The sequence below is a fragment of the Pristiophorus japonicus genome, unplaced genomic scaffold (genome assembly GCF_044704955.1).
Source record: "Pristiophorus japonicus isolate sPriJap1 unplaced genomic scaffold, sPriJap1.hap1 HAP1_SCAFFOLD_1109, whole genome shotgun sequence".
Taxonomy (NCBI): Eukaryota; Metazoa; Chordata; class Chondrichthyes; family Pristiophoridae; genus Pristiophorus; species Pristiophorus japonicus.
Genome location: NW_027250766.1, coordinates 41,101 through 105,000, shown reverse-complemented (window position 1 = coordinate 105,000; position 63,900 = coordinate 41,101). Strand labels below are relative to the sequence as shown.

Genomic DNA, 63,900 nt, shown 5'->3' with positions numbered 1-63,900 from the left:
TCTTAAAGGAGGAGAGGTAGACAGTTAAAGCAGTCTGGGGAGTTAATTCCAGAGCTTAGCGCCTAGACAGCTGACTACACTACTGATTGGGAAATCGGTATTTCCAACCTATGCATTGTTCCCAAGACTGGACTTGTCACACCAGCTCTCAAGCCTCTTTGAAGTCCCCAATCCCTCCACTGAAACCATTGTGGAACGCTGCAAACAATTGGTATCAGAGCAGCCTAAAATGAGGAAAACCTTATTCAAATGTCTTGAAATTACTGCCTGATTTAGTCCTTTAAAAAGGTTGAATACTTTACAAAAAAATTGCACTCTCCTTCTCCATTTGTATCTCATCTAACATTTACTTCAAATAATTCCTTTGTTCTCTCCTCATTCCACTGGCTTCCACTGCTCCAGCAAGTCAACTTCAAGATTGTCACCCTTAAACCCTGGGATTACTGCTGTCCAAAATTATACCCAATAGTTCCATTTATGTCACATTCCTCAATTAATAAAAAACTCAGTGCTTAATAAGTCAGTGAGGCATGCATTAAGCAGGAAAAAAAGGAAGGAACATTTGGTTGTCGTGGGGTGAAAGAGGGATGGTGGGCTTTTGCAGGCAGGGTGGAGAGCATTAACCAAAGTGGCTTTGGGACAGAATTTCTCCACCTTATCTGACCAATCTTCTCCAACGGATGGGTTTGCGTACAGGAACCTTTCAATTTTTAGACAATGGATATTTTGTTGCCCAATTGCTCTGCAGCCTGTTGATTTAGTCACTACACCGCCGCCCTCTGGAATCCTGTTCCAAAATATTTTTGGTTGCCTTCAAAAGCCTCTTAAAATCTCAACTCGATGACCGTGCCTTTGGTCTCTCATTAACGTTTCAAGTCGATGACAGAAATTCGTCAGAAGAAAAAGTTAGCGACAAGTTTTCAAGCAAGTGTCGGGGCAGGGAAAGGTGAGAGAGGGGAGGAAAGAACAAAAGGGAAGGTTTGTGAAAGGGTGGGAGGCAGGAGAGATTAAGATACAAAAGGGATGATGGTGCAAAGCAAAAGGAGATGGTAATGGGGCAAGTTAAGAAACAAAAGATCAGTCTAGATAGGGGGTAAATGGAAATGGCAGAATCAACAGCTGCCATGGGAAAGAGAAAAAAAAACAGGAGAGAAAACAAACAGGAAAAAAAAAGAAGAAAATAGGGTCAAGGGTTATGGTCTGAAATTGTGGAACTCGATGTTGAGTCCAGAAGGATGTAAAGTGCCTAAACGGAAGATGAGGTGCTGTTCCTCGAGCTTGCGTTGAGCTTCAGTGGAACAGTGCAAGAGACGGAGGCGCCGAAATTCAGGCCCTCTGGAAAGCTGGCACACCTACGATTATTTACCTGGTTTTACCGCCGGGTGCGATAAGGCGGCCTTCCGATCGATTTTCTGCATTTAGAACTTTTCTTCGCATCGGACCGGAAGTCGGTCATAATGGGGGTGGAAGTGCAGCGGTAAGTCCTGGTGAGGGGCGGAGATTGGGGCGGGACCGGTGGTGATGTCACTGCACGTGTGCGTCACCACGTGTCTCACCTCATTTAAAGGGGAGAGAATCGGCGATTCTGTAGGTTCGGCAACTGGGCCGGCAGGGAGGGTTTCGGCCGGGCCAGCGGCCTGGCACCCAAGGGGAGGTGCCAGGCTACCTATTGGCCGGGGCAATAATTGGCTGGCTGATCGGGAAGATGGCCGGCAAAAATAAAAACATGGCGGCAGTGGGCCCTCCTCTTGAAGGGCCGTGCCGCACACACACAGAACAAGTTGCACCGACAGAAAAAGTTGTCGGGGACACTGCCGTCGGCTCATGGATTTTTTTTTTAGGTAAATTTGGAACCGATTGCAATGTAGGTGCGGGATAGCGGCGGTGCACGCTTTGATGACGCGCTTACGGCGTTGGCAGCAGCGGGGCAGAAGTGGGGACAGGCTGAAAAATCCCCGAGGTGAATCTGGGTCATGGCAGCCAATGGACTCCAACGTGGCAGCCACTCGATTCTGCCACAAAACGCCGGTAACGGGCCTTATCCAAACCCTGAATTTCAGCCCTGAAGAATGGAGAGATCAGAGTGGGAGTGGAGCAGAGAATGGAGGATGGAGTTTGTGTGTTTTACAAACAAGCCAATATGAAATAAAAGGAACAGCATCCAGTTTGACAACTCCAGATCCTCAAAATTTGGCCATAATGCATGATATCCGATATGTATATTAACTCTCAAGTGCTTGCTTACGAGTCAAATCGTAAAAAGAATGGAAAACAAATAAAGTAACTACAGGGGCTAGTGTGAATAATGCGGAGACTCTTATTATAAAATGATGAGACGACATGAGCATTCTGCAAGTTTCTCCTCTTGTCTTGTAATATTATCGAACCAGACTATTCGTAACCATTGTGCCATATTTGACCCTGAAGTGAGCTTCCAATCTCAAATCCACGGCATAACTAAGACTATCTATTTCCACCGCAGAAACATTGCCCGTCTCCGCCCCTGCCTCAGCTCATCGCTGCTGAAACCCTCATCCATGCCTTTGTTACCTCTAGACTTGACTATTTCAATGCACTCCTGACTGGCCTCTCACCTTCTACCCTATGTAAATTTGGTTATCCCAAAACTCAGCTGCCCATGTCCTAACTCATACCAAATCCCGCTCACCTGTCACCCCTGTGCTCACTGACCTCCATTGGCTCCCAGTTAAGCAACACCTTGTCCTTCCCTATCTCTGTAATCTCCTTCAGACCCACAACCACCCGAGATACCTGCGCTCCTGAAATGCTGCCCTCGAACATCCCTGACTATTATCGGTCAACCATCGGTGACCGTGCCTTCAGCTGCCTAGGCCGTAAGCTCTGGAACTCCCTCCCTAAACCTCACCATCCTCTACCTCTCTTTTCACCTTTAAGATGCTCCTTAAAACCTACCTCTTTGACAAAGCTTTTGATCATCTACCCTAATTTCTTCTTGTGGCTCAGTGCCAATTTTTTCTTATAACACTCCTGTGTGAAGCACCTTGGGATGTTTTACTATATTAAAGGCACTATATAAATACATGTTGCTGTTGTTGCTGTAATAGTTACATAGGTAAAACAGCGACATGCAATGACTGATCAGTCAATGGCACACCAGTGACCTTGCTCGAACTTGCCTTCTGGTAGCATGTTATACAGCAGGGCTGATTTAGGCCTAGGAGCAGATCTCCTGTCTGATCTCTAGGACATGGAATATTTAAAACAACATTGGACTCAGAAGAGGAGAGGAAACTTTGAAGAAAATGAATTACAAATGATTACAATAGGTTTTAACGGGGTTTAATCAAAGGTTAATCTGGCTTATGTGATAGTACTAAAAGTGATCAAGTTCATCTGTTAAAACTATTAATCAAACTTTAAATCATCAAAATGGAAAGTTTATGGATAACAAGAACCAATCTTGCATTTCAACATTAATCAATGAAAATAAAAGCCTTGTCATTGTTCTGGAGCACGACAAATAGACCATCTCCTTAATTATATGCTGCCATCTAGTGTGAAAGGACAGGAAAACCACATTGCACGCACACTGTATATATGTGTATGACACACGCACACTGTATATTATGTATATGACACACACAAACCACACACAAAAAAATGTCAGTACATTGAGAAAATGTCAAAGGTGCAAGAGGATAAAATAGTTTGTCCAATTTGATGCTTCATTCATCAACAAATTGTGTTTTATTCTTGTGAATAAGGATACTTCTGTACAAATCAGATTTGTGCATTGAAGAAAACCTCAATAAGGCACAATGGCTAATTGAAAAATATATATATAGGAAGATCAACGCACCTCCTTGTATACCAGTATTACAAAGGAACATTAAACACACTATCCCACACTGTCACTGTTGCTCGGATTTCCTCTGAAGCTCAGCACCATGGTGCACACGCATGAGGTTATTTTGCCATATCCTAAAATGTGCAGTGAGTTTTAAGAGAACTGGAGCTCCCAATGCCTGGCCATGCACACTTCAGATTTTACAGTTGCACGTTGAACTGCCTAGGATTGAATTTGAACTTGAACTCAGATAGAATGGTTTCACAATGGACATCATGATGTTACAACATGGTTGCTGGGGTGGGGGGGATTGGGTCACCCGAGCTGACATTGCTCTTTCCTCAAGCCACTTACTTAATGGCCAAGTCTTGTCGAGCCCAATTAGTTGACAGTGCAATTCAGCTGCTTCATACCAGGATTTTCACACCAAATACACACCATTTAAGATAAATTTAGTGCTAAACTTTAAATATGACATGGACACAAGTTCTATGTGACTTCAAGATTAACTCTTATTTTTCAGGGCCAATTTCAAATCTTTCAATAACACCTTCACTAGTTTTGTTTTTCTGTTGTTGAACTAATTATCTGTAGTAATTAGCTCTCATCCATGAATTTGTTACCTCTAGACTTGACTATTCCAATGCTCTCCAGACCAGCCTCCCATTTTCCATCCTCCATAAATTTGAGTTCCTCTAAAACTCTACTGCCCGTATCCTAAATCGCACCAAGTCTCATTCACCCATCAGCCATGGTCGCTGACCTACATTAGCTCCTGGTCAGACAACACCTCGATTTTAAAATTCTCATTCTCGTTTTCAAATCACTCCATAGCCTCACCCCTCCCTATCTCGGTCACCTCATCCAGTCCTACAACCCTCAGACATCTCTATACTGGCCTCTTGCGCATCTCCAATTTTAAGTCGCTCCACTGGGCAATAAATGCTGGCCTGGACAACGATGCCCACATCCCAGAACAAATTATTATTATTTTTTTTTTTTTAAAAAACACGAGATCGGATTGATTGCAACTATTTTTATGGTTGTATGTTTTTACCATATAACTAATGAGTTATGTTCTGTCTTTAAACTCTGATTAAACACAATGGGCCTGAAATTAGTGGATATACCGCCCGCGGACCGATGACATAACGCCCAAAATCGCCAAATTGATTGAAAAATACCAACATACCGCCCGGCGGGAAATTCATCAGCAACATACCGCCGGGCGGAATGCACACCGGCCGCCCATGCATATCACCGACATACCGCCCAAAATCGCCAAATTGATGACTTACCACCGACATACCGCTGACCCTGCAGACTGCCCTGGAAAAGGTAGTTTTAAGTCGATCTTCAGTCGGCAGTATACATCTTCACCGGTGAACATTTTTTTTATCCGTCAACCACTCCCCCTCTGCCCAGTCCCTCCCACCCCCCCAGAGCGATCCGTTTCCCGCCCCCCCCCACCCCCAACTCAACAATCTTCCCCACAAATAGCAATCATCCACCCCACCCATCACCAAGCAGCGGCCGCCCCCCCCCCTCCCCCACCCACATACCTGCCCATTGCTCTTAGGTCGGCAGTCTGTCGATTCTAGTCTGTGCCTCTCGGGAGGTGGAGCTTCGCAGCAACATGCACAACTCGGGACCTGAAGATTCCCCAGTGCAAAGGACTCATCGCTCGCACACCACCTGCTGCACTCCGCTCGACATACCGCCGAGAAAAAAATGATGAAAATCACGCACACTCCACCCCAGCGGTACCCGGAGGTATGAAATGATATACCACCGGCATACCGCCAAGAAATGGGCGGACAACCAATTTCTGCCCCCATACATCCACCATATTGGTTTGCACTTGAATTTGGTTATTTAAAGTGACCAGAGAGCGCCGTAAAAAGGTTATTTCTAACATTCCTTCAGTTACTAGTAAAAAGTAAGTGGATACCTGTACTTTGTTAGTCACATTTGCCAGCAAAATATGTCACCTGTGGAATTTATTGTTGAGCTACTGCTACTTAACTTCTTTCAAATTGATGAGACAGAGACACTTATTTACTACATTGATATGTATCTAGCTACCAAGTGCCACTTTATGTACTTTGCTCTTCAGAAAACCCAAGCAATGGAGCCAAGGAAATTGGATCATTAAAAAATGTAACCATTTATTCATAGTTCCTCTATTAAAATGACTGGAGTTAGTGAATATTGGGAAGGGTGACCTGTGACCTGCACTTTCATCTGATTTATACATTATTTCACAAAGTAAAAATCAACTGAATGATCCCCATATTCCAGTCAAGTGCCTTGCTGCAAGGTTGGTGTGTGACGCAATTAATTCCACGTGTTAGTTTTTCAAAATAGGGTTTGCGTGTTTTGAATGAACAAATGATGACTTGGACTTCTGCAGTCCGACATCTGGGGTTCCCTGCAGGTACTTCACATTTCAGCTCGATAAACCAGTCGAGCTTTTAGAAATCTGAAATATTTGATTGGTTCCAGTGAAGGTTGATGCTGCATTTATCTTTCGGAACTCAAAATTGTTCATGCTTGTGTTCTGTAAATGTGTAAAGAACGACAATGCCAAACAGATCTAGTAGTTTGCATTTTAACCATCCACAAGGCCAATTTTTTTTTTTTTAAAAAAGATATCAGTAACTGTATTTGATCTTGGTAAGAATATTGATAGTTTGTAATTTGTATCTTTAGCTTAAGAAGCAAGTATGAATACATCGCAAGTTTTACTCTTCATAAATGCGGTTAAAATCTGCTGCGACTTTAATACAATTCTATTCCTTTACTGTGTCTGCACCAAAAGAAATTGCAATATGCCAGTATCTTGCTGCACTGCTCGTGTCCCATGGTGTGTAATATAGTAATAGATTAGACATGCAGGAGTGATTTTGTTGAGTACAACAACGTGCATTTATATAGTGCCATTAACAAAGTAAAACGTCCCAAGGCGCTTCACAGGAGCATTATCGAACAAAATTTGACATTATCACTTGAGATATTAGATCCAAAAGGTTGATCAAAGAGTTTTAAGGAGTGTCCTGAAAAAAAAAGGAGAGAGAGACGTTTAGGGAGGGAATTTGGGAGCTTGGGGCCTAGGCAGCTGGATGGTTGGCACGTGTGCAATTCAGTTCTTCCTTTTGTCTAGGATCTCGATCTCTCTCCTCCGTCTGTAAGTACAAGCTTCCGGGAGGTCCTATTTTAACCTATTTTTAGGGGTGGAACTGAAGCAGGACATTGACAAGACCTTTTGATCTATAGAGAGGATCTCCTAAAAACTTGCTATCCAATGCCGTATTGTGTTCTTCGTCTCGATTCTTGTTTCAAGAACCCGCCTTAAAGATGTCTTATGATTTTGGCCAAACGTCATCATTTATACCTTCTTGAAGACGCTTTTCTGTGGAATTCCTTTAATCTCTCTCTGTCCCGGGTACAATTAATACAAAGCCTTAGCCCTCCATTCTTTGAACTCAAGGGCCCAAACCAGAAAACGGCCCGTTCAGAGTCATTATTTCCTTTACGACGTAGCAACATGTTTACATCAACTTCCTTCCATTCTAAATCTTTCTACAAACGGTCGTAAAGATAGATAAACAAACTGAAGCTTTAACTTGAAAACCACAGATAATGGTTGTCATAGTGCAGAATGCAAAAAGATCCCAGCAGGGTACCAGGACAGTAGCATTTCTAAGTATCCTAAGTAGACACTTCTACTCCAGTTCAAGACAATGATTTAAAACACAGCATCCGTATCAGTTTTATACATTTTAAGGCATCCATTGGGCTAGAAATTCATCTTTTGGTGATGGCAATATTTTTTCGGCATTTTTCGCCAAAAATACCGCTAATCACACCGCCATTTTTAAAGGCCTAAGTTTCGTTAAAAATTGCGCCCAGCGGTAAAGATCGGCATTGCACGAGGATTCGTGGCAGAAACGGCGATCCTCGCCAACTTTAGTCCAAAGCCGATTACAGGATGGGGGGGAAAACAAAAAAAAAAAATTGCAAAAAAAATTACAAAACATTCACCAGACACTTAACTATTGAATCGCTGAAAAAGAACTAAAAAAATAAAAACTTTAACTTACCTTTTTTGCAGGTCTTTATTCGCTGTTCTTGGGGCTGCAGTGCAGGTTTTTCCTCAGGCGTTTGTTTTTCGCCCAGAATATGGGTCCGCCAAAAGACAAAACGCCGATGGTGGTATTTCCAGTCTTGCACACCAGCGGTCCGCTTTTCAGCGGTATTTAAAAAACCATCGGCACAAGACTTTGGGGAAATTACCGGATCACCGTTTTTCACCCAAAACAGCAAAATATCGGCGAAAAAAAAAATGAGCACAGGGTTGGGGAATTTCCAGCCTTTAGTCTCTAACAGGAAGATACTAGAGTTTATCAGACCGTAAGCAGCAAGTTTAAGAAATAAACAAACGGTGGATACGGAAGCTTCACTATCATGGAAATGATCTGGGGGACATTGTTCTTGAAGCAACGTCAACAACCCTCGTCATAAATATATCTTTTCAGAATGCTGGCAGCATCATAATGGAGTTTGTTGGTCACTTTGATATCAGCAGAGGAGCAGCAGGCTCCAACTACTCCTTTCCTCCAGCCGGTTTTCATGAATTTATAATGAATATTTACTGCAAATGAACATTCCTTGCACTGTGTGGCAGAAATGTGTTCCTAACGCAACAAGAACCTACCTCAAAAGAAGAGCTCTTTTACCAAAGAAAAAAAACATTTGAAGAAAATCGCTGATAATCCAGCAGAGGTTGGCACCTTGCGAATTATTGCGGTCACTGGTATTAGAGCCTCAAGTCGCTTTGTCGGGCCACTAATTAGCAAATGCACTAATTGGCTGGTCATTTTTACTGTGAATTTTATGCTCATCTCAATTATGATATTGTTGAGACCTCTCTTTCCTTTGCCACCCCTGCTCTGAACGCCTCAGCGAGTAGGTCCACCATGTGGAGTAGGTGTGACAAAGACACGCAGATCAGAAACATTCAGGTTCCATCCTGGTCTACGCAGAGTTCTGCTCCAGCATCATTAAGGGTTGGTATTATTATTCTTCGTGTACCTTTTTAGTCCAGGATCATGAAGGTCAAGGTTCGTGCTTTGACCCACGAACTAGTTACCCACCTCCCCACAGCTAAGGATGCACTCATGTGGATATTAAACAAGGACAAAAGTGGACTCAGCTGAGGGCCCGCACTATTAATTATCCCAGTAATACTTGCTCCTCAAGTTCAGGCACAAAATGCCAATTGGGCAGTGCATCATATCCCAAAATAAGTCATCACCTGCAGGAGCCCGGAGGGTCGGGGAGGAGAAAAGTTATCAATACCTTCCTCTTTTGCAACCTGACAACATATTAGCAAAGTTCAGGATGTATTAGAGGGGGCAGTGTAAAAAGAAAATGTCTGCACAAGAATGACTCCCTCCCTCCACTCCTATAGGTGCATAGCTGTGGTTCAGCAAAACCAGTGCCATAACAACACGGCAACGCATGACACTGTGACAAAATAAAAACAAATATATTGAAGTCAATGGATCAAATATTTGTAGCTAACTATCCAGTCTTTACATGAGTTGAGATTTTCAAACTCCTTAAGATACAGCAACTTGCATTTCTATAGCACCTTTAATGTAGAAAATTGTCCCAAGGCAGCTCAGAGGAAAACTGCAAGGTGACATGCATAATACAACATTGTCAATGCAATCGAACAAGTACAAACAAGAAACCAAAAAGAAGTAAGCAAAGGATATCTGAAGGATACTGGTCAATCATTCGGAATAAAAACGAGCTAGTTGTGAGGACACCAATTATTCAGTTGAACGAAGGTTTTAAGATTCTCTGGTTTTAGTTAGGCAACTCTGCTTAAGCATCAGTATTTACAAACTATGCCAAAGCACAGCTGAGCTTAGTTTTAAATTTCACAGAAGTTGGATAAATTCTCACCAGCAGGTGGCAGATGGAACTTCAAGCAAGGTAACAATCGCTGGCGGATCTGAGTGCAACAAGACCCGATTGGGTCATCCAAAAATTGACTATTTTTTTCCCAAAACTTTTACTACAGGATTATTTAGCCTACACAGATCGTGTTGAAATGAAGTATGAAAAGCATTAACTCAAGTAAAATGGTCCAACATCCATTTCTTTAGATGTTATTGGCAGTTAAGATTCAGTGCTAGTTAGTAGTTGGTCTGCCACTTCTGAAATAGGAGCATGCATCATTATGGAAATGTTTAACAAAGGCATTTCAACTGAAGGCGAGTTATCAATTTTTGTATTAGGTTGAAACTATGGAATAAAGCTCTCTGAGTAGCTCTCTAGGAGCCATTATTCCTAGAAAGGGCCACGATTTGATTTTCTGGCCTGTGTTCAGTTAGCTTATCGCAGACAGGTTGGCAATAGGGACACTACAATTGGCTTGTTTGGGGGAAAAAAGGATAAAACAACCAGGTCCTCCCTCCTGATCACTATCCAGCGACTTCTGCTGGGATGGGACTGCATGGGCAAGATCAGGTTACATGGGGCGCGCTCCCTGCAGTTCAAAAGCCTGTGATATTCTCTGACTCATACATAACAAATACACACTTGGCTGATGTACATGAGGGAAACCAGTGTCTGCGGATCTGTATCCCAGAAGAAGTCAAAACGCCCAGAAGAGTAGGGAAGGGTAGGAAAAAAACAATTGGAATCCAAAAGCAGGAGATGTTACCATGTGTTTACGGACAGATCACGTGCAATGCTTTTAGAGCAGCTAACATACAGATTCCAAGTAAATGTGGAGTCTAGGAGACCTTTACACAATGCACTTCATGAAATCGAGCACTATTATCAGGCCCATTTGGAACTAAAGGATATGAGCCAATCACACGTGTGCATTACTTACATTTACACCAAAATCCGGAGCGGTTGCACTCCAAATGGCACCGATGCTGGCTGTTGCTAACATGGCTTCAACTGCATGAATACTGTTTGGCAGATAACCTGTAATGAAATGAACAAACATTTAGACAAAAATAGTATTTAAAACCCTTACCCTACTAAAAAAAACTTTAAAGACCTGCATTTATATAGCGCCTTTCACGACCTCAGGACGTCCCAAAGCACTTCACAGCCAATGAAGTACTTTTGAAGTGCAGTCACTGTTGTAATGTAGGAAACGCGGCAGCCAACTTGCACACAGGAAGCTTGCACAAAAAGCAATTTCATAATGAGCAAATTCTTTTTTTTTGTTATGTTGACTGAGAGATAAATATTGGCCAGGACACAGCTCCCCTGCTCTTCTTTTAAATAGTGCCATGGGATCTTTTACATCCACCTGAGAAAACAGACAGAGCCGCAGTTTAACGTCTCGTCTGAAAGACAGCACCACCGACAGTACAGCACTGGAGTGCCAGCCTAGATTTTTGTGCTCGAGTCTCTGGAGTGGGACTTGAACCCACAACCTTCTGACTCAGAGGCAAGGGTCCTACCGACTGAGCCATGCTGACACCAACTTCCTTTTATATAGTACCTTTCACAAACTCAGGAGATTCTAAAAGAGTCTTACAGCTAATGCATTTCTTTTGAAGTGTAGTCAGTGTTATGTCAGATAACATGGTAGCCAATTTGTGCAAAGCAAGGTACCACATCTCAAACAACCAGATAATTTGTTTTGGCAGTGTTGGTGGAGGTACAAATGTTGGCGAGCACACTAGGAGAGTGCCCTTGCTCTTGTTCAAATCGAGCCACCTTCAACTGAACAGCCAGACAGTTGGTTTAACATCTTATCCAAAAGACAGCATTACCTCAGTACCGCACTAAAAGTGTCAGCTGAGACCAGATGCTCAAATCCTGGAGCAGGTCTTCAATCCACAACTACCTAAATCAGAAGCGTGCATGCTACCACTAAGCCAAGCTGACAATTATAAACCACAACTACATTTAGTTAAGACAACAGTTACCGGTCAACAAGCATTGTTACAATTAAATGGTACAAGTGACGAACACTGAACAGCATTACTAACTCATGTCAGCTAGGGTATTGTGGTCATTCCACATCCACACCGCATTCATTGGCCGGAACCTAATCAGCCCTGCAAGTCTGGAGGCGGGCCCGCTGCCAAAATGGCTGTGGTTGACAGCAGGGTGGAGGTCCACTCTGAACCCTCCTCCTTGTGAATTTCTCAAGTGCCGGTTCTGCCTGCGGATTGCAGACCCAACACTAAGCGGCGTATCAGGCAATTGAAATAGTTGGTTAGCTGCTTATAGCTATTTAACCAGTATTTTTCCGGGTCTTAACCATTTTACCAAGTTTTTTCTTTTTAAATGAGGTTCCCATCCCTCAGGGAACACGTCAGGCAAGTGTGTCAGGTTCTCAACAACTCTGGATTGGTTTGACTAGTTGACAGCTGCAGAAGTGGCATAAAAGCTACCATTTCACAGCTGTTCAATTTCCTATCTTAGAAGCTGGAGCCTTCATGATTTGGATTACACTTTTCAGCTTTATCAAGCTTTGAAGAGTTTGCAATGAACTCTCTACCCAGTGTCACCTCCTTGGAGCAACCTCTCTTACCATTGACAGATCGCTTCTGACATCTCAACCTCACCTGTCATCGACGCCATCAGCATCGGTGCCCTTGAAAAAAAATCTCACCTTGGCCCTCAGAATCCCACCACAATCAGCCCCAACACCAACATCAGCAGGCACATCATCATCACCAACAATATCAACCTTCTCCTCAATCAGCTGATGCTGCACAGGACACAGGGCATCAGCACCCGACCACATTGCTGCCCGGGATGGTCTCACCATGGCCACATTTACTTCACTTAACGCTGTCTGTATACCCTGGCTGTCACATGATGTGCCAAGTTGGCACCACACCACACCAAAATGATCTCATAGTAAAAGGATCCTCTTGGGAAGTGATATCATAACATGGTAGAATTTCAAATTCAGTTTGAGGGCGAGAAAGTTAGGTCTCAAACTAGTGTCCTGAACTTAAATAAAGGCAATTACAAAGGTATGAAGGCAGAGTTGGCTAAGGTGGTCTGGGAAAATAAATTAAAGAGCAAGATGGTAGATAACCAGTGGCAAACATTTAAGGATATATTTCATAACTCTCAGCAGAGATATATTCCAGTGAGAAAGAAAGACCAAGAGAAGGATGAACCATCCGTGGCTAACTAAGGAAGTAAAGGATGGTATCAAATTGAAAACAAAGGCATATAATGTTGCGAAGAATAGTGGAAGGCCAGAGGATTGGGAAATTTTTAGAAACCAGCAAAGGATGACTAAAAAAAAAATGATAGAGAGAGAGAGAGGGGGAGAGGGGGAGAGAGAGAGAGAGAGAGAGAGAGAGAGAGAGAGAGAGAGAGAGAGAGAGAGAGAGAGAGAGAGAGAGAGAGAGAAGATAGTTTATGAGAGTAAACTAGCAAGAAATATAAAAACAGATAGTAAGAGCTTCTACAGGTCCCTTAGATGATGAGACTGGGGAATTAATAATGGGAAACAGAGAAATGGCAGAGACTTTGAACAAATATTTTGTATCGGTCTTCATGGTAGAAGACAAAGCATCCCAAAAAATGATAATCAAGGGGCATGTGTGTGTGTGTGCGCGCGCGCGTGCGCGGGAGGGAGCTTAAAACAATCACTATCACTAGAGAAAAAGTACTAGGCAAACTAATGGGACTAAAGGTGGACAAGTCCCCTGGACCTGATGGCCTACATCCCAGGTTCTTAAAAGAAGTGGCTGCAGGGATTGTGGATACATTGGTTGTAATCTACCAAAATTCCCTGGATTCTGGAGAGGTCCCAGCAGATTGGAAAATTGCAAATGTAACGCCTCTATTTAAGAAAGGAGGGAGACAGAAAGCAGAAAATTATTGACCAGTTAGCCTAACATCGGCCGTTGGGAAAATGCTGGAGTCCATTATTAAGGAAGCAGTAGCAGGACATTTAGAAAAGCATAATTCAATCAAGCAGAGTCAGCAGGGTTTTATGAAAGGGAAATCATGTTTGACAAATTTGCTGGAGTTCTTTGAGGATGTAACGAGCAGTTTGGATAAAGGGGAACCAGCAGATGTCATGTATTTGGATTTCCAGAAGGCATTTGATAAGGTGCCACATAAAAGGTTATTGCACAAGATAAGAACTCAGGGTTTGGGGTAATATATTAGCATGGATAGAGAATTGGCTAACTAACAAAACAGAAAGTTGGGATAACTAATAAAACAGAAAGTTGGGATAAATGGGTCATTTTCAAGTTGGGATGCCACAGGGATCAGTGCTGGGGCCTCAACTATTTACAACCTATATTAATGACTTGGATGAAAGGACTGAGTGTAATGTAGCCAAATTTGCTGATGATACAAAGATAGGTCGGAAAGCACATTGTAAGGAGGACGCAAAAAATCTGCAAAGGGATACAGATAGGCTAAGTGAGTGGGCAAAAATTTGGCAGATGAAGACATCCCTGCTTGTGCCCTCCTGTACAATGTGCAACCAGGCTGCGATGGTGCCCTGGGGAGGTCTTCTCCGCCCATGGGAAGGGAAGAGAACCTCCTTGCGTGCTCTGACTCCCTCCATAAGCATATGGAGGGTGTCATGGGAGAGTCTGGGTGCAGCCGTGCACCTTTGTGCAGTGCTGGTCAGTTTGCAGAACCTCAATGCTGCAGAACACTGACAGCACAACTGTCAAAATGTATGTGGTCATGGTCCCTTTATAAGGAAACCGGCTGATGGTGCATCAGATGATGTCATCAGACCCGCTTCCTTTTAATTGGGCGTGAACCTCGCAGGGCGGGCATAACAAGCCCATTCTAGGAAAGTCGTAGGGAAAGCCAACATGGAGCCAGGAGCGGTGTCGCAGCTCGCCTCGGTAGGAAAAATCGAGCCCATTGTGTGGCACATGCACAGTAGTGACTAGTTTCTGAATAAGGCCAGCACATGTCCCAGTTCTATCACACAGTACTCTGTAATTCAATTGAATACGAATGTTCAAGCTAATTTAGATTTTGTGGCTTTAATTGAGATTTTTATACTGAACTTACATGAGCACATTTACAATGCAGTATATAAGTCCCAACACCACAGAGTGTACACAAGTACAGCAGGAGCATTGAGGTAGAGAATTCTGTGACCAGACACCGAAAGCTTAGCTCCAAACATTGCAGTGAAAATCCTGATTAATAAGCCAATTAAGAAACACAATTGTCCACAAGAGGTAATGCACTTATTCAGTAAAAGCCATTACCAACTTTACTCGAGTGATTGTTAGCTCATTTAGCTACTAATCTACACACAGTAATTTTAATTTCATAATTATCTTCTTCAGGCACAAGCATTTAATATGTTTCTAATCATTGAATAAGCTACTAAACTCATTACTTTCATTTTGATCTTTCAAAATAGTTAAGGTGTGAGGTGTTCAAATGTATTTCTTACAAGCTTAGAAATTAGTCTTCTCCTTTTACTCCAACCAGCATAAACACATCACTTTCTCCTTTAAAAGGGGCTATATCCCCTGAAAGTAATAGCATCACTTTAAGACTACGTATTGGTACACAGCAGGTAGATATAAAAAGTATTTTTCTACTAAGAGAACTTGAACACTTTAATACACTACCATCTTAAGTATCAAATTTCACAAGCTTTGCAATCCATGCTTTTCTGTGGCACTATGAAGATTCATTTCGTCCATTCAAACTTAATTTGGAGAGACTATATCATAGGACACCTATATACTCTCTTTAAAGTTTCATTCTTTGTGTAAAAAGGACCCAGGGTAAATCCCAACTAACAATTATGCCCAGTGTAATGTTCCCCTGTTATACATTATTTAAAGAAAGACTTGCAATTATATAGCGCCTTTCACGACCACCAAATGTCTCAAGTGTTTTACAGCCAATGAAGTATTTGAAGTATTTTTTTTTGGAATGTAGTCACTGTTGTAATGTGGGAAATACGGCTGATTTACACATGGCAAGCTCCCACAAACAGCAATGCGATAATGACCAGATCATTTGTTTTTGTTATGTTGATTGAGGGATAAATATTGGCCAGAACACTGGGGATAACTCCCATGCTCTTCTTCGAATTAGTGCCACAGGATCTTTTCCTTTCACCTGAGGAGTGCAGATGGGGCCTCAGTTTAACGTCCCATCCAAGAAACCTCAGACAATGCAGCACTCCCTCAGCACTGCACTGGAGTGTAAGCCTAGATTTGTGCTCAAGCCCCTGGAGTGAGACTTGAACCCACAACCTTCTGACTCAGGTGAGTGAGCTACCCATTGAACCACAGCTGACATTTAGAAGACTCAGTTATCTGTTGCTCTCCATATACAGAAGGTAAATGGATAATGAACAATTTTGGTTTACCCTGGAGACACTCCCAATTAGAATACCATTCTGCCTAGATTACTATATTGGTGAAGATAGTCAACATGTTGCACTTAATGAAATATATGACTCCCTTTAACAAACAGCTTGCATCAACATCAAGAGTGCATGCGAGGTGGGCAGAGGAAACGTTACAAGGACGCCCTCAAAGCCTCCCTGATAAAGTGCAACATCCCCACCGACACCTGGGAGTCCCTGGCCAAAGACTGCCCTAAGTAGAGGAAGAGCATCCGGGAGGGTGCTGAGCACCTCGAGTTTCATCGCTGAGAACATACAGAAATCAAGCGCAGGCGGCAGAAAGAGCATGCGGCAAACCTGTCCCACCCTCATCGGCTATCTGTCCCACCTATCTGTGACAGGGACTGTGGCTCTCGTATTGGACTGTTCAGCCACCCAAGGACTTATTTTAAGAGTGGAGCAAGTCTTCCTCGATTCTGAGGGACTGCCGATGATGATGATGATGATGCTTTACAAGTCAGCTTGCTGAAAAAGCACAAAAGCATTGGCTAAAGTATGCTCTAGGAATTTAAAAAGCCTGCTACTCACATTTATAATGGCAAATGTATTTCCTGGTCTTTTACTTCAAGGTGTATGCTGTATATAGAACTTCAAAGCATTTACAGATGATGCAATGAGCTTTAATCATGATGCTCATTTGAGCATTTATAATGTCACTACTCTCAGAGCTGACATCTCAATATCAGGGAAAAACAACATGTTTCAGACTACTCAAACCTCTCCTCAGCATGCAAGTAATTATTGAAGGCTTTTGTAAGGTATAGTATTAAAGAAATTTCAAATATTATTATTTCAGGAACTTTTAATAAGTATAAAATTATTAGTCTATTGGAAGTCAAACAACATGCTACTCTTTGTCTCAGCTCCTCCAAAAGAAACTCTGAACTTAGCGCATGGAAGTTCATTCACCCTCTCCAAGTTATTGCAGGGACTTGCAAATGACTGCTTCTTGGAAACAGGCCAATTCTACCAGACATCTCATTTAGTAGATAGACCAGTTTTAGCATTAATCTGGAGGTAGAGCCTCCCTATCGAAGGTAATTATATTTTCTTCTCACACTAATCATGTGGTCAAAAAGACAAGTACTGTGACCATAGGCCTCTGAAAACACCACTCCAAAACAAAAAAAATGGATCATTTACATTATTGAGAGCACTCATTTATGGTTTCGAGGACAACATTCACTGCTTTTTGCCAGTCCAAACTGGGACTCAGCCATCTGCAGTGTTAAATGAATTATTGACCTCTCCACTTATTGCATAGTCTAAGATTTTAATGTACTGGAACAGATTGAGAAATTGAGTGGATTGGGCCTATACGCTCTGGAATTTAGAAGAATGAGGGGTGATCTCATTGAAACATACAAGATTCTGCAGGGGGTTGACAGGGTAGATGCTGAGAGGTTGTCTCCCCTGGCTGGAAAATCTAGAACTAAGGGGTATAGTCTCAGGATAAGGGGTCGGCCATTTAAGACTGAGATGAGGAGGAATTTCTTCACTCAGAGGGTTGCGAATCTTTGGAATTCTCTACCCTAAAGGGCAGCAGATGCTGAGTCATTGAGTATATTCAAGGCTGTGATAGATAGATTTTTGGACTCGAGAGGAATCGAGGGATATGCAGATTGGGCGGGAAAATCGAGTCGAGGTCGAAGATCAGCCACGATCTTAGTGAATGGCGGAGCAGGCTCGAGGGGCTGTATGGCCTACTCCTGTTCCTATTTCTTATATTCTACTGTAGGACAGCACTGTGACTGAATAAATGTATTGATGTAAAATGTCAATAAAATATTTGTTCATTTGAAGAATTATATTATTTCCCTTCTATATTTTCACTTTCATACAACAATTTGCCAGTCCCCAGAAGAAACTGTTCAACTTATCATCTGTATAGTAATGATCCTGATGGAGTGCAATAGGTCCTGCAGCGGAGTTGTTAAAACGTACTAATTTATTGGCGATAGGAAATTAAAAAGAACACTCAAATTATCAAGACAAACCAGTTCTAAGGAGGAGTCACTCCCAAAACCATGAACTAACTTGAGGTGCTGACTGACCTGCTGTGCAATTCCACTATTTCCAAGTTTTATTTTAGAATTCTAGTATTCCCGTTTATTTTGAAAAAGGACAAACCAATGATACTTTTCTACCAAAGTTATTACCAGCTATTTTTAATAACTATTTTATTAAAATTAGTATTTTGATACTCTTGGTTTTAGTGCATATAAATTGTAAGACAGACCAAAATATTTCAGGGAAGTCATCAACTACTATTTGATGGTCAATGTGTCTAATTCACATAGAAACATAGAAAATAGGTGCAGGAGTAGGCCATTCGGCCCTTCGAGCCTGCACCACCATTCAAATAAGATCATGGCTGATCATTTCACCTCAGTACCCCTTTCCTGCTTTCTCTCCATACCTCTTGATCCCTTTAGCCGTAAGGACCATATCCAACTCCCTCTTGAATATATCCAATGAACTGGCATCAACAACTCTCTACGGTAGAGAATTCCACAGGTTAACAACTCAGAAAAAGTTTCTCCTCATCTCAGTCCTAAATGGTTTACCCCTTATCCTTAGACTATGTCGTTTGGTTCTGGACTTCCAACATCGGGAACATTCTTCCTGCATCTAACCTGTCCAGTCCCGTCAGAATTTTATATGTTTCTATGAGATCCCCTCTCATCCTTCTAAACTCCAGTGAATACAGGCCCAGTCGATCCAGTCTCTCCTCATATGCCCGTCCTGCCATCCCGGGAATCAGTCTGGTGAACCTTCGCTGCACTCCCTCAATATAGCAAGAATGTCCTTCCTCAGATTAGGAGACCAAAACTACACAATATTCCAGGTGAGGCCTCACCAAGGCTCTGTACAACTGCAGTAAGACCTCCCTGCTCCTATACTCAAATCCCCTAGCTATGAAGGCCAACATACCATTTGCCTTCTTCACCGCCTGCTGTACCTGCATGCCAACTTTCAGTGACTGATGTACCATGACACCCAGGTCTTGTTGCACCTCCCCTTTTTATAATCTGCCGCCATTCAGATAATATTCTGCCTTTGTGTTTTTGCCACCAAAGTGGATAAGCTCACATTTATCCACATTGTACTGCACCTGCCATGCATTTGGCCACTCATCTAACCTGTCCAAGTCACCCTGCAGCCTCTTAGCATCCTCCTCACAGCTCACGTACAAAAATACAGTTCAACTGAACTATATGAAGGAAAGTGCATATTTTAAAAAGCTGACGAGACTTGCAGATACCCAGAGGGTTAAATGTCAGCACTAATTAGCCTAAAATCACATGCCACCACATGAACAATGTGACCTCTCCCGCAGAAGTCAACTGAAAGATGGTGCAACTTATGCTGTACCAAATGTAATGGTGTTAAGAATGTAAAATGACTGTTATAACCTACACTCATGGAGTTTCATAATCTGAATCCCATGTAAAAAAAAAAATTACCAAAAATGATCAATTCACCTGACTATCAATAGATTCAATATTTGTCTTTAAATGCTGACTCTTGATGACTAGGATACCTGCAGTCAGAACAGTTGTTGAGTTTAAGACTGTGGGAGAAATTAATCAGCAACACTACTGAAATGTATTGCTAAAGCTCCCTGAATTATTGATCAATGTCACGGATACATTCAAGCCCTCTCACACAGTTATCATTAACAATTCTACCCATCTGGCTCTTCCAAAGAAATTGCACGCAACGTTTAATTTGAGAACCAGGTTGTATTTTAGGAAAAAAATTGCAACTTACTTTTATAACCACCAGGAAAATACCTTAAAAACATTCATTTCCATGAGGCTGAACCATCGCACTTCCAGCCAATACTCAAATCCATTACAGTACTGATGTTTGTGTCAAGAACTTCAAATTTCAGAAGCACAGATCTTAAAACACATTTAAAAGATGTAATTACAAGTGACCACTTGAACAAGATAATGCAGATAGCTCCTGAAAATTGGATTCAAGATCAAACACAGTTCCTTGGCAAGGATTGGCTGTGACACTGTCAGAATGTATCTTGTTTCAAATGACTATTTCATGCTGACAACCCGAGGAGAGTGTTTCTTCTTCACTCTTACAGATTCTTGGCATTTTTGAATAGCAGCCAACAAGAATTCAGAATCACTGTCGTGAAGGTTTAGTTCCTGCATCTTGGCCATTCCTAAGTTAGTAAAATCTTAATCATGTTTTCAGGAGATTCCTGTCAAAGAAAATTGAATTTGAGGGAGAAATTGTGCTCCTTTGCGCCTTGGGGCGCAAATGGGTTTGTGACCAGGCACAGTGAGATCAGCGATTCCCGCTAAATTCGGCAGGAGTTTTACGGCGGCAGTACGGCATTGCGCCCCGATCTCCTACACCCGGAGATCGTGATGTCATTGACGTACGCATCACCCCGGTAGCGCCCCGGACCTGCATTCCATCCCTCCGCAGCATCGCCGGGCGAAAACACACTCAGCTGCAGGAGGTGACAATTGGGAGGCCAGGCGCTTCGGGGACAATGCTTAAAGGCAAGGTGGCCAAGGTAAGTAAATTAAAAAATTTATTATTTTTTTTTTTTTAAATTCAAATCTCTTTCCAATTTTTTTTACCTTGTTTGCTGCCCGTGATCGATCAGCCCGGCACTCTGCCGCAGTGCATCGGGCTGATTATGCCGGATCGCGGCTGCCGTTAAGAAAAAAAGTCTTATTTTGCAGAGCTTGCAGCGATGGCCCTTCCGTTTATGGGAGGGAAGGAGCCCTTCAACGCGGCGGCACTGCATGGCCCATTGTACAGCGCTGCACACCTGCCGCCCCGTCTCTTGCCTCTTCCTTCCTGGAGCGCAAGTGGAGCGTTTAATTTAGCACTCCATTTCTTTCCTGAAGCGCAAACGCCAAATTTTTTCAGAAGTTTGCATCCCAAACGGTGCGCTCTCCAATTTCTCCCTCTTTGTCTATCACTACGTTTTTAATGTACAACTGTCGATTTTAAACATTAGCGATTATTAACGGACTTCACTTCAAAATGCAAGTCTTTTTCAATGTCAGTTTTATTGGTAGTTTAAGACAGTTAGTGACACATGAATGTACTTACTTGCCAATTGCAAAAGATGGCAAACTTGAACTAACAACAATTCAAACAGATGCAACTTTGCCCAATTTAGATTCAGAAATGAATCTGAAGCTCATCTCCAGGGAAAAGCAGCTCCAAGTTTTCAGCTGAACTACTCAGTAGCACATCCTATCATTCTGTAATTGTGCTCATGGGGTGCACACGTATGGATGTGTTAGTACAGCAGGTCACAATGGAGTTTGAAAATAGTATAATCGGCCCACCCACCAGAATGTGGAGTGAAAGAATGAGCACCTTCCTAAATCTCTCCCCTCACTCTAAAGAATGGATCAATTTAGGGTTTTACTTCGTCTTGCATTATCTTGCAACGGAACTCGGAGAGATAGATTTAGTAGCGATAAAATTTATTTATGTAGAATTGATAGATGTGTTCAGGATCATGAACGGTTTTGATAGAGTAAGTAAGGAGAAACGGTTTCCAGTGGCAGAAGGCTCGGTAACCACACGACACAAATTTAAGGTAACTGACAAAAGAACCAGAGGTGACTTGAGAAGATATTTTTTCTTCACACAGTGAGTTGTTGTGTTCTGGAATGCACTGCTTGAAAGGGTATTGGAAGCAGATTCAATAGTAACATTCAAAAGAGCAGTGGATAAATACTTGGAGGGTAAATAATTACAGGGCTTTGGGGAAAGATCAGGGGAGAGAGATTAATTGAATAGCTCTACCAAAGGCACAATGGGCCCAAAGGTCTCCTTTTGTGCTGTCATTCTATGGCCTACTTAAAGTGGAGGTAAACAGTTTGCTTGAGTAGGGCAGAGCCTTTTGCAAACAAATATTAACTGATAGCAACACAAGTACACAATCAAGCTCAATATTTGAAGAATAAACAAACTGTGTGAACGGTCATGGAAGCATTTAATAGCAATTCAATGGGTTATCAGTAACAATGTAGAAGGAATGTAAATTTTTAATTTTAGAACAATCTAAAAATGCTATCTGATGGAAGCACAAGGCAGTAGACTTTGATCAGGTAGTAGCCTACTGGTTATGGTGCTGGACCAGCAACCTAGAGGTCATGAATCAATTTCCGCCGTGGAATATTGTGATATTAAATTCAATAAATCTGGTTATTTGTGAGCAAGCACCAGAAAAATGCCCTCAAAAGCTGCCAATCGTCAGTAACAGAAAAAAAATTGGTTCACTGATGATCTTCAGGGAAAGGAACCTTGCAATATGTGGTCAACTCTTCACGTCCTCTGAAGCTGTAAAACAACCACTATAAAATAGAGCAATATTGGATGAATCTTGTTATAGACCCAAGTACTTGGACAAGACTCGGGCAATCCCAACCTAGTAGACCCTGAAAAGACCTCCTCAGCAATGTCTGAAGACCAGTGCCCAAGTTGGGAGAGATGTCCCATAGACTACTCAAGAAACAGCCTGTGTGGACAAACCCGGAATCCTATCTTTCAGCTAGCATCCCAGACTGCTCAATCACAATCCCTGGTTATGTCCTGTCTCATAAGAAATAGGAGCAGGAGTAGGCCATGCGGCCCCTCAAGCCCACAGGATACAGGTGGGGGCTTAAACCAAAGGCTTAGCTTCAAAGTGAGGGCCAAAACTGAGCAATCAGACACTGTGGGCAACACTGCATACCACCACAATCTCTGTGCCCAACACACCCATTACTACTGCATCAAGCTGGAAGATCAACTCTGGTTAAGGGGAGGGGGCGGGGCAAAGGTAGAGAAGGGAAGCATGGCCGCAGGTAGGAGAGGGGGGGGGTGGGCCCAATCTATTTTTATTGAAAATTTGTTGAATGTCGGGGGTCCTCCTTTTCTGCCTCCCTTCTGTCCTGAGGTGGACCGGTAGTCCTATCTGGCAATTGTTGTCCTCTCCTGATAGTGAGATTATGCAACATGCAGCACACCACAATGAACTTCGTGACCTGCTTAGGGTGGTATTGTAGGTTGCTTCCCGAGTGGTCCAGGCATCTGAAGCGCTGACTGTTAAACAGGTCAGAGACAGTGCTCTCACGCAAGATGTACGCATCATGGAAAATTTGCATTTACTACCATGATTATTTGCTTGTGGTCCGACAACAAGCTGCACATTCAGGGACTGGAATCCCTTTCAGTTCCAAAACATCTCTGCATCCTGTAAAGGTGCTCGCAGGGCGATGTGCGCACAGTCTATTGCTCCCTGCACCTTGGGGAAGTTTGCTATTCGCGAGAAACCCAAAACCGTCTCACTCTATAAACTTCTCTGACCAGGAAGGCACAAAGTCCATCCTGCGTGCTTAAAGGGCTTCAGTCACCTGTCGAATGCAGCAACGTGTGGTGTGCTGATAGATGCAGCAAATGTCGCCAGCTGAGGCCTGAAAGGAGTCCGATGCATAGAAGGAAAGTGTCGCAATAACCTTAACCTCAACGGGCAGTGCGATCCCGATGGTGCTGGTAGGCTGCAGATCTCCCTTAATTAGCTGGCATCTCTCACTGATGACCTCCTTTCGGAATGGCAACCATCTAACGCACGGGTTATCGGACAAGTCCAGGTATGATCACTTATTCCTGTAAATGTGTTGGGTGTAACATCGCCTCCTCCTCAGCAGTCTGCCACCTCTTTGATTGGGCACATAATGCTCTTCAATGAACCTTCTCTATTCTGCAGCATGTGAGTAGTCATCAATACTGGTTGAGGAATTACTGGCACCATCACTATAAATGCCCTAATCTGTCGTCTTAAATTGTCCTCAACATATACAGTATCAACTGGAAATTACCCACAATGTGATTAGATGATTGGCAAGATTCAAAATCGTCCTTAAAATCACTCACAAATTACTTCAATGCTCCCAACCACTTCAAGCAGCCTTTTATTAAACTGCCATACTGCCAGGTAATTGCAGCTTTTCTTGAGTGTCTTTTTGGGCCAGCGATCATTTGGGCGAATTATGGGCAAAATGCCAAAAGTAGCGCTCAGCAATAATCGGGCGCTAGTTTCCATAATAAACAGTATTCTGGGCTTTGCACGAGTGATTACGTCATTCTTTTTTAAAAATAGGCTGGGCGATTCAGCTCATTCCTGTAATCCAAAAGTTGCACCGGCAATAAATGGGCAATAATCGGGCGCTAGTTTCCATTTATCATCATAAACTGAATCTCAGAGCTTATATATCGAAAGTCTAGCCCATAACACGTTGACCAAAAATCAGCAAAACTGTACATGAGATACCATTTCATCAAAAGAAAGGGCTGAAAGTTCCAAATTAGGCCAGAATTCAGACCTCGAAATACTGAAACATTAACCTATTTATATTAGATCCATCATTCACCCAAAATTGTCCGTTTAAAAATTATATATCTTGCAATTACCAGCCTCTCTCCCTTCCCAAAAGCGTATTCTTAGTGATAGAATTTTACTGCCACACAAGCATGTTTGCAGTGCAGTCGAACAGAGCGTTCAGATCCTGTTCATGTTCCTGCTTGGTAATGTGCCAACTCCCTCAGACAGACTGCCTGCCCATCTGTAGCAGCCCTTGAATCAACACAACTGCACCTCTCGACAAACTGCATGCATGGAGTGGTCTCGTACCTGATCAAACAATGTGGAAATGCTAACCATTTTTATTTTTAAATGCACTGTCATCTTAAGCTCAAAATGATTATTTTGTGGAGACAGAGCAACTCCATAACCTATGAATTTAAAATTGACCACTAAGCAGCATTAATAGAGATTACCCTTGTGTAATACTAGCAAGCAAGTCTGCTAAACACATACATCTGTCATTTCTGATAATGACGCAACAATGCCCAGTCAGGGAACATCAATGCATTCATGGCCACTCTAATTAAACCTATTTTAACTCCAACTAAATGATGTACTGCAGTAACTCAGTATGTGCTGTCTCCCACAACATTAGCAGAACAGCTTTCCGGTGGCACAGCACTCAATCAACATAAAATCAATTTTATTACTTCACTAAGGCTGGCCAAAGTAGTCAGCATTTTTCTGGTAGATTTGTAGAAGGCTTAATCATAATACACAACTAATGTAGTGAAATTAGTTCAGTATTTTAGACTTGATTTTCATTATGCTGGAGTTGGCAGGGGGGGGGGGGGAGCGAGGACAAGAGTAAGGGGGCATTAAACAGAAATACACTAAATTGAAGTCACTAACAGGCAACTTGTTCCCTTGCCTCTGCCCCCACGCCCCATCCCCAACACGCAAAAAAATGCATCCCACCCCCAATTAGCATCAGAACGTAAGTAAATCTGCATTATGCTGCTGCAGCCTTCATTAGGAGCTTAAGCACAAGATGCCAGTGTGCTTAAGCTTTACCTCACACACAATGACTGCTGCTTTTTCCAAGAATGCTCGTCACAGATTAACAGATACCTGCATGCAGTGTCTAGTGGTTGAATCATTTCAGCTTAAATTTCAACCCTGCACTGTAGATGAGATTTAATTGTGGACAAATAAAAGATCAAAAGGAGTCGATATGTAAAATACATTCCTGTTAAAAAGTAGGTATTGTTCCTGAATTTGCTGGTGGGAGGGGAAAATCACAGTACAGTAATGGTGTATCTATGATGCAAAAATTCCAGGAAATGGTGGTGCAAGTGACTTATGCCATCATGCGCAACACACCATAAATTGCTGGGACTTTTGCACTGCTCCACAGAGGCCCTTGCTGAAAAAGTTGAACAACTAATTATCATAGCTCAGTCTCCATTAAAATCAACAGTGAGATCAAGTTTGCTTAATTCACACCACTGAGGGCCTCAGAATCAGTAAAGCATAAATCGCACAGCAGGTAGCCGGAGGGCAACATATTTATGGATGTGCTCACAAAACATCACTGAAATCTTAAACCTCAATTAAGCAATAAAATTACTGTTTTGACAGCCAGGTATGTGCTGATTTTCCCCCAACTGATATTTTTATATTCAAATTTATTGAGCTTGTGTGCCAAGCATGGATTGCAAGCGGTAATAAAATATGGCTAGGGATGACAGGCTGATCGGAAAACCAGCCCAAGGATGCGATGTCCTTAATGGCGTTGAAATATTTGTGCCGTTTCAGTAAAGCAGGTGTGCCCCTCCGGGACCAATAGACATAATCTGGACGCTGCCACCCCAGGACACCTACCCTCCGCGAACACGACCCACCCCGCAGCTTACATTGCTGGCAGCTGCTCCAGCTTGATATTCAGGCTCTAATCTGGCGCGCTGACCCGTGTGTAGCTCTGCAGCTCACCTGCCGAACTTATAGGAGGCTGGAGCCTGAAAGTCAAGAGGGCCACTTTGCCGCCGGAATGGTCTGGCCGACCAGCACTCCTCCGATCAGCCACTCACAATCTAGCCCAGTGTGAGCTAATGAATTGTGTTTAAAAGAAAAAAGTAGTGATTATACTCCGAATGGATTTCGGAACGGTGCTGTGGAAGAACAAGGGGATTCAAAAGCACAGGGCATTAAAGGCAGCGCATTGGATTGTTAAGGTGATCAATAAAGTCAACGGAATTTTAAGTCTTATCACAGGAGAAACAAATGTAAAAGCCAAGAGGTTATGATGAGTCGACATAAAACTTTAATAAGATCTCAGAGTACTGTATGTAGTATTGGGCTCCACACTTTAGGAAGGATGTTGAGGCTTGAGATAATTTTTTTTTAATTAATTCTTCGGCTATGTGTGTCGCTGACGAGGCCAGCATTTATTACCCATCCCTAGTTGCTCGAGCAGGTGGTGGTGGGCCGCCTTCTTGAACCGCTGCAGTCCTTGTGGTGAAGGTACGAAGGTACTCCCACAATGCCGTCAGATAGTGAGTTCCAGGATTTTAACCCAATGATGATGAAGGAATGGCCATACAGGGAATGATGTTTGACTTGAAAGGGATACTGTTTCCATGCCCTTGCAGCCCTTATCCTTACAAGTGGTGGAGGTTACTGGTTTGAGATGTACTGCCAAAAAGGCCTTGCTGCAGTGCATTCTGTGGATGTACACTCTGCAGGCATGGTGCAGCAATGGTGGAGAGTGGAGGATTAACGTGGTGGATGGAGTGCTGCGCAAACACTGCTTTATCTTAGATGGTGTTGAGCTTCTTGAGTGTTACTGCAGCTGCAACCATCCAAACAAATGGAGAGTTATCCATCACACTCCAAACTTGTGCCTTGTGTGTGGTGGAGAGCCTTTCGAGTCAGACGGTGAGTCACTCACTGCAGAATACAGTTTCTGACCTGCTCTAGTAGCCATGGCATTTACGTGGCTGGTCCAGTTGAGTTTTTAGTCAATGGCAGACACAACAGAGTCACTAGAATGTTGCCTGGTATGAGAAATACCAAATACGAAGACAGACTTGAAAAAACTAGGTATTTTTTTGCGAGACCACCACAGATTACAGGTCCCAATGATAGAAGAGGTTTAGAACAAGGGAGCAGAAAAATCTTCTTTACAGAAGGAGTTGAGGCTGTGGAATCTATTTCCAGGAATAGTGGCAAGAGAGATACTCAGTCAACATCCAAGATTAGGTTAGAAAGGTAGAAGGAGGAAAAGGGGATAAGGGCTGTTTACTTGTGGTGGAGGATAACCATCAACATGGAAAGGTTGGGCCAAATGGCCAGTTTCTGTGCTGTAACTTCTGTGCAGTAAGTATGAATAACTTCTTTCGTACCAGTTATCTTTGAATAAGGTGGTTCTCAATTGTGTTGCACCCAGCTCTGCTGGTTCTAAAATCCCAGTAACCCCCTCGCCTGGGAAAGCCGAGTCAAAGTACTTATTTTGACTTTCGGGTCCACACTCGAAACGTTAACTTGTCTGTTCTCTCCAAAGTTGCTGCCTGACCTGCTGAATGTTGCCAGTATTTTGGGTTTTGTTTCAGTATCTGCAGTTTTTTGCTTTTTGTACTGCAGAGTTTCTGCCAATCCCTCAGTCTACTGGCAGCTTTACTCTTACCTTGACTGTATCAGGTACTCAGATACTATCGTGCAGATAGAAAGCTTTTTATTGTACTCTATATTTTATGCTAATGTTCTCTTGTACCTCCTCTTTCCAATGTCCCTTTTATTAGCTTTTTTTTTAAATATCTGACCTAGTTTTCATTGATCCTAAAGAAAACAATCACCTAATTCGATAGAAAACATCTTCCATTTGTAAAAGGTCATCTGCAGCAAAATAAATCCCATTAACAACATTTTCCACAGAAGCACGATTATGCAGGCAAAACAAGGCAAACTTCCAAAAGGAATGTTTAAGCTTTCACTCAAGTTGCAGATGGAATATTCGTGCAATCAAGGATCAACAAAACTGGCCTTGGGCTGGACTGGTTGCAAAATTAGTCTAATCCAATTGGAAAAGCTGGTGTGTGTCAGAATGTAAAATATAGCAAGAGCCCTTGTATAACCTAGTGTAAGTTGTATTGCTATAAATGTGATTAAATATCAGACTCCCCTTAGGCTGCACACTGGCTTGACACGCAGGCAAATTCTTACAATGAAACAGTTGTTCAAAACATTGCCTTCTGAGTTGCGATGTCAAATAGACCCGCCTCTATGTTCCAATCATCGCACTGAATCTAGAGGGAGTGAGCCCTGTGGATTTCGACCGAATTATTCAGCTACTAAAAAAAAAAAATTGCTCAGTACCTCAGCTAATTTAGTTAAGAGATACGGATGATTCCTGTACCAGTTTACTGGACCTATTTTTTTTTTTAAATTAAACTACTTTATTGTTGTTAACTGCCTTGGAAGACTGCCAAAAGCCCCTCACGAAGGCAAGGTTTAAACTAAAAACAGCTCAGCCTCATGACAAGCCCAATCTATTAATTTAATTTGTTGCACCTATACACTCATTGAATGTTACCTACTATGCCACATTTCAAAGCTGAATCAGACATTGCTGGGTTTTTTTTTTACATTACAGGACTGCCGGCTGCAACTTCAGCATCGGTGCGGCCAGGTAAATGAGGCAACACTACTTCCTCTGGAGACACCAACAGCCACCTGGCTCCAAGAGTGTCAGTACCTTGGCAGCAAAATATAACTGCAGCTGTCTGGTGCCTGGCTGCAGGTAGGCGTGGTGGTATGCTTGCTGACGGACTTCGCACCGCAAGCTGTAAATTACTGTCCGACAAACGAAGCCGCAAATCAAAACCATTGTGCATGAGCCACTGTTTCTTTGATGCCACTGTGCCATGGAACCCCACCCTGCAATAAATGCACTGGCAGAAAAAGCAGATACTCAAAAATAAGTCTGTAACATAAAGGAAGCATCAAACGTTTCCATGCAACTTATGAAGGAAGACTTGCATTTCTATAGCGCCTTTCAGTATCTCAGGATGTCCCAAAGAGCTTTACAGAGGGGGAGGTACTTTTTTTGTATGAAGTGTAGGAAACACAGCAGTCAATTTGCAAACAGCAAGGTCCCACAAACAGCAATGTGATAATGGCCAGATAATCTGGTTTGAGGTGTTGGTTGAGGGATAAATATTGACCAGATCAATTATGGTAATTATGTCAGTAAACATCAAACTTAAGCCAACCACACCACCTGATTTGAATGCCACAATATTTTTTCAGTGAAAACAAATAGTGGGCCAGTGCAATGGCACAGTATTTTCTACAACATGTGGCAGGACGCTGCATACGAAATGGAACAAGCTACCCTTTCAAACAAAACCACATACAAACACATTGCGTCATTTGCTGAATAGTTTCACCAAATGCCATGCCAGTTACAACTTCCAAAACCATTTTTTTTTAAATACACTAATGTCCATTTTCTAATTAAACATATTTAAATAATTGACAATGGAAAATAGGTTGCTTAAAGAATTTACTTTGTTTAAACAGAAATTAAGAATTTAGAAGTCAGAACCTACCAACAACTCTGTCACCTATCTTCACTCCCATCTTTCGGAGAGCTGCAGCGTACAAAGCCACATCTCTCTTTAGCTCTCCGAACGTCACTTTGACAATCTCCTCCTTACCTTCCGCTGTTAAGCAATAGAACACAAAGATTAAAACTTGAGAGCAGAAATTCAGCACAAAAGCATATGTAGCAAATCGAACCCCATAACCCAATCATATTAGGTGTGTATGACATTTTAAAAGACTTGCATTTATATAGCACCTTTTACACCACCAGACATCCCAAAGCACTTTACAGACAATAACATACTTTTTTTGAAGTGCCGTCACTGTTGCAATGTAGGAAACACGGCAGCTAATTTGTGCACAGCAAACTCCCACAAACAGCAAAGGGATAATGACCAGATAATCTGTTTTAGTGTTGTGATTGAGAGATATATATTGGTTAGGGCACCAGGGATAGCTCCCCTGCTCTTCTTCGAAATATTGCTATAGGATCTTTTATGTCCACTTCAGAGGGCAGATGGGGCCTTGGTTTAACGTCTCATCCAAAAGAAGGCACCTCAGACACTGCAGCACTCCCTCAGCACTGCACTGGATTGTCGGCCTAGATTTTTGTGCTCAACTGTCCGGATTGGAACTTTAACCCACATTGTAATTGTGCTGCTCAATGTCATACATAGATCTCAGTCCTAACTATATTTCAAGACCAAATGTACATGATGAAAATAATTACAAAATGCTAGGACAAAGATGCATCTACTGATACCAGTACGTGAATGATCATTGGAGCTAAACTTTTTGCAGGTTTCAAATGTGGTTAACTCTTAATTGCCCTGTGAAATAGCCAAGCAAACCACTAAGCCAGATCAACTTCACCTGCTCAAAGGCAATTCGGGATTGGCAATAAATGCTGGCCTTGCCAGCGACACCCACATTCTGTTGATCAAAAAAAGTCAAATGTATAATTTTGATGAGATATGGGCCAGACTTTCCACAAAATTGTAAAATAGCTCTGTTTTTTGGCGTTATTTCCGATTAACGCTCATTTTTTTAGGCCGAAACAACGGCAAAAAAATGCCTAAGTTACGCCAAAATTATTTTAAATTTTGGTATAGCGTATAAATACCTCCGTTTTTAAGGACGGAGCTAAATTTTTTCGCCTAAAAAATAACGCCCGTTCTGCGCATGCCCAACACTCAAAGCATTTGGATTTCCAGGGTAACGCGAGGCACAATTGCAACTCGGCAGAGATTTCTGCCACTGTGTTGCTGAAACACATCATAACCATAAACTTTAGATACACACAAACTACCTCGGCAACAGGAACAATTTCGGAAGGAATGGCTGATTTCACCCATCTCCAAATTTTGAATTAAAAGTAATTTAAAACCAAAGCTGCCTATTACAACTGGCTCGGTGTGAGCAACAGAATCTCAGATGTCGCCCAGGTCGGGTCGGGACAGTGCACTGGTTCCTTGGGCTAGAAATAGAATCCCGCCCAAATATATGCACAGGACAGAGAAATCAGAGGTTTTACTTCAACCCTGGCTATGGTTCTGTAATGGAGAATCATTCTTTCCCATTCTTCTCCAACAAAGGATGGAATCATCACTCTAGGTTTCCTGGGGTTTATATCGTAACGCTGCCTCTATTGGCATGGCAAATGAACCAGCTGAAGACAGAGAAGAGTGTATTTATCATTCCGATATAAAATATAGGTATTGTTCCCTCCCAAAGCTTTAACATTTAGCTCCATTTCCCAAGATGGCCCAGTTATCACCGATTTCCATCCAATTCCACCAGGTAAGGCAAGCTTTTTTTAAAAAGTAGAATTTAGCACTGTCCTTAAAAATATCCTCATTGGAAAAACTCGCAAAAAATGGCATCATTGGGTTTGACCCCCGAGTGGCATCACAAAAACGATTCTCAAAAAAAAAAAATCGGCGCTTTTTTTTTTAGGACAGTATTACACCACTGGCAAAACTAGCAACATGGCCCTAAATTTATTTAGCTCCAAAAAAAAACTTTTAGCTCCAAAAGATGGAGCTAAATCGATCCTTATAATAGCAAATTTCAAGCCCATGGTCACTATGTAGAGTGAGATTTATGCATTTCAATGGTGTAATGAAACCCAGTCACCTGAGGTATGGAGGTTTAATCAGGTGCCTGGCTAAACACAAGGCAGCAAGACCGCTTGAGAAAACGACCTCAGTAACAGGGACATTTTAACACTTTGGTAAAATAGCAGCAGCTATGCGATAATAACTAGGACACAGCCAGGGAGTTGAACTTCTCTTATGCCTGAACAGAGTAAAAAAAAGGATCCAAATTCTACAACACAGTGGACCACTACACTACTGCTAATAGAAACTGATTAACATCGTGCATACTTCTACAGTTGCATATAAAAAGTGTGCCAATTGCTTAGCTTTCTTTGTATGTGGCACATTAACTAGTGCACAAATTATTAGCCAATACCTTTCAGCAATAATGAACGTGAACGTCCACTTCTAGCTCAGGAACTGCTTCAGGTGAACCATCAGATTTTTAAAGGTTTTCTTAAATAATTATTTGCTAAATCTTCCACTGGTGATAGGATTCTCAACAGCTGGAGCTTGGATACTAAACAATTGACAAGACTTAACAATGGAACTATTGTGACTTTTGGTAGAAGCTGTTCAGAATGTCTATATTACAAGGTAATGGCTGATTTTGTGAGTTCACACTGGCACATTGTTTGTCAGGCACACATCGCAAGTGTGCTGCCCGATTTCACGTCCCAGAGTTTTGCCTGATTACCATTAGGGAATCGGAGAGCTTTAATAGAGAATTCACCCCTCAAGAAGTTGACTAGCTGGCAAGAGAGATATGACAAGGTAGAGTGCACACATTCTGTGGAGCAAGCAGACTTAATGGCTTTTTTCTTGTTCTGTGCATTATGTTCTAAAGACAAAAACGAGAGGCAGGTTTGTTCGGATTTTAAAAAATTCACCATGTTTCTACACAAGTCTTCATTCATGGGAGCTTTTCCTCTTCACCCCCACCCCCCAAAATCACAAAGCAATAAAACACTTACATGCTGAATAAAGAGCCACTTTGTCGTCATCTTTATGCTTCAGGAGGTTTTCTGCGTAGTTTAATCTGCTCCCCTTGAACCATTCGGGAACATCGGCAACTCCTTTTGTCCTGTCAATCACCTGGAGGCAACATCATCAACAAGAGTTCTTTTTAATTTCCTTGCAACAGTGACCTAGATAGCTCGTTCGCATACAATTCATTTTCACCGTTAAACCCATGGCTGATATTGCGGTTTTAACACCATTTCTAACTGAAGAAAGTGAAATATAATGAAGATGAAAAATCACCAAAAGCAGATCAATATATTAGTATTAGTGGCCGATTCCACTGGAAAACTGAAACGGTAGTTTTTAAAACTTTACATTTATTGTGTTCCTAACACAGATGAGGCTGCACACAGGGAGGTTAAAGTAACAGTGACCTCAGTCTTTATTAAGACACTCCAGAGTGAGGAACAGGCCTTAGGGGCCGGCTTATATACAGTGCTCCCAAGGGATGCTGGAATGCCTTGGTACTTCAGGGGATGAGCTCCCTGGTGGCGGAACATGGGAGTGCATGCTTTACAGATACACAACATCACTCGCTCCTCCAAAGTCAAAGTGAAAACTATTTACAAGGTGAAGCGGTCGGGAGCCTTTCTTTCCCTGGTGGACTGCCTCAGTACAAAGGTCTGTTCTGGTGTGTTGGCTGTGCCCTTGCTGGGCTGGCGTGTTGTTGGTCCTGCAGGGCTGCTAGGTGAGCCTGGCCTTGCTGGGCTGTTGGGCGTGATGGGTTCGATTTCCTGGTCCGGCGTGGTGTCGTTGATCCTTTGGGTGTGTGTTGTGGGCTCGAAAAAGGTGGTGTCTGCTGTGGGTTGTTCAGGGCAGTCTGTGAACCGCAGCCTCGTTTGGTCCAGATGCTTTCTGCAAATTTGTACATTGTCTAGTTTGACTACAAACACCCTATTCCCTTCTTTAGCTATCACCGTGCCCACGATCCACTTGGGACCATGTCCATAGTTTAGCACATACACAGGGTCATTCAGATCAATTTCCCGTGACACAGTGGCGCGACCATCGTTTACATTTTGTTGTTGCCGCCTGCTCTCTACCTGATCATGCAGGTTGGGGTGAACCAGCAAGAGTCTGGTTTTAAGTGTCCTTTTCATGAGTAGCCTCAGCCGGGGGGCACCCCTGTGAGCGAGTGGGGTCTCATGCGGTAGCTGAGCAGTACTCAGGACAGGCGGGTTTGGAGTGAGCCTTCTGTGACTCATTTAAGGTTCTGTTTGATGGTTTGTACTGCCCGCTCTGCCTGCCCATTGGAGGTTGGTTTAAATGGGGCCAAGGTGACATGTTTGATCCCATTGCAGGTCATGAATTCTTTAAATTTGGCACTGGTGAAACATGGCCCGAGTATGTCAGGCAGGCCGTGGGTGGCAAACATGGCCCTCAGACTTTCAATGGTGGCAGTGGCGGTGCTTCCTGACATTATTTCACATTCAATCCATTTTGAAAAAGCATCCACCACCATCAGGAACATTTTGCCGAGAAACGGGCCCGCATGGTCGACATGGATCCTCAACCATGGTCTGGAGGGCCAGGACCACAAACTTAGTGGTGCCTCTCTGGGCGCGTTGCTCAACTGAGCGCACACGCTGCATTGCCGTACACAGGACTCTAAGTCAGAGTCGATACCGGGCCACCACAAGTGGGATCTGGCTATCGCTTTCATCATTACTATACCCGGGTGTGTGCTGTGAAGATCCGAGATGAACGTCTCCCTGCCCTTTTTTGGTAACACTACGCGGTTACCCCACAACAGGCAGTCTGCCTGAATGGACAGCTCGTCCTTTCGCCGCCGAAACGGCTTGATTGGCTCTTGCATTTCAACGGGGATAGTGGCCCAGCTCCCATTCAGTGCACAGTTTTTTTTTTACTTGGGACAGCAGAGGATCTTGGCTGGTCCAAATCCTAATCTGGCGGGCCGTGGCAGGTGATTTATCATTTTCAAATGCTTCCATGACCATCAACAAGTCTGCGGGCTGCGCCATTTCCGCCCCCGTGGTGGGCAATGGTAGCCGACTGAGAGCATCCGCACAGTTCTAGGTGCCTGGCCTGTGGCGGATGGTATAGTTATACGCTGATAGCGCGAGTGCCCACCTTCATATGCGGGCTGAGGCATTAGTATTTATCCCCTGGTTTTCAGCAAACAGGGATGTGAGGGGCTTGTGATCGGTTTCCAGCTCAAATTTGAGGCCAAACAGGTACTGATGCATTTTCTTTACCCCAAATACACACGCTAATGCCTCTTTCTCAATCATGCTGTAGGCCCTCTCGGCCTTAGACAAGCTCCTGGAAGCATAGGCGACAGGATGCAACTTCCCCTCAACGTTAGCTTGTTGTAATACACACCCGACTCCGTATGACGACGCATCACATGCTAGCACAAGTCTTTTACACGGGTTATACAATACAAGCAGCTTGTTGGAGCATAAAATGTTTCTGGCTTTCTCAAAAGCAATTACTTAGTCTTTTTCCCCATACCCAGTTCTCACCTTTGCGCAATAACACACGTGGGGGCTCTAAAAGGGTGCTTAATCCCGGTAGGAAGTTACCAAAACAGTTGAGGAGTCCCAGGAATGACCGCAGCTCCATGATGGTCTGTGGCCTAGGCGCGTTCCTGACAGCCTCGGTCTTGGCATCTGTGGGCCGAATGCCGTCCGCCGCGATCTTTTCCCCAAAAACTCCACTTCTGTTGCCATGAAGACACATTTCGATCTCTTCAGCCGCAGCCCTACGCGATCCAGTCGCTGGAGGACCTCCTCCAGGTTTTTTAGGTGCTCGGCGGTGTCCCGACCCCGTGACCAATATGTCATCCTGAAAGACAGTGTGTGGTACCGACTTGAGTAGGCTCTCCATGTTTCTCTGGAAGATCGCTGCGGCCGACCGAATTCCAAACGGGCATCTGTTGCAGATGAACGGTCCCTTGTGCATGTTGATGCAGGTGAGGCCCTTCAAGACTCCTCCAGCTCCTGCGTCATGTAGACCGAAGTCAGGTCGAGCTTGGTGAACGTTTTGCCTCCTGCCAGCGTCACAAATAGGTCGTATGCCTTAGGTAGCGGGTATTGGTCCTGTAGCGAGAAACGATTAATAGTTACTTTATAAATCACCGCAAATCCTAACCGTGCCATCACTTTTGAGCACTGGAACAATCGGGCTGGCCCACTCGCTGAATTCCACTGGGGAGATGATGCCCTCGCGTTGCAGCCTGTCCAGCTCGATTTCCACTCTCTCCCTCATCATGTGAGGTACCGCTCGCGCCTTGTGGTGAATGGGTCGTGCCTCTGGGACCAAGTGGATCCGCACCTTCACCCCGGAAAAGTTTCCAATGCCTGGCTCAAAAAAGGAAGGAAATTTGTTAAGAACCTGGGTACATGAGGCCTCATCGACATGCGATAGCGCTCGGATGTCATCGCAGTTCCAGCGGATTTTGCCCAGCCAGCTCCTTACAAGCAGTGTGGGGCCATCGCCCGGGACAATCCAGAGTGGCAGTTCATGCACCATGCCCTCGTCGGTGACCTTGACCATGGCGCTGCCCAGGACAGTGATAAGCTCTTTGCTGTACATTCTCAGTTTCGTGTGGATGGGGCTCAGGGCTGGTCTGAATGCCTTGTTGCACCAGTCTCTCAAACATCTTTTTACTCATGATGGATTGGCTAGTACCAGTGTCCAGTTCCATGGCTACGGGTAAGCCATTCAATTTTACGTTTAGCATTATAGGTGGACATTTCGTCGAAAATATGTGCACCCCGTGTACTTCAGCATCTGCCTCCTCTCTGAGGCTCGAAATTGTTTTGATCCACCATGGACCGATCTTCCTCTGCCACGTGGGTTAGCAGGTTTTGCAGAGCTTGCAGCTCGTTTGCAAGCTCGTTGGAGGTGCCCCATTGTTCCACAGCTCTTGCAAACATACCCTTTGAAGCGGCATGAATAGCTGAATGGAAGCCTCCACAATGCCAACAAGGTGTGAATTGCCTTGCATTCATCCTTTGTTGGGGACTCAGTCATCTGGGTCACCTGAGGCCTGCTGGCAGTTGCAGACTCGTGGGTTCTGCCCTGTACATTTCTGTTCGCAAACACAGTTCCAGTTAATTTATGAACATTGCTCGCACTTGTGTGCTGAGAGATTTGTTTGGTGTTATCACTGGTGGACATAAACGCCTGTGCTATCGTAATGGCCTTACTGAAGGTCGGTGTCTCTGCAGTCAAAAGTTTGCGAGGGTGGTCTCGTGGCCAATGTTCAGTTCAAAAAAGTCTCTGAGCATTTGCTCCAGGTAGCCATCAAACTCATTGTCCTGCAAGTCGCCTTAGCTCGGCGACATAGCTTGCCGCTTTTTGACCTTCAGATCGCTGGCACGTGTAGAACCGATACCTCGCCATCAGCACGCTCTCCCTCGGGTTAAGATGCTCCAGAACCAGTATACACAACTCCTCATATGACTTATCTGTGGGTTTCACCGGAGCCAGAAGATTCTTCATGAGGTTGTAGGTCGGTGCTCCGCAGACTGTGAGGAGGACCGCTCTCCTTTTTGCAGCGCTTCCTTCTCCGTCCAGCTCGTTGGCTACAAAGTACTGGTCTAGCCGTTCGACATAGGCTTCCCAATCCTCACCCTCCGAGAACTTCTCCAGGATGCTCAGTTTGCTGCATCTTTGCGTTGGATTCATCATCTCGTCGCCAGTTATTGTGTTCCTAACACAGATGAGGCTGCACACAGGGAGGTTAAAGTAACAGTGACCTCAGTCTTTAATAAGACACTCCAGAGGGAGGAACAAGCCTTCGGGGCCGGCTTGTATACAGTGCTCCCAAGGGATGCTGGGATCCCTTGGGACTTCAGGGAATGAGCCCCCTGGTGGTGGAACATGAGAGTGCATGCGTTGCAGATATAAAACAACATTTTCTGAAGAATTTAGGGCATGTTAATATACAAATTCGTTAATAGCAGTAAAAACGTTGAAAAACATCCTCTTATTTTACACAAGACTACAAGTTTGAAATGAGCGTGATACTAGATAGAGGTCCAGTCACATGTGTAATTCAAGGTCCTAATAAAAAGATCAGTAATACTCTGCTATCAATGCATCTCACGACTATAATTTCAAACAAAAAGCAACAATAACAGCCACTATTGAAAAGATAACCTATCTGCAAATGAATTTACAGCATGAACTGAAGTGCACGGTTCAGACGATTTGAAAGCTTTGCTCTCAGTTTAGGAGAGGGCCTCAATCACCAATTGAGTTGGGGCTTTGTCTCTATTTGAAGCGTCAATTAAACTATGCAATCTGCAAATTCTTGAATCAAAACACCCAAGTTCTTTTCTAACTTTATAAGGATTCCAGATTAGAGAGATATGAATAGATCAGTTTGATTCACATGGGGGTTAGGCAGAGAATATCCTGCAGAGGTTGACACAGTGGTGTGTACATTGTAGAAATAGCCAGCTTACTAGGTCAATTAGCCTTTTCTCTTTCTAAGCTTTCCTATATTTTAGTTTCGCACACGTGAAGCTCTAATGTCATATTCCCATTGTTCTTTAAACTGTTGCTTCGTCTGCCCAGCATTGCACTGTCAAGAATTGTCCCAAAGGGCAAAAAGAAAAGGTTTCCAAGCTGAAATACACATGCATCATTTTTAAGCCTCCCTCGTTGATTTGGGGCTTCTACATGCATTGACACAAATACTAGCCCAAAACAAAACAAACATGGCAGCATCTATCTCACCGGTATGGTTGTGTGGTGGTTTTGTTACCGAACCAGTAACTAGATGCCTGGACTAATAACGAGAGTTCAAAACCCACCGTGGAAGTTTGAGAATTTGAATTCAGTGTCGGAAGTCTGGAACTAACAAAGCTGGTATCAGTAAGTGACCGTAAAGCTGTTGGATTGTTGTGAAAACCCAACTGGTTCACGAAGGTCCTTTGGGGACGGAAACCTGCCTCCTTACCCGGTCTGGCCTGCGAGACTCGAGTCCCACACCAACACGATTAACTCTTAACTGCCCTCTGATGTGGCATGGCAAGCAGTTGTATCAAGACGCTACCAGTGGTTTGAGAAGGCGGCCCACCAGCACCTTCTCAAGGCAACTAGGGAAGGCAATAAATGCCAGCTTGGTCTGTGGCACCTACATAGCGAGAACGAATATATATTTTTAAATACTGTAACATATTCTCTATCTGGCAGAAGCACTACAAGTTGTAAGAGTGCTTAAACAATTATATGCAAGGTAAACCCTTTGCATATTTCATTGCTTCTATATCTGGTTCATACTTTAAAGATAAGACAACATTCTTTAAAATCATACATTATACTGATTTTATAAAGTGCCAATATCTTCTAATGTCCCTTTGACTCAGCTATTAGAACACTTGAGAGCACTATGGGTTGACATGTGCATGACAAATGATACAGTTTGCTGTCTCTACACGGTAAGCCACTCAAGCTCGGGATGCAACCCCGTGGAAATCTCACATTAAAAGGAAATTAAGGATTGCGGAGATAACTTTCTACAAATATCATAACATCCTTCTTGATGCAACGCAAGGAAATTCAGAGTATGTTGGGATCTGCCCCTGGATCCTCCCAAGCGTCATCACCGACTGTACACAGTTTGATGACTAAATGCCTGGCTTCTATTATCATAATTTGACCCACAATAAAAAAAGAATCCATTTTAAATGTCCTTTTGTTTTCTCCCCCGCTCACTCTTTTAGGCTCGTACATCCTCTCAACTTGGAATTTCAGCTTCAAAATTAATAAAATCAAGTTCCTTCCTGCTCCCTTTGCTGCTTCTTCATCCCTCCCAGTAACACAAACACTGTCCTTTCATATGTTGAGCATTTCAAGTTAATTTTAATATCCCTTCCCCTCGCCCCACCCCGTACCAATGTTTTGTTGATCTAAAGAGCTGTGTTAGAACATGTCATTTTTAAATAAAATGCATTCTCCCCACCACGGGCTCACAGTGCAGATATATTCTCCTTAGCCACTCACATACTGTTGCCCCTAGAACTAGCTGTATTCACGACCCCAGTTGTCATTAACCCAGCACATCAGAGAGCATGCAGAAATCAAGCGCAGGCAGCGGAAAGAGCGTGCGGCAAACCAGTCCCACCCACCCTTTCCCACATCGACTATCTCTCCTACCTGTGACAGGGACTGTGGTTCTCGCATTGGACTGTATAGACACCTTAGGACTCATTTTTAGATTCCGAGGGACTGCCTATGGCGATGACATCTGGCTACCCTGTTTTAACAGAATACATTGGGGGAGAAATTGCGGTTGGAGGCTTCCCGCAGGCGGATGCCTCCAACCTGCAAAAAATCTATGAATTTACCTGGTGGTTCATAGACTCGCTCCCCTGGGCCTCTCCGGGTACTGGGTCTGGGTACAGGCCCACATTCCCCCAAGGGCGCATGCGGTTCGCAAATGCCCTATGGATCACGTGGGCTTGCCCAACTAATAGAAGTGAATCCCCATTCATACTTATGAGGTTTCCGTTTGTACGGAACTCCCATAAGTAAAAATGGGGTCACTTAAAAAAATACATGAACATATGAAATAAATATTTTTAAAATTACATTTAAAATTAATTAAAATGCCATTTAATTAAATATTTTAAACAAAAATTTCATTCTTTGAAAAAAATGTTTTAATGGGGCTAAAAATAAGCTTCTATTGGGCAGGGTTTTTAATGTATAAATGAGCGATAACACTTTCTTTTTCTTTTTTTTTTAAAAACTCTTACACTGGTAAAAGCAGGCCTTACCAGGCGTAAGAATTTCACGGGTATTCATTGGGCAGAAGGTCGGCAAATAGTCCAACGCTCCACCCATGAATGTCCTTTTCTTTCAGATTCGTACGATCTGTTAAGAGGATTCTTGACGGATCGCAAGTTCCGGGTTTCAGCGCAGGGCATGCCCGAACCCGGAACTTGCGGGGCCCCTAGGGGCGCGTGTGCACCTCGTACGCACGCCTCATATGCACCCGTCGGGGCAACAAATTCAGCCCCAGATATTTTGATGATGTTTTCTACACTAATAACCGCCCTCCTCCCCCCGCCATCATCACGGGATGCTCCTGCCCCAGAGACGGACCTCCTGCAGGCCTTCAAGTCAAGCTCAGAGTTTGCATCCTTGTCGGATGGCCCTCGAAGTTCGTCTGGTGTACAGAACCTTTCAGACAAGCTGCCGAGGACCTACTGACAGAGCTTAGCTCCTGCCATCGGAAGGTCCCTTGGAACCCAACCATGGACCTCCCTCTGCTCGCCACAGAGGATCAAAATACTCAGTGGTCCTCATCCACACTCAGCATCAAAACGGTCCTTGGGACATTTTGTCCCCACCCCTCTCCTCCACTGAGCAAACAGCCCCATCCATACCACCACTCCCAAATGAAAATTAACCAGCCTCTGGTAGGGCCATCGAACCCTCACAAGAGTAGCAAAACCACACTGTGCAGCAGCCTTCACCCTCCCCGACCAGACATCCTAAAAAAGGGCAGTGAACTTCCTCTTCGCTGCCCCCCCCACCCAAAAGCAGGAACACCAACCCTCGGCAGAGGTCCGCCTCCTTTTCCTCCCCCATCCGCTCGGTCAATTCCCCTCCGCCTCTGCCTCTGCCTCGTCAATTCCCCTCCGCCGAAAAGAACATAAGAAATAGAAATAGGAGTAGGCCATATGGCCCCTCGAGCCTGCTCCACCATTCAATAAGATCGTGGCTGATCTGATTATGGACTCAGCTCCACTTCCCTGCCTGCTCCCCATAACCCCTTATCTTTTAAGAAACTGTCCATTTCTGTCTTAAATTTATTCAATATCCCAGCTTCCACAGCTCTCTGAGGCAGCGAATTCCACAGATTTACAACTCTCAGAAGAAATTTCTCCTCATCTGTTTTAAATGGGCAGCCCCTTATTCTAAGATCATGCCCTCTAGTTCAAGTCTCCCCCATCAGTCGAAACATCTCTTTGCATCCACCTTGTCAAGCCCCCTCATAATCTTATATGTCTCGAGAAGATCCCCTCTCATTCTTCTGAATTCCAATGAGTAGAGGTCCAACCAACTCAACCTTTCCTCATAAGTCAACCCCCTCATCCCCGGAATCAACCTAGTGAACCTTCTCTGAACTGCCTCCAAAGCAAGTATATCCTTTCGTTAATATGGAAACCAAAACTGTACGCAGTATTCCAGTTGTGGCCTCACCAATACCTTATATAGCTGTAGCAAGACTTCCCTGCTTTTATACGCCATCCCTTTTGCAATAAAGGCCAAGATACCATTGGCCTTCCTGATCACTTGCAGTACCTGCATACTATCCTTTTGTGTTTCATGCACAAGTACCCCCAGGTCCTGCTGCACTTTGCAATCTTTCTCCATTTAAATAATAACTTGCTCTTTGATTTTTTTCTGCCAAAGTGCACAGCCTCACACTTTCCAACATTATACTCCATCTGCCAAATTTTTGCCCACTCACTTAGTCTATGTCCTTTTACAGATTTTTTGTGTCCTCCTGACACATTGCTTTTCCTCCCATCTTTGTATCGTCAGCAAACTTGGCTACATTACACTCAGTCCCTTCTTCCAAGTCATTAATATCGATTGTAAATAGTTGGGGCCCCAGCACTGATCCCTGCGGCACACCACTAGTTACTGGTTGCCAACCAGAGAATGAACCATTTATCCCGACTCTCTGTTTTCTGTTAGCCAATCCTCTATCCATGCTATTACCCCCCACCCCCCCCCCCACAACCCCATGAACTTTTATCTTGTGCAGTAACCTTTTATGTGGCACCTTGTGGCATCGATGCTGCATCCCTTCTTCTTCCCCTTCACTGCCTTCTCCCCCAGCCGCCCTCCTCTACCCCACCTGGGTCCAGTTATTCCTCTAACCCTGCTTGGCCTGAATCCTGTCCAAGCACAACACCACAAGGAATAAAATGCAATACATTTATGCCTGCATGCATTCCTGTCAAATTGTTCCATTATAAAATCCTGTGTCCACATTTTTAATAGTAATTGCCTATGCAAACTTGTCACATTGGAATTAAACCCTCCCACCTTCGTAAGCTGCCATTGTAATGATTACATTACAACACTGACTACACTTCAAAAAGGTACTCGATTGGTTGCACAGTGCTCTGGGACGTCTTGATGTCATGAAAGGCACTATATAAATGCAAGTCTCTCTCTGTTTAAATAAATCTGGACATAAGAATTTACAATAATGAAAATATTAAAAAGGATATAATGTATTACTATAAAAAGAGGATTGAACTAAGTCTGCACATCCTGGACTAACTATCCCCCTGCCTCTAATTCTACTTCACCTGAAGACTACACTGGGTCTTCGCGTCCTGGGTAGTCAACTAGTATATTATTGGGAATTTTGCAGAGCTTGTTCACTGACAGTTGACACAATTTTGGTCACATTTTTGTATTGACATTTACTACTGTAAATTTCTAGGTTTATCTGATTCAACTTTGCCATGTCAACCATCAGGATGTAGTTGCAGACTCTGACCACGAAGGCGGCTCTGTGGATCAAATTCCAGTCATCTCTCTCCCAATGCTGTCGTCATCTTGTACATATATCAAAATTCATCAGCTGGCCTTGGGCAATACTACAGGCAATGTATTGCTAATAGTTTGATCATGACATTAGGAAGTCAACATTTTCTAACCCCTTAAGTGCACAAAGTAATTTTTTTTTTTTTTTTTTTAAATATAAAGTGCACCTTTAAAAACCTACCTAATCCTTCACAAAAACTTTTCAATACACAGTATTGAAGCCCCAAGTTGACTCTCGATTTAAAGAGTACCTTTATATATCCTGGAAATGTGGTGCTCCAACTTCCAGGATCATAAATATCTAACCATTGAAATTTAAATGGGATTGGTTATTCATTCATAAATTTAACTGCACAGCATTGTTTAAGGTTGAATTATTCCTCTCTACCCTGTATCAAACAAAATTTGCAACATTATATTGTAGTAATAAGCTTGGTACAGGGAACTGAACTGCAGTTGTGTTTTTTTAAAACCGCTTACATACTGTGACTAGATTTAAAGGAACCGCCACTAAATCATGATTAAACAATACTTTGTTTTTGTCACATCTCCTTACAAAAGCATTCAATTCTATGACAGCATCACAACATTCTGCAATTTTAAAACTGTAAGATCAGCCTCCACTTTTTTTTTATACCAATCAAGTGCACAAGTGGAAAGATGCGCGTATTCCACTTGCATAGAAAACCTCCATTGCACAACTGCAGAATAAACTGGACACTTGCATATTGCTTGACGCTTATATAAAAGTAACAAAAATGCCCCATCATCAGCCCCGTTTCAGTCAAAGCACATCTCTTCCCCAGTGTTGTTACTATCTCCAAATGGACAGTGGGACCCCAAGGGGCTGGGAAAGAACAGCAAGTCAAGTGTTTTAATTTGTATTTTTTTAAAGTTTCAATTAGATCAGTTAGTAGATTGAAATGCAAGTAACATTAATATAAAATTTGGAAGAGAAAACAAAGAATGGGAAGGGGATTGGACACACTAAAATGTTTTAATTTTAAACATTCTTTCACATCATGGGGCTAATATTAAAGATAAACAAAGAACTTGCATTTACATAGCGCCTTTCATCCCAAAGCACTTTATACTGGAAAGGTATTTCATTGGCTGTAGTCACTTTTGTAATGTAGGAAACACGGCAGCCAATTTACACACAGCTAGGTCTCACAAACAGCAATGAGATCATCTGTTTTAGCAATGTTGGTTGAGTGATATATTGGCCAGGACTCCTCTGCTCTTCTTTGAATAGTGCCATGGGATCTTTTACATCAACTTGAGGGGGCAGAAGGGGCCGCGGTTTAATCTCTCATCCAAAAGACGGCATCTCCGACAGTGCAGCTGCCTCTCAGTACTGCACTGGTGTGTCAGCCTAGATTATGTGTTCAAGTCTCTGGAGTGGGACTAGAACCTGAAACCCTCTGATTCAGAGGCGAGCATGCTACTTGATATCGGAGCAGCTTGGTGACTGTAATTAGTGTTTGGTTCAGTTTGCAAGCTGAAAGCAGGAATAAAGAAAATGATGACACCAGAAGGTCTAGAGTTGGGTCTCCCAGCAAACTATTGATTAAAAACAAACAGAGGTAAATTAATTTCTAAAGCACTGATTGCCATGTGCTGAAAGCTTCTGTTTCAACGTATCACATTCAAAAGTAACTGAAATCAATAAATTTACAATGTATGGAGAAGATGCAATATACAATTCTTCCTCGCATTTGGCCACAATACAATTAGATATACGCTTGTTAAGCTTCACCTATAAACTATATTATCCGTACAAATCTAAAATAGGAGTTCCGAAGACCATTTCAATTTTGCATTCATCTTGCTTATCTGATCCACCATTCGAAAATCAGCCTTCCAGGTTACGACACCACAATTCAATGGCCTAATTCAGCACTCAAACAACTCCATTAATCTTTGGTGTTCACAGCAGAGATGCAGTAACTGAGAGTAAACATAGCCGCCCTTCATAAGCTCCAAAGCAAACGTCCCAGAGAACCTCACCACTGACTTGCTGCACAGAGTTATGCTTGTGCCTCTTCTTCAGTTTGCATTGGAGCGGTCATTTTTATGTCACACTTCTCCTGAATTAGCACTTTGTTGCAAGATACTGTTTTGTGAATGGCCATTCTACCCTTAAAAGACTTATACTTTTAACTGCCTGTACAGGGGTGAAAGCATTCCACAAACAAGCCCCCATCCCAGGTCAGCTGCAGATATAAATATAGGGATAGGTAGTGTTCAATTCTGTAATATTTTTTTTTAAACTTTGTTAAGTAACCCTAGCCGAAGAGGAACCAGAAAAAACATAAGCATACATAAACTACCGAGCAGCTACCTCAGAGGTACTTGTAGAGGAAAAATTTGTAGTCACTACTGTTTGACGCACTAGGAATTTGACTACGTAAAAAAGCACCAAGCCATCATCCCAGCCAAAAGACCTATACAGCCCAGCCGGTGACATTTGACAGATTTACTCAATTGGAACACTTGCTCACTGCCAGGAGATAAGAACATAAAAAATAGGAGCAGAAGTAGGTCATTCGGCCCCTTGAGCCTGCTCCGCTCAATAAGATCATGGCTGATCTTCTACCTTAACGCCACTTTTTTGCAATATCCTCGTATCCCTTGATTCCCTTAATATCCAAAAATCTATCAATCTCTGTCTTGAATAACGACTGAGCCTCCATAGCCCTCTGGAGTAGAGAATTCTAAAGATTCATAAGCTCCAGAGTGAAGAAATTCCTCCTCATCAAAGTCCGAAATGGCCGCCTCTTATTCTGAGACTGTGACCCCCTGGTTCGAGACTCCCCAGCCAATGGAAACATCCTCTCTGCATCTACCCTGTCAAGCCCTATAAGAATGTTGTATGTTTCAATGAGATCACCTCTCATTCTTCCAAATTCTAGAGAATATAGGCCTAGTCTACTCAATCTCTCCTCATAGGACAATCTCCCCATCTCTAATCGTTCTGGTGAAGCTGCTTGCACATCCTCTATAGTAAGTATATCCTTCCTTAGGTAAGGAGACCAAAACTGTACAAAATACTCCAGTGTGGTCTCACCAGGGCCCTATATAATTGCAATATGTCTTTACTCTAATACTCAAATCCTCTTGTAATAAAGGCAACATACCATTTGCTTTCTTAATTGCTTACTGTACCTGCATGTTAACTTTCAGTGATTCGTGTACAAGAACACCCAGGTCCCTCTGAACACCAACATTTCCCAATCTCTCACCATTTAAAAAATATTCTGCTTTTCTATTTTTCCTATCAAAGTGGATAGCTTCACATTTCTCCACATTATATTCTATTTGTCGGAGATGCACCGAGAAATCCCCCTTTCTTTGATCAGTTTGCCCTTCCTGCCCTACAGATCCCAAGAAAACCTAGAAGGCTTCCATGAGAGGGGGAAAGAGGGAGAGAGATAGGGGTAGGAATATGCCACACATCTCAAACTAAAATAAGGACTCAAAAATGGGTCTCCAAAACATTTTAGTATGGAGTTTGGTGATCTGTCAATTTCTCTGCTGATCGGACAGTTTCCATGTTAACAAAGGCCAAAGGTTGATATAAAAAGTGTCCCCCTCTCCACCAAGAATCTAATCCACCCATTTCCTAGAATTGCCAACAGTAAAAATTAAATTCCACATCGAAATGTACACCACTTAATGACAAACCAAAAGTTTAACTTTTCCATGCTACATTACACATTACATTGAGTCGACATCACAGAAACAGGCCACACGGCCCAACTATGCAGCATTTATGCTCCACACGAGCCTCCTCTGAACCCTCTGCAACTAAACCTAACAGCATATGCTAGAAGTCTCAGCAGGTCAGGCAGTCAATGAGCATCGACCCAAAATGTTAACTCTGCTTCCTTTCCACAGATGCTGCCTGACCTGCTGAGATTTCCAGCATTTTCTGTTTTTATTCCAGATCACAGCATTCACAGTATTTTGCTTTTGTATTAGCATATCATTCTATTGCTTTATCTGATTATCTGGTCATTATCACATTGCTGTTTGCAGGAGCATACTGTGCACAAATTGGCTGCCACATTTTCTACATTACAACAGTGTCTACACTCAAGTACTTCACTGACTGTAAAGCGCTTTGGGATATCCTGAGGTCATGAAATGCGCTATACAAGTGCAAATCTTTCTTTCTTTGCTTTCTCCCTCATGTATTTACCTAGCTTCCCTTTAAATGCATCTATGTATTCGCCTCAACCACTGTGTGGGAGCGAGTTCCACATTCTTACCATTCTCTGGGTAAAGAAGTTTCTCTTGCATTCCCTATTGGATTTATTGGTGACTATCTTATAATGATCATCATCATCGGCAGTCCCTCGGAATCGAGGAAGACTTGCTTCCACTTTAAAAATATGAGTCCTTAGGTGGCTGAACAGTCCAATATGAGAACCACAGTTCCTGTCACAGGTTATCATTCTAGAAATTATATGCCTTATAATTAATTATGGCCTAAATTTTTATTTTATACACACACACACACATATATATATATATAAATAAATCCTTCTAAATATATAATATTTGACAAAGATGTTCTAAACATTCTACTTGCATTAATCAAATTCACAGCTAGTTTTTTGTAAAAATTTAAATCACGCTTAGCAAGGTGCAGTTCACATTTAGTAATCACATTTCTCATATACATATTTCAGTTAGAAAATAGCTGAGGTTGCATTAATATCAGGCATTGTAGATAACCATGGAATGAGGCTTTGTACCTACATTTGCCACATCCTGTGGTTGTGAACCATGCATTTATCCCATCAATGCTCAACCTCCTTGCTTTTGTAGAAGTGAATCAATACCCATTTTTTTACTGGAAGACTCGGCCAGATATCCACTAGGCCCAAGCAGCACATAGATTCACACACATTCACTCAACGCATATTAACAGGTCCCACATAGCTCAACATACTCGGATCAGCTGTTCACTGGCATTCACTAGCTAGCTTCGCAGCAAAGAAATCATAATTCACATGTGTGCAATAGAAAGCTGCAATTAAACCTCAAGAACTAATTTCTAAATTCACTCACCCAGTAATGTAGAATTCGATTTGTCCAATACCAATGTTAACCAAGCCTTGCCATTTTCCAGTAATACATTCCTTCCCTCCTTGAGGCATGCACTCTCTCACCAGCGATGAGGCTGTTCACTCAACTGCTTCCAAAATTGTACCCGTGCCATTCCAATCAGTTCCACATCAAATAAAATGAACTTGCCTCCGCGATCTTCACCTCTCTTTCGCTAGTAACTTCACTCAATATAGTGCTTCTCCAGACCACCCAGTGTAGGATTGGAAACTTGCATTTGCCTCAGGTTGCAACAATAGTCTAACTCTGAATTGCAGTGGTAAGACATCCCCTGTGTGAGTTAGTCATGCACCACTTTGATTTGGGAACACAGAATCTAACTCGGGTGTCATCTCAAGACAGGTTTAGAAACTGTTTAAAATGGTGTTAGACCCTTTGGGCAATAATCCATTACGTTCGATTATGCTGCTTGATTGCACTGATTCATGGGAGATTTTACACTCGGGCTGATGCAATTGAGTTTGCGCGGAAGCTTGGGCATAACTTCACCTTGGCCAATCAGGTACATCCCAAACACATTTTCCCCGACTACGCCCAGAGCAGAAAATCCAGGCCATAATGCACGGGAATATTCTTCTGGTGCCTAAAGTGCTTTTCATGGCCTGGAGCATTACTTGGATGTTGCCGGTGATAAATCAGACAATACAACCAGTCTTAGACTAGAAGTGCAATACAACCACAGAATTAGATTACTGTATCCCACTGTTCCCTGGACCAGGGAGCTTGCACATGCCACAATGGTGGCTTTGTACCAGCTACCTTAAACCCTCCCATTCAGCTTGGCTAACTTACATTCTTACTACTGCACCACACATGAGAAAATGCAGCCTGCCCAGTCCTCTTAATTGCAAAATACTTTTATCCGTTGGTACACTTTCCTTAATGCATTTATAAAGCATATTAAACAAAAAACACCAGAACTAGCCCATTGACTTAAAATGGCCAAAAGATTTCACCTTACCTCATTGTAATGATGAGAGTAAACCAACCCACTAAATTTCCAAAATTCTGCCCAAAACTCCGGGTAGTTCTCCACCGACCATTGATACAATTCATTATAAGTGGCTGTGAAAACAAAGAGTGTTTCAGCTTTGAATATGGATTTATTTTATGAATCCACCTGTTTGGTCTTAACTGCTTGATAGAAATTACAGGGTGGGGGAGAGGCATGAGGGAAGAAAAATACATTGCCTGGTCATCTTTTAATGACCAGATACCAAAAGGCAGCAATGCCTTCAATCATTTAAATGTATGAGGTGACTGGGTAGAAACCATAACGGTCGCAAAACGCCATCCTACTGTGATTTTGTTCATTGTGTTTTAGCTCGATATTAATGGAAGACTTTTAATTTTCAATTACTAAAGCCAATGTGACTTTCAGAAATACAATCGTCTGACTTTATTCTGAAGACACAGTGTTTGGTAAATGAATATCTTTATGGATTTTTTTTTTCCAAGAAACATATCGTCAATGTGCCCATGGTCATTAGTCCGATGCAAACACTCAACTTGCCATTGATTTTATTTTGCAACTTCTAGGTAACAAGTTTAAATCACTGTAGAAGGCTTGGCAATTCACAGGTTAGCAAAGCAAAGTATTTCACCGATTCATTCCAGATCAGATTTTTTTTCAATGTAATTTGCATTAACTTGGTATGCCATGCATTTTAAAACGGAACTTTTAAAGCAGGAAGTCCGATGTTAACAAAAATAAATAAATTAAAATACAAAGCAAATGATATGCAGTTTCAGATTAATGACCTGGTTAATTGCTCCAAATACACAATTCCATTCTGACAAATATTATTGGGGCAAAAGCAAAATACTGCAGATGCTGGAAATTTGAAATAAAAAAGAAAATGTTGGAAATACTCAGCAGGTCAGGCAGCATCTGTGGAGATGTTAAAATTTCAGGTCAGTTATCTTTCGTCAGAACTGAAAAAAGTTAGAGATACAACAGTTTTTAAGCCAGTGCAGAGGCAGGGAAGGAAGGAAGAGGATAGAACAAAAGGGAAGTTCTGTGATACAGTGGATTAGTGGGGAACTGCTTAGGAACCAACTACTTGCATTTATATACACCTGTGGTACCTTTAATGTAGAAACGGTCCCAAGCATTTTACAGAGAAGAAAGCAATGGCCATGGGCCATGGAAGGGGTGGACTGTTAGGAGAACTATCCAAACACTTGGTCAAAAACATGGTCTCTATAAAAGGTCTTTAAATGCAAAGCGAGCTGGATCTTCCCAAGAATAGGACCAAGATGGTCAAAAGCAGTATCACCAAAGTTACAGCTGGGAATATAAAGCAGACGAATCAGAGGACTAAAAGGGACACAAGGCAGGATGAGGTAGGGAGCTTGGCAATGGAAGGACTTGAGGAGGAGGTCAACGATTTCAAATGTGATGCATTAAGAAACATGGAGCCACTGTAGGTCATTAAGAGGGAGGGCGAGGGGTTGGTGGGGGGGATGGAGAGGGGTGGGGTGGTGGGGGGGGGATGATGAGGCGAGGGATGGTGGGCGAGGGAGGGAGGGATGGTCGTGGGGGTGTGGAGGAAAAACTGAACTTAGCGCTGATGAAGACGTGGGCAGTGGGATTTTGACAGAAATGGGGCTCAGGCAGAATTCGGGGCCAGGTGGCTAGTGAGGAGCAGCGCTGGACATAGAAACATAGAAAATAGGTGCAGGAGTAGGCCATTCGGCCCTTCGAGCCTGCACCGCCATTCAATGAGTTCATGACTGAACATGCAACTTCAGTACCCCATTCCTGCTTTCTCGCCATACCCCTTGATCCCCCTAGTAGTAAGGAATACATCTAACTCCTTTTTGAATATATTTAGTGAATTGGCCTCAACAACTTTCTGTGGTAGAGAATTCCACAGGTTCACCACTCTCTGGGTGAAGAGGTTTCTCCTCATCTCAGACCTAAATGGCTTACCCCTTATCCTTAGACTGTGACCTTGGTTCTGTACTTCCCCAACATTGGGAACATTCTTCCTGCATCTAACCTGTCTAAACCAGTCAGACTTCTAAACATTTCTATGAGATCCCCAGTGAATACAAGCCCAGTTGATCCAGTCTTTCTTGATATGTCAGTCCCGCCATCCCGGGAATTAGCCTGGTGAACCTTCGCTGCATTCCCTCAATAGCAAGAATGTCCTTCCTCAAGTTAGGAGACCAAAACTATACACAATACTACAGGTGTGGCCTCACCAAGGCCCTGTACAACTGTAGTAACACCTCCCTGCCCCTGTACTCAAATCCCCTTGCTATGAAGGTCAACATGCCATTTGCTTTCTTAACTGCCTGTTGTACCTGCATGCCAACCTTCAATGACTGATGTACCATGACACCCAGGTCTCGGTGCACCTCCCCTTTTCCTAATCTGTCACCATTCAGATAACAGTCTGTCTCTTTGTTTTTACCACCAAAGTGGATAACCTCACATTTATCCACATTATACTTCATCTGCCATGCATTTGCCCACTCATCTAACCTATCCAAGTCACTCTGCAGCCTCATAGCATTCTCCTCGCAGCTCACACTGCCACCCAACTTAGTGTCATCCGCAAATTTGGAGATATTACATTTAATCCCCTCATCTAAATCATTAATGTACAATGTAAACAGCTGGGGCCCAGCACAGAACCTTGCAGTACCCCATTAGTCATTGCCTGCCATTCTGAAAAGTACCCATTTACTCCTACTCTTTGCTTCCTGTCTGACAACCAGTTCTCAATCCACATCAGCACACTACCCCCAATCCCATGTGCTTTAACTTTGCACATTAATCTCTTGTGTGGGACCTTGTCGAAAGCCTTCTGAAAGTCTAAATACACCACATCAACTGGTTCTCCCTTGTCCACTCTACTGGAAACATCCTCAAAAAATTCCAGAAGATTTGTCAAGCATGATTTCCCCCTTTCACAAATCCATGCTGACTTGGACCTATCATGTCACCTCTTTCCAAATGCACTGCTATGACATCCTTAATAATTGATTCCATCATTTTACTCACTACTGATGTCAGGCTGACCGGTCTATGATTCCCTGTTTTCTCTCTCCCTCCTTTTTTAAAAAGTGGGGTTACATTGGCTACCCTCCACTCCAGAGGAACTGATCCAGAGTCTATGGAATGTTGGAAAATGACTGTCAATGCATCTGCTATTTCCAAGGCCGCCTCCTTAAGTACTCTGGGATGCAGTCCATCAGGCCCTGAGGATTTATCGGCCTTCAATCCCATCAATTTCCCCAACACAATTTCCCGACTAATAAGGATTTCCCTCAGTTCCTCCTTCTTACTAGACTCTCTGACCCCTTTTATATCCTTAGTGAATACCGAGCCAAAGTACTTGTTCAATTGGTCTGCCATTTCTTTGTTCCCCGTTATGACTTCCCCTGATTCTGACTGCAGGGGACCTACGTTTGTCTTTACTAACCTTTATCTCTTTACACATCTATAGAAGCTTTTGCAATCCATTTTAATGTTCTCCGCAAGCTTCCTCTCGTACTCTATTTTCCCTTCCCTAATCAAACCCTTTGTCCTCTTCTGCTGAGTTCTAAATTTCCCCCAGTCCCCGTGGGGGTTCGCTGCTATTTCTCGCCAATTTGTATGCCACTTCCTTGGCTTTAATACTGTCCCTGATTTCCCTTGATAGCCAGTGGCAGTGCAGGCTCGAAGGGCCGAATGGCCTACTCCTGCACCTATTTTCTATGTTTCTATGTTTCCCTTTTTTATTTTTACGCCAGACAGGGATGTACAATTGTTGCAATGCCGCCAGTGACAGTTGCCAGACACCTACCTAGTTGTAAGCCGAACTTGTGATTGACCAGGCTCCTGAAGCGGTCCATGCGCGTGTTCCTCTTGGAGTCGGGGTACCACATCACCTTGGACTGGACGATCTCCTCGTACACCGGCTCTTCCTTCGACATCGTGGGCGCTGCTTTCGTGTTGGCGCCGGGTGCGTTCACGGTGTGATTCGGCACTTCCGCAAGTTTTTGCACTTGTCTGTCCGCTGGGCTGGGTCAATGGGCGCAGTATCTCCGCAAGCTGCAGCGTGTGGCTCCGCTTGGGATGCAGACAGGGAGTGGGGAGATTTCTTGGGCGCCTACACTGACACTGAGCGTTCCTCCCTCCCCACTCCGCCTTTGCCTGCCTCCCCGGCCGCCTGGCAGCAGCAGCCCACCCGCATGTTCCGCTCCGATTGGCCGCGCTGCCTCAAGTCACTATATCGCCCGAGGAAAGAACGTGGAGGCGCGACCAACCGGCCAATCGCCGAGCAGAACGCCTACTGGGCGCTGGACCAATCAATGCTCGGCGCCCGCACGGCTCTGCCCAATTATAATCCAGCGCAGTAACAGTTGATTGGGAGCTGCAACCTATCAGCGAAAAGAAAGGTGTATCAGTTATGACAGGGACACGTAGCACATCCCAATACCATGGTGGGCTGAAGCTAAGGAACCTGAGTGAAGGCTTTACTCAAATCTCCTTATAAGCAAGCTGTCAGAATCCAAAGAAACAATGTGTTTACATTGGATTTTTTTCTCCCTTTTAATAGTAGCTCAGGCTGTTTTGTCGTGGGTTTGTAAACACAATCTCACTGCAAACAGAATTTATTTCACAACAAATTAATTACACAACAACTTGTATTTACACCGTGTCTTTAACATAGTGAAACGTCCCAAGGCGCTTCACAGGGGTATTATGAGACGACAAAATTTGACACCAAGCCGCATAAGGAGACATTAGGGCAGGTGACCAAAAGCTTTGTCAAAGAGGTAGGTTTTAAGGAGTGTCGTGAAGGAGGAAAGAGAGGCAGAGAGGATGGCGAGGTTTAGGGAGAGAATTCTAGAGCTTAGGGCCTAGGCAACAGAAGGCACGGCCACCAATGGTTGAGCGATTATAATTAGGGATGCTCAAGAGGGCAGAATTAATACTTGGCTGTAAGTGAGAGCCAGCAATAGGTTTTTTTTTAATTCTCCTTCAGTAACTCAGATTTCTAATGTCCAAAATGTACATATTTAGGCATCAGTGGGTAGCACACTCGCCTCTGAATCAGAAGGTTGTGGGTTCAAGTCCCACTCCAGGGATTTGAGCACATAAATCTAGGCTTACACTCCAGTGCAGTGCTGAGGGAGTGCTGCACTGTCGGAGTGCCATCTTTCGGATCAGACATTAAAACCAAGGCCCCGTTTGCTCTCTCAGGCAGACGTAAAAGATCTCACAGCACTATTTCGAAGAAGAGCAAAGGAGTTATCCCTGGTGTCCTGGCCAATGTTAATCCCTCAACATAACAAAAACAGATTATCTGGTCATTATCATATTGCTGTTTGTGGAAGCTTGTTGTGTGCAAATTGGCTGCTGCATTTCCCACATTACAACAGTGACTACACTTCAAAAAGTATTTCATTGGCTATAAAGCACTTTGAGACGTCCGGTGTTTGTGAAAGGTGCTATATAAATGCAAGTCTTTCTATTCACAAATCACAATAATTACATGCTTCCATTACATTCAGAGAGTTGGATGATGGGGAGAAATAGTGTTTTCTTTCTTCATCCAATTCTAGTTCCATTTTTTATGCATTTTGAAGCAAGCTAATTATCTCACCTGTATTTTGTTGGCAATTAGAAAAGTACAGGGGAGTTACCGCTGGTGTCCTGGCCAATATTTATCTCTCAATCAACCTCACTAAAACAGATTATCTAGTCATTATCACAATGTTGTTTATGGGAGCTTGCTGTGCACAAATTGGCTGCTGTGTTTCTTATGTTACAACGGTGACTATACTTCAAAAGTAATTAGTTGGCTGTAAAGCACTTTGGGACATTCTAAGGTTGTGAAAGGCACTATATAAATGCAAATCTTTCCTTTTATCAATAATGATGTTGGACTAAGAGACAAGCAGGCATACAGAAAGACACAACTTTCCTCAATCTAATTTGATTCCTTTTTTTAAAACACAAGTTGAGTGTTGAAAGCAAACAAGACCTTTTTGACAGAAATAGAATCGTAGAAATTTACAGCATGGAAGGAGGCCATTTCAGCCCATCATGTCTGCGCCAGCCAACAAAGAGCTATCCAGCCTAATCCCACATTCCCCCGTCTTGTCTGCGCTGGGGGACAAAGAGCTATCCAGCCTAATCCCACTTTCTAGCTCTTGGTCTGTAGCCCTGTAGGTTACGGCAGTTCAAGTGCACATCCAAGTACTTTTTAAATGTAGTGAGGGTTTCTGTCTCTTCCCTGCCTGTCAGGCAGTGAGTTCCAGACACCCACCACCCTCTGGGTGACAAATTTCCCCTCAAATCCCCTCTAAACCTCCTAACAATTACTTTAAATATATGGCCCCTGGTTGTTGACCCTTCTGCTAAGGGAAATAGGTTCTTCCTATCCACTCTATCTAGGCCCCTCATAATTTTATGCACATCAATAAGGTATCCCCTCTGCCTCCTCTGTTCCAAAGAAAACAAACCCAGCCTATCCAATAGATAGATAGCAATGTACATTGGGAGGGGAAGTGAAAGCAGGAAACTGATCAAGGATGAGGTGCTCTCTGCGGGTGTGGCGAGCGAGAGGGAGTTGGGGAAGTGAATCGTGGGCTAAGTGTGGGGTGACTGAAGCAAGGGGTTGAGGAGGATGAGAGAGTTGAGTGGGTAGTTGAAAGTTGAAGAGGTGGGGTAATGATGGGAGCGAAGGTGGGTTAAGAAGGGAAATGGGTAATGGAAAGATGAAGCGCGAGGGGAGACGATGGGAGCAAAGGGTGGAGGAGATATATGAGCAATTGGAGGAGGCGATGGGAAGGGAGCTGCGGAGGACTATATTTTCCCTGCAACCCAGACCTTAAATACAGCTGTTGATGGTTCCTTTCGTCACCACACTATATCATACCACACACCATCTTGCACCTGATAGGAAAGAAAAAGATAGAAGAAAAATTAAGTAAAGGGGAGAGCAGCAGAAGTGAAGAGAAAGGGAAAGACAGAGGGAAACAGAAACATGAAGCCAGCAGAGCCAGGTAACAGGGACCATATTTTCTAATGTGCAACGTTGTGGGAGATGAATTAGCAATTTAATAAAATGCTGATTGTAAATGGATTGATTGTGCTTTCAATTTTTTAAATCCGCATACATTTCCAGCTCATCCTTTTTGCTGCTAGACTTCTAGCATATTTGTGTAATTTGTGCACTGACCTGTGGCATTACTCCCTGAAATTCCATTTTATCCCTCACCACTTCTTACTTGCCTTCCCTGTCATTCCTTAGATTCCACATCGCCTTCCCATACTATGGAACACTCGCGATTTTGCTGTCTCCTGTCAGAACCTCCATGACTATCCTGTACACTTGAAATAGCCTTTGTCCCCCAACTATCCCTCCTCGTCCTTCTCGACCTGTCTGCAGCCTTTGACAAGGTTGACCACTCCATCCTCCTCCAATGCCTCTCCACCGTCGTCCAGCTGGGTGGGACTGCACTTTCCTGGTTCCATTCTTATCTATCTAATCATAGCCAGAGAATCATCTGCAACGGCTACTCTTCCCATTCCCGCATCATTGCCTCTAGTTTCCCCCAAGGATCTATCCTTGGCCCCTCCTATTTCTCATCTATATGCTGCCCCTTGGCGACCTCATTCGGAAACACAGCGTCAGTTTCCACATGTACGCTGATGACACCCAGCTCTACCTCAGCACCACTTCTCTCGACCCTTCCACAGTCTCTAAATTGTCAGACTGCTTATCTGACATCCAGTACTGGATGAGCAGAAATTTTCTTCAATTAAGCATTGGGAAGACTGAAGCCATTGTCTTTGGTTCCCGCCACAAACTGCGTTCACTAGCCACTGACTCCATCCTTCTCCCTAGAATCTGTCTGAGGCTGAACCAGACTGTTCACAACATTGGTGTCACATTTGGCCCTGAACTGAGCTTCCAACCACATATCGACAGCATAACTAAAACCGCCTATTTCCTCCTCTGTAACACCGCCCGTCTCTATCCCTCCAATGTGCTCCTGGCAGGCCTCCCACATTCTACCCTACTTAAACTTGAGGTCATCCAAAACTCAGCTGCCCATATCCTAACTTGCACTAAGTCCCGTTCACTCAGCACCCCTGTGCTCGCTGGCCTACATCGGATCCCAGTTAAGCAACGCCTCGATTTTAAAATTCTCATCCTTGTTTTCAAATCCCTCCATGGCCTCATTCTTTCCTATCTCTGTAATCTCCTCCAGCGGAGCTGATCAAGTGCAGTCAGTGCTTCAATGCTGGGGATGTTGGCCTGATCGAGGATGCTAATGTTGGTGCGTATGTCCTCCCAAGGGATTTGTAGGATCTTGCGGAGGCATCGTTGGTGGTATTTCTCCAGTGACTTGAGGTGTTTACTGTAAATGGTCCATGGCTCTGATACAGGAGGACGGGTATTACTATAGCCCTGTAGACCATGAGCTTGGTGGCAGTTTCGAGGGTCTGGTCTTCAAACACTCTTTTCCTCAGGCGGCCGAAGGCTGCACTGGCGCACTGGAGGCTGTATTGGATCTCGTTGTCAATGCCTGCTCTTTTTGGTAGGAGACTCCCAAGATAAGGGAAGTGGTCCATGTTGTCCAGAGCCATGCCGTGGATCTTGATGACTGGGGGGCAGTGCTGTGCGGCGAGGACAGGCTGGTGGAGGAGCTTTGTCTCACGGATGTGTAGCGTAAGGCCCATGCTTTCGTATGCCTCAGTAAATACGTCAGCTATGTTCTGGAGTTCAGCCTCTGTATGTGCACAGATGCAGGCATCGTCCGCCGTCGTCGATGGGCAGGCCACATCGTTCGCATGCCAGACACGAGACACCCAAAGCAAGCGCTCTACTCGGAACTCCTTCACAGCAAATGAGCCAAAGGTAAGCAAAGGAAACTGTCATGTATGTAACCTTCATGTAACTGTAACCTTCATAACAACACTGCATACTGTATACACCTAATAAATGTACACCTTGACCACAGATGGTGAACTTGTGGGAGATACTCCTCACCTGGTCATCCAGGTATATAAAGGGAGGTCCCACGCATGGTCATCACTTCTTGGTCCTGTGAATAAAAGTTCAGGTCACAGAGTGACCTTGTCTGCAGAATGTGCCTCGTGTGAATTTATATTAGTGTGTAAGGACACTACATTTGGCGACGAGAAATGGGACTCAACGACTCATGAGGATGGCCACCTATAGCACAGAGGAACAGTACTGTGTTGGTGAGGACTGGGATGATTTCGTTGAGAAGCTCCAGCAGAGCTTTGTCATGAAGGACTGGCTGGGAGATGCAGTGGCTGACAAGCGAAGGGCGCATCTACTGACCAGCTGTGGACCTAAGACGTACGTGCTGATGAAAGACCTGCTCGCACCCGAGAAGCCGCCGGACAAAACCTTTGAAGAGCTCAGCAAACTGATCGGTGAGCACTTCAAACCAGCGAGTGGTATACACATGGCCCGATACCGATTCTATACACACCAACGTCGGGAAGGACAGAGCATACCAGACTTCGTTGCGGACCTTCGGCGCTTGGCCAGCCTCTAAGTTCACAGATGCCTGCAGAGGGGAGATGTTAAGGGATTTCTTTATTGAGGGCATTGGTCATGCCGGGATTTTCAGAAAGCTAATTGAGACCAAGGACTTGACCTTGGATGCAACGGCGTTGATGACTCAGACCTTCATGGCGGGGGAGGAGGAAACCAAGATAATATACGCGCGCAACTCTGCTTCCAACGTGGCGATGGATCAGGGAGTTAACATTGTAAACGCAACTCAGAACCCCGCAGGCAGGAAGGGCAATTCGACACCACCCAGGCAGCAATAGACTCTGGAGTGGGTCCTCAACCGAGACAATGGCAGGTTGAACAGACATTTACGCCATCACGGTGGGCAATGCATTCTGGGATGGGGCCATTGGCACCCATTAACAGAGTGCTCAAGAGTAATCAAAGAGACAATCAGAGAGGAATGCCTGGTAACAGCCCTTTTGTTCACAACAACCTTAGATCATGCTGGAGGTGCGGGAGCAGACATGCTGCAAAAATCTGTAGGTTTCAACAATTTATCTGTAAAAATTGTAACTTCAGTGGACATTTAGCCAGAATGTGCAGGAAGCCCACAACGAGGCTAATTTATGAGGCAGATGAACCAGAAGAGGGGTCTGCAAGGCAGGTTGATGCTTGGGACAAAGCAATGGACGCTGAAGTTCAGCGGGTTCATGTGGCAAACATCCACAGCTCATATACCAAAAGCCACCTGTGATGATGAAAGTCCTATTAAACGGCATGGAGCTGGACACAGGGGCCAGCCAGTCACTTATGTGTGACCAACAATTCGAGAAACTATGGCCACTCAGAGCTAGCAGACCCAAACTAGAATGCATTGACACACAACTACGGACGTACACCAAAGAGATCATCCCAGTGCTAGGCAGTGCAATGTTGGTGGTCACAAATAATGGATCAGAGAACCAGCTGCCACTCTGGATTGTCCTGGGAAATGGTCCCGCACTTTTGGGGAGGAGCTGGCTAGCTGAGATGAACTTGAAATGGGGGGATGTGCACGCCATTTCATCTGTGGAGCGAAGTTCATGCTCACGGGTCCTACAGAAATTTGAGTCACTATTTCAACCTGGTGTCGGGACTTTCAAAGGTACCAAAGTAGTGATACGCATCACTCCGGACGCCAGACCAGTGCACCACAAAGCCAGAGCTTTGTGATGCGGGAGAAAATTGAGAGTGAGTTGGACAGGTTGCTAAGAGGGGGCATAATTTCACCCGTTGAATTCAGCGACTGGGCAAGCCCCATCGTCCCTGTTCTAAAAACGGATGGCTCGGTCAGGATCTGTGGCGACTATAAGGCCACTATCAACTGAGTGTCACTACAAGACCAATACCCGCTTCCGAGAGCGGAGGATCTTTTTGCCACGCTGGCAGGCCGCAAGCTGTTCACCAAGTTGGACCCCACTTCAGCCTACATGACCCAGGAACTGGCCGAAGAATCCAAGCTACTGACCACCATTCACCACACACAAGGGTCTGTTTGTCTACAACAGGTGTCCGTTTGGCATTCGATCAGCGGCCGCTATCTTTCAAAGGAACATAGAAAGCCTGCTCAAATCCAAACCTGGAACAATCGTATTTCAGGACGACATCCTTATCACGGGTCGAGACACCGAGGAACACTTCCACAACCTGGAGGAGGTGCTCGCCGACTGGACCGGGTAGGCCTGCGACTAAAGGAGTCCAAGTGTGTGTTTTTGCCCCCAGAGGTCGAGATTTTGGGCAGGAGGGTTGCCGCAGATGGGATCCGGCCTACCGAATCCAAAACGGAGGCGATTCGTAGTGCGCCCAGGCCCAGCAACACATCGGAGTTGCGTTCATTTCTGGAACTCTTGAACTATTTCGGGAACATTCTACTGAATTTAAGCACATTGTTGGAGCCGCTACACGTACTCCTGTGTAAGGGTTGCGATTGGTGTTGAGGGGACTGTCAGGAACGGGCTTTCAATTGGGCGCGGAACCTGCTTTGTTCTAATAAGCTGTTGACTCTGTACAATCCCTGCAAGAAATTGGTTTTGACATGTGATGCATCATCCTATGGGGTTGGGTGCGTGTTGCAGCAGAATAATGATGTGGGCCAACTCCAACCTGTGGCTTATGCCTCCAGGTCGCTCTCCCAAGCAGAACGGGGATATGGGATGGTTGAAAAGGAAGCACTCGCATGTGTCTACAGGGTGAAAAAGATGCACCAGTATCTTTTTGGCAGAAGGTTCGAGTTAGAAACGGACCACAAGCCATTAACATCGCTGTTGTCAGACAGCAAAGCTGTCAATGCCAATGCGTCAGCTCGCATACAGCGATGGGCTCTCATGCTGGCTGCGTATGACTACACCATACGACACCGGTCAGGCACCGAAAATTGCACTGGCGCGCTCAGCAGGCTTCCATTGGCCACCACTGAGGTGGCAGGGGAGCAAAGCGCTGAGATGGTCATGGCAGTTGAAGCCTTTGACAGCGCAGGCTCCCCCATCACAGCCCGCCAGATCAAAATGTGGACCAACAGAGATCCCCTCCTATTCTTGATTAAGAAATGTGTCCTGACAGGGGATTGGACGCCCGCACACGGAGCATGCCCTGAGGAGGTCAGACCGTTTCACAGACGGATGGATGAGCTCTCCATCCAAGCCGACTGCCTACTATGGGGCAGCTGGGTAGTCATACCCCAGAAGGGAAGGGAAGCATTCATCAGGGAATTCCACAGCGAGCACCCAGGCATCGTGCTAATGAAGGCCATTGCCCGGTCACATGTATGATGGCCGGGAATTGACTCAGACCTGGAACACTGTGTTCGCAGATGCACGACGTGTGCCCAGCTGGGCAATGCCCCCAGGGAGGCCCCACTCAGCCCGTGGCCCTGGCCCACCAGGCCATGGTCACGTATTCACGTAGACTACGCGGGCCCGTTCATGAGAAAAATGTTCCTCATTGTTGTTGATGCATACTCGAAATGGATCGAGTACATCATTTTGAATTCGTGCATGACATCCACCACTGTGGAGAGTCTGCGTGCGGTCTTTCTGTCCCACGGCTTGCCGGTCATCCTGGTTAGCGACAACGGCCCGTGTTTCACTAGCTATGAATTCCGGAAGTTCATGTCGGGTAATGGCATCAAACAAGTCAGGACGGCACCAGTCAAGCCGGCTTCCAATGGCCAGGCGGAACCTGCGGTCCAAATCATAAAACAGAGCATGCTCCGGATTCAAGGACCCTCCCTTCAATGCCGCCTATCGCGCCTCCTGTTGGCCTATAGGTCCCGACCGCATTCACTCACGGGAGTCCCACCCGCGGAACTACTCATGAAACGTACACTTAAAACTCGGCTGTCCCTCATTCATCCTGTCCTGTCAGACATTGTTGAGGGCAAGCACCAGTCCCAAAATGAGTGCCATGACCGTAACTCAAAGGGGAGATGTATAGAAATGGATGACCCTGTATTTGTTCTTAATCACACTTGGGGGCCCAAATGGCTTGCGGGTGCTGTAATTGGCAAAGGGGGAATAGGGTCATAGTGGTCAGACTTAACAATGGACAGATATGCCGCAAGCATCTGGACCAAGTAAAAAAAAGGTTCAGCATGGACACTGAGGAACCTGAGGAAGATCATGAGATGTTGCCCACACCACCGCCAGTGAACGAGCAACAGGAACATTCAGCAGCATGCACAGTCCCTGCGGCCAGCCCGGACAAGCCGGAATCACCACAGGTGACAGACGCATGCCAAGGCTCAACAACCAGAGCCCCAACTGCGGCGCTCCACGAGAGAGCGTCGACCGCCTGAAAGACTTAATCTTTGACCCCATAAGACGTTGGGGGGAAGGTGATGTCATGTATGTAACCTTCATGTAACTTAACCCGACGCTCTGCTCCTGTACGTGGCTCCGGTTGTAATTCAGAGAATGTTTCTCATTGGTCCTTTCCTTGAGCTTTCTCCCCCATGTTCTGAAATTACTTTGAAGGATTGCTGGACTGCACATGCCTAGTAATTGGTTCCAAAGTCAACTGTAACAACAGGTTCCTCAACACATCCCTTTAATAGATCATTCATTTGTGAACTGAAATGCTCTCAAACTTAGAGGAGGCAAACTACCTGCCAGTTCTCATGATCACATGTGCATACCTTCTTGTCAGCTGTGGTTCAGTGGGTAGCACACTCGCCCACCTCTGAGTCAGAAGATTGTGGGTTCAAACTCCACTCTAGGGACTTAAACTCAAAAATCTAGGCTGGCAATCCAGTGCAGTGCACTGTGGGAGGTGCCATCTTTCGGGTAAGACGTTAAACCGTGTTCTCTCAGGTGGGCGTAAAAGATCCCATGGCACTATTTCGA

At 44.0% G+C, this 63,900-nt stretch overlaps 1 protein-coding gene across 1 annotated transcript; it reads right to left on the bottom strand.

Annotated features, from left to right (window-relative positions):
- Positions 1 to 7,932: 7,932 nt before the first annotated feature.
- On the bottom strand, positions 7,933 to 54,236 carry LOC139241564 (acetoacetyl-CoA synthetase-like; the record flags this gene model as incomplete). The annotated part of the gene is made up of 6 exons (XM_070870050.1): positions 53,816 to 54,236; positions 49,978 to 50,081; positions 33,278 to 33,398; positions 30,210 to 30,323; positions 10,743 to 10,840; positions 7,933 to 8,110 (listed from the first exon to the last, which is right to left on the bottom strand). Coding segments are annotated over exons 1-6 (745 nt in total), but the record flags the coding sequence as incomplete, so codon positions are not given.
- Between the last annotated feature and the right edge of the window lie 9,664 nt (positions 54,237 to 63,900).